Source organism: Schistocerca americana, chromosome 5 (genome assembly GCF_021461395.2).
Source record: "Schistocerca americana isolate TAMUIC-IGC-003095 chromosome 5, iqSchAmer2.1, whole genome shotgun sequence".
NCBI classification, from domain to species: domain Eukaryota; kingdom Metazoa; phylum Arthropoda; class Insecta; order Orthoptera; family Acrididae; genus Schistocerca; species Schistocerca americana.
In genome coordinates, this window is record NC_060123.1 from 467,754,095 (window position 1) to 467,826,183 (window position 72,089).

General features: G+C 39.9%; 2 protein-coding genes across 2 annotated transcripts; both read right to left on the minus strand.

The window, feature by feature from the left end:
- Nucleotides 1-13,130: 13,130 nt before the first annotated feature.
- Nucleotides 13,131-38,904, minus strand: LOC124616448 (ejaculatory bulb-specific protein 3-like). Its single transcript, XM_047144757.1, has 3 exons — nucleotides 38,664-38,904; nucleotides 14,605-14,727; nucleotides 13,131-13,327 (listed from the first exon to the last, which is right to left on the minus strand). Exons 1-3 carry the CDS (start codon nucleotides 38,902-38,904, stop codon nucleotides 13,131-13,133), a joined length of 561 nt encoding a protein of 186 aa, XP_047000713.1.
- A 3,780-nt stretch (nucleotides 38,905-42,684) lies between these two features.
- On the minus strand, nucleotides 42,685-48,893 carry LOC124616160 (ejaculatory bulb-specific protein 3-like). The gene is made up of 2 exons (XM_047144440.1): nucleotides 48,614-48,893; nucleotides 42,685-43,005 (listed from the first exon to the last, which is right to left on the minus strand). Exons 1-2 carry the CDS (start codon nucleotides 48,807-48,809, stop codon nucleotides 42,809-42,811), a joined length of 393 nt encoding a protein of 130 aa, XP_047000396.1. The 5' UTR covers nucleotides 48,810-48,893; the 3' UTR covers nucleotides 42,685-42,808.
- Nucleotides 48,894-72,089: the final 23,196 nt, after the last annotated feature.

The following is a 72,089-nucleotide window of genomic DNA, read 5'->3' on the forward strand; positions in this document are numbered from 1 at the left end:
CGGTTTGCACCAAGATAAAACAGAGTGCGTAACGAACAAATTCTTTCTTTAATTGAATTCTACATGGACGATCCTCACTTTCAAAGTAATGAGTTTTCTTTAATCAAAGTTCATGGTCAGATTTTGTGACTACAAATAGTTTCAGACAGGACATGATTTTATTAAGATTTTTATTAAGATTTTATTATCTATGCATTCGAGCACTTGAATTTCATCACTCGCAGTTAGATTTAAGTTGCCCACAGATTCTGATTCGTTTTCACTTACTAAAACAAATCTAAACAGAAAACTTTCAGCCTACATTACACGCAACTGACAAGGAACCCCTTCAGTACGAGGTCGCAAATGGCCAATGATGTTCTTGATATTCGATGCCCCACATATTACCTACAATGCAATAACAATATTAGCTGCTAATGGCAACAGCGAGCAGGACTGGCGGTATCCAATGGTGAGTACATCATGAGGCTACGAAGCATGAGCCTTAGTCGCTACGGTGCTAGTGGCGTTGATACAAAGCAGAGCAATGTCAACGATAAAAAAAGCGAACATTGCTTTGTATCTACAACAACAGTTGCTGAAGTTAGCATTTTGTTAGAAACGAACCCAAGGAATTTCGCAGAATGAGAAAGAAGAGCTAGACGAAATTTAGCGTTATAGTAAGATGAGTCAGCGGAATGTTTAGTGTCGTATATGCTCGACTAAACCAACAATCTACATGAGGAAAACAATGATGACGTTAGTGTCGTATACGCTCGACTAAACCTACAGTCTACAAGAGGAGTAAACTAATGACGATATGCGCTTAACAAGTGAAAGTGATATTTGCACAGATATCAGTGAAGTAGTTCATCATCTTTATAGGACAGGGAGCCACAAATCTTGTCTCCAGTGAAACGTAGAAAAGGTCAGTCGTTCTCCAAGGAGCGGGTACTACACATAACTGCGTACATAGATCATCCGTAGCACATTAAAGAAACAGTCATGAACCGAATTCGAATAAGTCCACAGCAATAGGAGCATGTAGTACATAAGAAAAACTACTGAAATTGAATGCAAGACAAAGCGAACTTCTTACAAAAACTGATGTTTGCTACTTTCAAGGGTACTGAATAAAATTTACAGAATGCGCTTGATTGTGACTTGCTACGTTACGCACATCGAACTACGAGCGACATACGCTATAGTGATTTCAAGGAAAGCTGGGGTGGCTGCATAATGTCAAACAGTGCTACAGATTTGGAAGACGTAAGGTAACAAAATTTCAAACAAAGCGTCAAAAGGACGAGTCACAGCGAACTACAAAATCGGTTCGAAAATTTTGTAGATATGATAAACAAAATAATCCCATTGCTCTGTAACGAATTTGTTATGATTTCCGACCTATCAGGATTTGGAGAGGAAAGGCATATGAAAGGAACCAAGGAAATTAGAGGCACATATAAATGTCATACTACTTTAGAGCAAATTATAAAACATGTTATCGCACTATCTACAGTTACGCTTTGAGGGATGGGTGGTTTCATGATAAGCTCCAGGACCGACCGTTTGTGATTCGCTTGCATGCCATCATATTCCATCAGTCGTAACCACCCCGTTACACCAGTATGATTCTATATACTTCTCTAAGATTGGGTACCTAACTGAACTCTATGCACGGTTTGTAACTACCAAGGAGTTAGCTTTCGAGCTTGATTGTGCGAACCTTTGTGATCACTGTGGCGCGCCATTTTTCATTCGGTATTCATGGTGCATGATAATGGATTGTTTTGAACGTGTCTTGAATGTCAACAATATCCATTTTGTGAAGTGTAATGTGTATTTCCCATAGAGGTTTGATCTCTGCACTTCTCAGACGCTCATTTTCTGTCGCCGGCCACTGTGGCCGAGCGGCTCTAGGCTCTTCAGTCCGGAACCGCGCTGCTGCTGCGGTTGCAGGTTCGAATCCTGCCTCGGGCATGGGTGTGTTTGATGTCCTTAGGTTAGTTAGGTTTAAGTAGTTCTAAGTTTAGGGGACTGATGACCTCAGATGTTAAGTCCCATAGTGCTTGGAGCCATATTAACATTTTTTTTTTCATTTTCTGTTGCCGTCCTGAAGCAAATGGTGAGTCGTTAGCAGCTAATATTTTATCTCTCGTAACTGTTAATGCAACACTTTCAAATGAGCTTTACTAGAGACCACCACGTACTCGAGGGACTCCTTGTGAACCGGCGTGATCGTTCCATTACATTACCTCACAAGACGTCGCACCCCATTGTTGAGCTGACTCTTTTGAATTGTCTCTCTTGATTCCGTAGTCGAGTGATACAGCCTACTGCGTTATGTGTAGCGACAATATTAGGTTACCAACAGATTGTCAATCTTTTTACCACTTCTAACCCTGAGCAAGATCTGACTGGATATCTGCAACTTTTTTCGGATAGTACCTTATAATCGGTATGTACCACTATCATCCAGATTATTTAAGTACAACTTCCTTGAATTTGATTCCAGATCATGCACTAAGATGTATTGTTATTGAAGTATAGTACTGCAGATCACTTTTGCTAACTTTTTGTACACAGGTTCGGTATGTTCCTTCTTCCAACTACTTAGCACGGTTTTCTGTATAGAATCTGACAGGTTGCGTAAGTCGTTGAATCTGTACATGAGTACCAAGGGTACATGAGTATACACGCCTTGTATGTGAAGAACTGCTCTGCAATTACCTCAGAATTTACTTACAGAATTGTAGTATTTCAGAAATTCGCGTTCTGGTTACTATCACCAATTGAAAATCTGAACTAACATATCACCGCAGCTCCTGCTGTTCTGGAACCACAAATATCGAATGTTGAGAATTTCCCCCAAGTGTAGGTGAAGCCGTGGCGTTAAGTCCGTTCTCTGCCAAAACAATCGCATATTCGCTGGTGTTGGGCAAAGCTGTGGAAGTACGGCGTCATGCTCCTCCCATTCGTAAGAGTTCCGATATTTTCCATGCAACATATCCGACTGCAAGAGATATTTTTCAATTCCGACAGGACAGTTACATTATCGTCTACTTTCAACAGTGCCATAATAAAACCTCTACGAGACAGTGATGCACTTAATTTTCTCTCACGTTATACATCAGCTGACAGGATTTGGTGTGCGAGGAGCTCATAGAGTGTGGTACGCAGCTAATGTCAACACTTGGCCTTCTGTGGCATCTAAATAACGCACCACGGAGGAATGCATCATGCCATACAAGAAGATGAATTCCAGTCGTATTTGACATCGTCTCACGCCCTTCCTGTGTTAGGAATGGTCATGTTGCGATGTACACGGGTTGGACAAATATACGGAAACACCAAAAACACTACGCTTCATCATGCCAATTGCGTTGTAGCAAAACTGGAGGCACTGAGAAAACCTCCTAGTCTTCTGGAATGGGTATATACATTTACTTTTGTATCTACAACTGTATTCTGCAAGCCACCTTAACACTAGATTAATAAACTATCGTAAAATTTACCGTTACATAAGGATATAAAACATGAAACTTCGGACTTAATGCTGTATGTATCATACAATAGGTGATCTAATAATTGTAATTAAATAATATATAACCTGTAAATTGTGAGTTCCTTTGAATAAAGGTGGAGTAGTAAACCTTACAATGATGTAGTAGCAATATAACATTTTCCCCCCTTTAGTGTTGTAGAGTGTTCTAGGGTTAAGCAGAGTGGTGAAATGTACTTTCTGCTCCACTGTCACTTCCATCTTCCGCTGTTTCAGTTGCGAAAACAATACATATCCTGTATGGTTTTCAAGGGAATCGTACACCATTCTTCCTCTGGCGGTTTTAGGTAACGATGATTGACATGGATGATGAACAAGCAGCCTTCATTCGAAAGTAAACCACAAAGGCTCTATAATATTGAGATCTTCTGATTGTAGTGACCACAGGAGATGCGATAACTTACGGTGAGAGCTGAGTTGACATGGGCCCTGTCGTCTTGGAGTGCAGCATCACAACTGAGGAACAGACATAGCACCATGAGATGGGCCTGAGGAGTCAAAATGGTCAAGTGATCCTTGGCAATAATGCGGCATTGCGAATATACCATAGGGCTTACGGAATACCTCGCCAGGGTAGCCCAAATCATCACTGAGTGTCCGCCACGTTTCTCTTGGATCGTGCACTCGGTCAGAAGTTGTAAATTGCGTGCAGCAAGACTCATCCGACAAAGAACGATCGTCCATTGCTCCATAGTCGAATTGTTATAATTTGGGCACCACGTTTTCCTATTATGACCAGTGGTTTTGGAATTCCAGCTCGCTCAGCAATTCGTCGCCTCTGGCGCTCCCTTCGTGTTGTTTCCAAGCTGACAGCGTTTCCGAGGGCAACTCTCAGGAAGAAGGTAGATTAGGTCTAATATCCTGTCGACATCAAAGCCATCTGAAACGGAGCAAAACTTCCGGTAGTGTTAACAATGGGGAACGAAATTTGCCGTATCCCTTCAGGGAACAATCCTGGCAATTTCGAGGGGCAATTTTGGGAAAACACGGAATATCTCAGTCTTGTTGGTCAGACGAGGAGTTGAACAGTCGTCCTCCCGAATGCGGCGACATTCCGTCCTGAAGGGACTTAAGCAGTAGCCGTTCTCTCATTTCTCGTTACAATCCTCATCAGCAACCATTTGTCACGATCGCCAAACACCACTTTCGTCCGTGTTGCTACTTATCCAGTATTGTTTTCCACGAGTCTGATACACGTTGGGGCAGATGAAAGTGGCCGAGAAGAGTGCCAGCATTAATGGAGGAGGAAAAGACTTACAGTTACTTCCAACAGGATGGAGCAACTGCCCATACAGCCGATCGAACCTTGGAACACAGTTACACAGTCTCCACTCCACAGAGTTGTTGGCAGAGGTCAGTCTGGTCGCGTCAAGATGGCTACCCAGATCACCCCATTTGTTAGTGTGCGAGTACTTGGTTTAGGGAGCCCTCATTTCTAAGGTGTATCACAACAACCCTCACAGTCTTAAAGAAGCGCAGCAGAATATTTCACATGAAAGTGCATCACTTCCAGCAGTCCAGCTTCGATCCGCTTTCAGTATCTCGCTCACCAAGGCCCAATATTGCCACGAGATGGATAGTGATCAATCTCAACATCACCTATAGTCAGGTTAGTACATTATTTCCTTTCGTCTGCTGTGTTTCTTTGTAACCTGGAGCTCTGTTCTTCCGAAAAATTTTATTTGCTCCACCTTCTATAAACCTTCGATACGGTGCCATTTGAAACACCAAACTTTTCGGCTACCGTAATTAAGGAAGCACTCACGGCGCGAGCACCAACAAACATTAGAATTCATTTTGCACCGACGTAATACCGTTTTGGTACATGATATGCACCTTAAGTGGACTCTTAGAGAACACTGATATATGTTAATATTTCTCCTCTTGTCAAAATTCCCCGTCCGTGCAATGTTGTGATACAAACGTGCAGTTTCAGAAACTCAAGCTTATTTCCATGCAAATGTAGGATGACAGTAGGTTTCATTGGTTCATGAAAGACTGCTTAGCCTATTGTAATATTGCCAAATATTCCATTCAGACCTCAGCTACTTTTCCTAGCTTTACTTCAGATGTATTGTTTTATTATGAAGGGGTAAACTGTGAGAAGCATTACAGTACGGACCATTAATGACCAGAAGAGAGTAATATGGTCAGATGATCAATCCGTCCCGTCATAGTTTCTGCATGCAGTAGGCGACTGAAGTAACTCTTCATCAAACGCGCTATTTATGTACGTTTAAATGTAGGTGCTGAGACTGTACATAAAGATCAAGTTACGTCCCACGACTGTGGTCTGGAAACTTGGAAGACGATGAGGCTATGGGTTATGAGCTTATGCCTGACAACCAACTCAGATTCCTGTCAAGGTAATATTTTACCTGCGTAGAACACTGAAACTGCCCAAAATGGTTTGCGATGGGAAATTTTGTCAGCAACATCGAGTGGTGTGCGATAAGTAATGCCACACATTTTTTTTTCTGAAAACAGGTTGGCTACCACGGAACCCTATTTTTTAGTGTGATCTCCGTTCCATGTGAATGTATTACCCACCATATTGGGAGGGCTTGTATGCTCTCATGGTACCACTCTAATTGTACGTTGGAGCCAACGTCATGCTGCATCAGTAAGATCCCCCTAAACCAATTGCTGCTTCCCGAGGAGTGCATCCTTCATTAGACGTAACAGATGGAAGTATTCTGCTAGGCGGCGAGAAACCCAGTATGCACACACGTTTCAGTTCTCCTACTGGTGGACGATGTGTTAGCACTACAAACAGACATTTCCAACTGTGGAGCGAGGTGTTTGCCATTCCGTCGATCTCCTTGAATGAGAGTTTCGGCACGTTCAAACACTGCAGAAGTCACAACTATATGTGGCTAGGCGGCATGTCTTATATCGGAGAGGTTTGCGCGAAATTGTTACAATGATAACAGACGCCTCATTCAGCGACTCAACGTCCTCTTGTTTACTGCTAGATCTCTGTAGGAATTCTGCAAGCGCTTACGAATATGTGCGATGCTCTGGCTTTCCCCAAAAAGAAATTCAATAACAGCTCTCTGCATAGAACTCACCTCGACTACAGATGCCACTTTGAAGGATACGTATAGCGCCGACTTCATGAAGCTGTAGGGCCTGAAACAGGAATACTCCACGATGTCCCACAACAAATTCCACATTTTTTCGACAGAAGATGGCCTAGAGAAATGTGTTGCATTACTTTTTGAATACCGTTGATAACACAACGAAAGATTTCTGTTAATAAACCAAATAGGAAATACATTTATATGATTTTCACCTCTTCAGTTTATTAAAAATAATATTACACACTGACACACATAGTGCTCCACAATCTATCCTCCCTCCATACCGCCACACCATCCCCACATTCCACTCTCTCTCACTAGAATTCCTGTGATTCCTCAGTCAGCCACATAGCATGTAAACAAGAACATGTGTTACAGTTTACGTTATTTGGAAACAAGTGTCTAAATGTGATAAATCAGTTGGACGAAAACTGTACTATACGCATTTAAGACATTCAGGGTGTTTCTTTAAGAGAGTGGAAAAATGTAAAATGATATAGAGAATGTTCCACTAAACAATCTGGTGTAGGGAACCTGTGGTCAGCTTAAGGAGATGTGGAACTAAACTTGTCTACCACTCTGTCTAGCATTTCTGTTTTCCAGCTTATTTACAACAACAACAAAAAAATGGCTCTGAGCACTATGGGACTTAACTGCTGAGGTCATCAGTCCCCTAGAACTTAGAACTACTTAAACCTAACTAACCTAAGGACATCACACACATCCATGCCCGACGCAGGATTCGAACCTGCGACCGTAGCGGTCGCGCCACTCTAGACTATAGCACCTAGAACCGCTCGGACACTCCGGTCGGCTATTGACAACAGACATGTGTACAAGTTTACACGCGCTGTCCTGTTTCTTTACATGTAAATTAATTATTTCCTGTAAGCTAGATCGAAGTGGCTGCCAATAATCATTACAAGCCTCTTTTCAAAATAAAGTAGGGCTCCGGTAATTCGAGCCCTACTATTTCTAGGTTCTGTGTAATTAGAGATGGTTGTAAGAAAATTACAATTTTCCTGGTCGCCCCATACTGCTCAGAGCCGTTTGAACCATTTTGAACCATGACGAAGCTGATTACTACGAAGTCATGATGCAGGTTTTGTTTACTCTCCTTGTGCATAAGGTGGCCCTGTCGAATCGTATTTACATTGTCCCATAAGAAAATGTGCTATGAATCAACCACAGACTTATTTATTACTCAGTGCTATTCAGAGACATACAGTACAGTACGATGGGGCAGTATCAATAGAGTTTCGCAGAACTTGCTGACAAGTGCCTTGTGTATGGAGACGTAAGTTGCAATGCTCTCGGTACTGGAAGGCTGCACAGGGAACGATTTCCTAGCAGACATCATGCGTCACGAAGAGTGTTTATTTCTCTAGATCAACAAATGTGGGAGACTGGTTCATCGGAAAGACGAAACAATGGACCTGGCTAGATGAGGACCATTCGCGAACGCAAATTTGAAGAGAAGGTACTGGAATATGTTGTAACGGACCCCAGTACAGGTACTCGTATTGCAAGTGAAATGGACGTTGCACATACTAGCGTGTGTCGAGTACTAGGAGAATAACAATTACACACATATGATCCACAACGAGTCCATGCAAAGCTTGTGACTGACTTTGCACCAAGGGTGGCATAGTGTCAGTGGCTGTTCCAACAGTAGATTGATCTACCAGATTTAATCCAAATCGTGCTGTTTACTGACGAGGTCTCATTTGATCGTGATGGTATGTTGAACAGCAGGAATAGCCATGCGTGGGATGAGGAAAACTCTCACGCTGTAGTAGAGTCACAACATGAAGTACGTTCCGCTGTGAATATCTAGAATGACACTGTAGGCGACAAACTCATTGGGCCGTATCTTCTAACTGACAGTCTCAATGGCCACCTGTAGTTGAGGTTCGTGCACAGAGTTCTACCTGAGTTGTTGGAGAACTTACCATTTCCTTGGCTGTTTCTGAGAGGATGAGGATGCACCAAGACGGTGCACCGCCTCACTTCAGTGCGGATATCCGCAACCATCTCAACGCTATATTTCCTGGTCGCTGGATGGGAAGAGGAGGCCCTACTCCATGACGTGGGAAGTCACCCGACCTAAATCCACTGAGTTACTTCCAATCGGGATATCTGAAATCACTTGTGTTTGAGACCCCAGTGGAAATGGGGATGGAATTAGTTACCAGAATTGTAGCTGCCTATGATGTGATTCGAAACACACCAGGGATATTTGTCAGGGTGCGTCAGAATCTTATTTTCCCATGTCATACTTGCATTGAGGTTGACGGCCGTCAGTTTCATTACATACTGGTACGTTAATTGCGTCAATGACGGTATTTACAGTAAACTGTAACTATCGTAAATAAAAATGTAGACAGTTATTTTATTGCTACAGTCTCCTTAGGCTGGCTTCTCCGGTTGCCGATTCACTACCTCAAATTGTTGACGGGTGTATCCTCAATATTCTGATAACTTTTGCTCACTCTTACAGAAACACCCTGTACAGAAAAAAACTGGATGCGTGTTGTGAAATAGGAATGAATGTAAGTTAAATGTACAGACATGTAGTTATAAACAGAAATAGCTAGATCGAAGTGGCTGCCCATAATCATTACAAGCCTCTTTTCAAAATAAAGTAGGGCTCCGGTAATTCGAGCCCTACTATTTCTAGGTTCTGTGTAATTGGAGATGGTTGTAAGAAAATTACAATTTTATATACAATTAGAGTAAAAGCCCGTCTCCATACGTTGTCTGCACGTAATATTAACGCTTTTTCCGAATGTGCTACATTTTGAGCTTTCTTCCAGTTTTCCATATGCAATACAGTTTGTTCATAATGCACGAAATAATCTTGGTCGCAGACAGATGGACAGGTACAATTAGGTTTTGAAGCGTCCGCTTGCTCGGTCTCTTCTTGGGACCGCCTGATGATCGACTATACAGTGCATACCACTAGATAGCTAATTAGTAGTCTGAAATAAAGGTAGATTCACTAAAAAAGTCTTGGTACCAGATTTCAGAGAATGAAATGTAGACTTACAGTACAGTCCAAGATGACCTAACGTTGGCAGAACTGATGTAAAACCTTGTTGGATGTGGAAATGCGAATGCGATTGATGTTCCAGAATGGATGAACAGTGGAGAACAGTTTGAAGTTGCAATTGTTGAAATGGTTAGTGAAACCACTGAAGTCAGTGACGACGAGCAGTTGTCTGAAGAAATTGTACCAGTGATCACTCACACCTAGGGTATGGCAGTGCTTGATTTCGCAATGCGTCATATCTAGGAGCAAGCGGAAGCTATTCAAACTGATCCCATGCTTGATACTAGATGGCACGACATTGTTCTTAAAAACGAGTCTGTATCGTAAAACAAAGTAGTATGGATAATTTCTTTAAAATGTAACTATAATGTTTGCAACTTCGAAATGTACATACACGAGTATGTACATATAACACAGATGTGTACTATATTGTTTTTAAAGTATTTTTTAATCATTATTCTGCTCATTAAATGATTATTCATGCTTTATCCATTGACGTAGTGATAGTTCCCTACTACCCGAGTTTCCTGTAATTCGAGGTCACCTCAGCTCCAATTAGCTCGAACTACTGGGGCTCTACCACATGTATAATTAAACAGTTTGGTTTGTATTACAGAACACTGAAGACGTCTAGCACGAGGAAGTGAAACACATTTGGTACTCAAGTATATTCAGCTGTAAACAGTAAATTTTTCTTCTCTGTATGATTAACGATAATTTAATACTCTGTTTATTGACACGCCCATTTCAAATTGATTTTGCTAAAGTGCATCAAAGCGAAGACTTAGATCCGTGGCTCATAAATTTATTTGTAATATCATGTCCGATTCCATGGGAATGATTGTCCCCCGCGACCGTGATAGAGCTGGACAGAGAGAAAGTCAGTATCGGTCGTGACGTCATGTGTCCTTTTTGTTGCATTGCAGATCTAACTGACAGTGCAGTACCATCAGTACGTTATAAACATTCATGTAGACTGAACATTTTTATAATGACACACATTCCCATTCTAACTGAGGCAATTACACACATTTGTTGGGCTAATGTTTATACATGCCTTAGTTAGATTGGAATATGGGAGTCATTATGCCACATCGTCAACATTACCACCTAACTGAAATTTAGACTAAAAGGAATTTACTCTTAACACTTATACATATCTTTAAAATGACGAAAGTTAAATAATATTTCATTTTTAGGTGTTTTATTAAATCATTAACTAATGAGTCAGTGAAACAATTGGTACTGCTTATTTCTAACAGTCGTACGTAATGTAAAAATGAGACAGTTCAAATTATCAAGCGAGAAATCTTACCGCCACCAGAAGCGTTGATCATTGATTGGAAAGATACACTACAAAATATCAAGAAACTAGAGAGAAAACTCATCAGCAAAATTCTATGACCCAGTCACACTGGGGAAGGCTACAAATTGCAGAGCAGACAATAGACCGAACAGATATCTAGAATAGTACGGAGGACTTACATTTGACGGGCATATCAAGAGAATCTTGGTCATTCGACGAACTGAACGCATATTAGGAGGCACCTCTTCATAACAAGAGGTAAAGAAGTTCAAAACAGAAGCCAGTTAATCGGAAGAAACGAAGAATACACATAGTTAAAGATGAAAGAAGTGCGACGTCTGAGAAAACCTCGCATCAAGTAGACACTCCATGTGGTACAGGCGTATACCTGTTTTACAACAAGAATAATAATAACAATAACAGTAATTCATATCATCGCACACCCCGCTGCAGAGTTAAAATTTCATTCTAGAGATAGTAATGATAATTACAACAATTGTAAAAGCCATAAGACTCTGTAAGCAGCACAGCAGTGTAGTAGCTACCATACAGAGAGTTTATTACTAACGTCCATAGCTCACCGGACTCGCATTCGGGAGGACGACGGTTCAATCCCGCGTCCGGCCATCCTGATCTAGGTTTTCCGTGATTTCCATGAATCGCTCCAGGCAAATGTCGGGATGGTTCCTTTGAAAGGGCACGACCGACTTCTTTCCTCGTGCGTCCCTAATCCAATGAGACCGATGACCTAGCTGCTTGGTCTCTTCCCCCGAACAACCCAAACCAACTAACGTCCGAACACCTCCAGAGCGACGCAGAAGACACTGACACAAATGATTTGATACAAGACACATGGAGTCACAAATCTCGTGAAATACCTGAAAAGTGGATGACAAATATTGGACATGTGACATCACCACTCGTCAATGTACGTCACCTCCACGCTGTGCAGTGGTTGGGCCAAGTGGTCACGCTGATGTGGATCCGGGCATACATGCGCGTCTCACGCGCGGAGAGCTCTGGGTCTGGCAGGCTGTATTTTTTTTTCATTACACGAGACAGTTACGTGCTTACATTGAGATAGGATTTCTTGTTTTTACTGCAAACTACAGGATAACTAAAACCTAACTTACTGCGTCCCTAGTAGACTAGTACTTGGTTCGCAACGGACTTACTAAATAATTTCTGCAGAACATAAAAGAAGTGCCAAAATAAAAACAGTTTTTACTTGATTACAGAGAGGAAAATTAATCTGAAACTTCTACATTTACAACATATCGCAGTTACAAATGGTGTTTGAATTTCGCGTCGTTCGTTCGGAAACATGATCCGCATCGGTCAATCCACCCTTCTCACCCAAACCCGACAGCTGCGATTGCGATGAGGTTATGAGATATTTAAACGAGTGCGATGTGTACGTCTCAACATTACCGTCAAAGATCATTTTACAAAGTATATGCATGGACTGTGCGGCTGGTCCCGGTTGAGGTTCGAGTCCTCCCTTGGGCATGGGTGTGTGTGTTTCTCCTTAGGATACTTTAGGTTAGGTAGTGTGTAAGCTTAGGGACTGATGACCTTAGCAGGTAAGTCCCACAAGATTTCAAACACATCTGAACATAATCACGAAGTATATGTGTAACTATAATCTCCACCGTATTGTGTCACATGCTGATGCTGGTATCTGAAAGAGAAGTGTCATATATGGCAACTTACGTAATCGGTATTACAATGTTATGAAATAGTGATAGTAGTAATGATATTTAAAAATTAATGCGGTCTCACAGACGAAACACTATATAACCCTTCCGTTTTTGCTACACAGAAAATTTCATTTTAAACTTCCAAACTATGTTTGGAACCACTGTTACACGTGATGGTTTAAACACAGTTATAGAAAAGTGGGACTTGGAGAGATATTCATATTTTGCAGCAGGAAATTAACAAACAACCCATAAAACAACGAAGGACAAATTTAACAACAAACGTTTATTTCATATCGTATATATAATAACATTGTTAACTAGTGTAAGGTCAGAAATTCCTTTGAGTTAACAAATTGGATGAAGTAAGGGACAATTTCTGGAAACTGCTGTTGAATTGTGTACGACTAAGGTGACAGCTCAGAGGTGACTCGGACTGCCATAGCGCTCAGACATTGATGCCGTGCTGTTTCCATGTCTCAGCGTGTTGCTTCATGTATTCTCCCGTCGGGTGGAACTTGGCCTTCAGCTTGGTCCATTCTGCAGGGCACTTTTCTGTGATGTGCTTCAGGACCTTGACAGCCCTCTCGAGGTGGCTAGGCGTGCAGTCCCCGCATCCCGTCGCGAACACTTTCGGCAGCCTGCCTGTAGCAATGTGACAGAAATTCATGTGAAGAAGTTTCATAGCAAACGATGCAAACAGTGTTTAAGGCGGCAAGATTTAGGCATTTTACGTTTAATATTCTTGTAGAAATATATTTACAGTGCACCAACGGATTATTAACCATTTCACTGGCAGATATTCGCTAGCACCAAGTACTGACAATAGATGTAGGATGACTAATAGGACCGTGCACCGAAAGAAAAGGAAAAGAGGAGCACATGTTCCCGTGTAAACTGCTATCACCTAAAGGCGAATAGAAAGAGCCTTGAAATGTTCTGCAGGGTTGGACGTTTATTGCCATGACAGAGGAAAGGGCTTGACGGTGGCGATCTATGACGCTCCTTTGAGCTGTCAGAGTATTTGGGTAAAATCTAGTATATTGCTAGATTTCGGCCTTACCTGCCTGATGAAACTCAAGTGAGAGATTTTGATGACCAGATCATTTCACATCCCACTCATAGAAACGCATTGCTTTGTGATGATTGTGAATACGTGTATGTTATACAATTTTTTCGTTGGAGGCTACATCGTACATGTACTGGGGCACATATCTTACTACAGTTTGTTAGTGATACACAAATGAATTGCACTAACAAGCCATTTGTTGCAATCCATTTGATGCAGAAAGCATCGTGCCCACACTTTTGATCACAAACCAGCATGTCCAAGAGCTAGGCATATTAATATTACGGTTGCTATTATAGTTATGTGCAACCATTCTGGTCTAGAATAAAATATTGGGTAGGAGAATGTGTGGAATTTTTCTCAACAACTTTCAGTTTCTGGTCCTTCTGATAAATCCGTTTTTTACTTCTTCTGAAGAACTGGTGGAGCTGCACTTGACGGCTTTCTGATTTATCGGTTCAAAATCCAAGAGTATTGCAGAGCACGACACGAAATTTCCAATGTGAAAGAACAGTAAGTTACTACAAATGCATGAAATATGGTAAATACGTCTGCAAAGCATCATCTGATTAGGCTGATGTCGATCTGGTGCTGTGATTAGTGGAATCTGCGGAGGAATAAAAAACGGTGCCTCTTGAAGGTATGGTATAACATCTCCTAGGCAACTATACAGAATGTGTTTACTAACGACCGGCACGGTATGGCCAATCTGAATATGAGAACGATGCGCCATATTCCGGGAGACTATCATTCAGGCGAAGATCCTTAGCTACCAGGCAAACGGGAACAGAGCTTTGACGATGATGAACAATGGAAGGCACGAGAGAAAGGGAGGCCTAGCTGCCGCACTTACTTTTGATCTCCTTTCCCTTGGTGGTGCACTTTCCGTCGTCTGCATCGAGCATGCACTGGATGTAGGATTTCAAGAGGCGGTCGTTGTTGAGGATCTCGGCCACGTCCAAATTGTCCAGCTTGTCTTGGGCGAATCAGCAACGGCGGCGATGAGGCCACAGTAGAAGATCAGGTTTCTCGCCATGGTTACAGCTGTGCTCCACCGAGACTGCGGGGTGCGGTGTCGGGTGAGCCCCATTTATACCGCCACTCTTGCGTATGAATACAGGTAGCTAGGTACCGGGGCAACGAGATGGGGCGCCTTTGGGAAGAAGTAGCGTTCACACCCGCGACAGTGAGAAACCTGCGTGGATTTTGTTCAAATCCCACGACCTTGAATAGCCTGTTCTCGCTGGATTATTTCACCAGCATCCTGTAATTGGGAGCTAGCAGAATAATCGACGCTTGTAATGACCAATACAGATATCATCTCTAGTCCGTGGAATGCACTGAGATTTCGACCTTTTCGATTCATACCAAAAAGATAAACAAAATATTCTCTGTTAACAAAAAAATTAAAAATTCTGGAATAACATTCTGATAAAATACACGTATTAATATGATTTACTTCTGTTGATCAATATGGAAAAAATCACCAGACAAGGTAGTGGACGATCTTTCCCGGGCCATTGATCCTGAATCAAATACGTACATACCAATGCCTATATTCGACTCAGTCTGCCAACGTACAGACAGGGACTAATGTCAGTCTGAGGAACTTTCGTAACTGAAATACGTCTTATTAAGAGTAACCAAAAAATCGCTTTATTTCTTAATGCAGCAAAACATATTTCCGTTTTTAGTATTGTTTCATAAGACAAATAAAAATGTGAGTGCAAATTTACATGAAAAACTGAAAAACTAACTTTTTATTTATCGTCTTGCTGGGCTGTGTTATCAACAATGTCGCAGTTCGTCCTGTTTTTCTTAATGTGGTCTATATATAACAAGGAAGAGAAAAGAAGTTAGCGACTATCAGCTTTTCTGCAATGATACTTGTCTGAAATTTGAAACTATTCTAAAAGTTTTCAGGTATATCTTCAGGTTTTTGAATTTCTTTTTTATACGTCATCGTTTCGGCTACGTAATGTTATCACTGATAAAGCACCCCTTTCATTTATTTTCAGTTACTTGTGCTGTGAAAAACGCGTCTTACACCGTTCATTTTATAGTAAATATTTCTGTAAGAAACGCTTGCTACAAAGCGAGATCCAACGAAACTAAAAAACCGTCAAAGTTGCACAGAAATTTGTTTTTATTTAAATGGACCTTCCTGGTCCATTATGCAGCAGTATCCAGGCTAACAGCCACGCATGCAACACTAGAGGTCCTCATACAAGCAGTATACAGCGCTCAGGCATTCACGCAAGCACTGTGGTCAGCGTACACAGACTTTGCTTTTACAGTAAGATTTGCGTGGATGGTTTGATAGCGAGCTACAAAGAGTTCGAACCTGGTCACCTTATAAATAGAAAACAAACGTAGGTGCAACTTTGACAGTTTTGTAACTTCATTGAAGCACAGTAAGTTGATGCCTCCTGCCATCCAGCCTTTTGGAAGTACGTAAAGCGAGATATGTTAGTATTCTCCTTCGAGTTACAAATAGTATTTTACAAGTATTGCCATATCTTATCATAAACGGTTCTAGATGTGTTTCACATCATTTCCATGTTTTTCGCTAGCTCATACGATTCATCATCTTATGAACTATGAAATGAGAACATACTTCAGTCAGACGAATTTTTCTGCAAAAATAACTTATTTTGTGTACTTCTCTTAGAAACTATAAAGTATGTTCTCACCATTTATTTTGATTAAATGAAACTCCCTAAGACTCAGACTCTTGTGACAGACCATTGTGACAGATGCCACTTGCCTCTGTATCAGTGTCTCTCCGTCTGCTGAGCGCTAGAGAACGTTATGCAATAACCTGTAGAGGCTATCTAGAACTACCGTCCAAGAGTCGCACTGTATGAGAAATATTCTCGCAGTATTGGTAGGGTGAACAGTCTCTTTTGGGGACATAGAAAGGAGATTTAAGGGAATCAGTACGATTAATAAAGATTTTTACATTACATTACATTTATCGTTTTCCATGGATCCCTTGGAGAGAAGTCTCTGCGATGTGGAAAGAGTCAAAGGTTTTCGTTTTTTTTTTTACTCAGATACATGTATATTGTGCAATTCTAATGCAGACGGAGCTATGAGCTATAATCCCTGTGGAATGTCCGCCCCGGTAGCTGAGTGGTCAGCGTGACAGACTGTCAATCCTAAGGGCCCGGGTTCGATTCCCGGCTGGGTCGGAAACTTTCTCCGCTCAGGGACTGGGTGTTGTGTTGTCCTAATCATCATCATTTCATCCCCATCGACGCGCAGGTCGCCGAAGTGGCGTCAAATCGAAAGACCTGCACCAGGCGAACGGTCTACCCGACGGGAGGCCCTAGCTACACGACATTTCCATTTATTTCCATCCCTGTGAAGGTTCATCGATGGAGTGGAAGGATTTGGCCAACAGTAAGTTCTTTAATTCACTCTGAAACCGATCTTTATCCCTTACATGACCTTTGATATGCTCTGGTAAGTTACTGAATATATGAGTACCTACGTATTTGTCACGTTTTTGTACTAGTATTAATCTTTTATAGACCCTATAGTTTGTTTTCGCTTTGGGCATTATAATCATGTTTTGCGCCGTTTTGTGCAAAAAGAGACAAGTTGCAAATGACAAAGAACATCTATGAGTATATATACTGAGACGTAGTTAGAATACCAAGGTTGTTAAAGAGGTCTCTGCATAATGATCTAGGACTGACAGCAGATATAATTCTAATGACTCGTTTCTGAATTTTGAAGATGTTCTCTATGTGTGTGGAGTTTCCCCGGAAGATGATTCCATAACTCATTAGTGAATCGAGGTACGCCGAATAAACTAACTTCTTCATTTTTAAATCACCTATTTTGCTATCATGCATACTGCAAATGTAGCTGAACTAATGCGTTTAATTAAGTCTAAAGTGTGAGTTTTCCAATTTAGGTTGTGGTCAATTTCTAGCCCTAAACGTTTGACAGTGTCAACAGCTTCAAATTCACTGTTTGAATACATTATACTTGTAGGGTTAGGTATTCTTTGTAAGGTACTAAACTGTGTGCACTGGGTCTTGTCAAAATTCAGTGACAATCCATTTGCTGTGAACCAACCGATTTTAGTTACAAATATTTCATTAGCTGATTGCTCAGTGTGATCATAGGTACTTTTTTATACCAATGCTTCTATCATCGGCAAATAAGCGAAATTTGCATTTTGTGACACTGCATACAGAAGGTCATTATACGTAATAGGAACAACAAGGGATCTAAAATAGAGCCCTGGGGCACTCCTTGTCAGATTGTTTCATGTTTTGAATGACTATTGTTATGTGGTAAGCCTGATACAGACACACACTGTTTTCTATGTAACAGATAGGATAAGAACCACGAGCCTGCTACTCCTGTTATCCCATAATATTTAAATATTGTATAAGGATATCATGCTTAACACAATCAAAAGCTTTAGCCAGATCACAGAATATTCGAAGTGGTAATAACTTTTGATTTATTGATTCTAGTATATCATCTGTAAAAGTGAATATAGCTTGATCAGTTGATAATTCTTTCCGAAATACGAACACACTGTGAATGAGAATGTTTTTCGGTACTAAGTGTTTATAAAGTCTATTATACATAACCCATTCAAACACTTTTGAAAATTTTGCCAATAATGAAATGGGACAGAAGTTTTGCATTGATGATTTGTCTCCTTTTTGTGTAGTGGTTTGACAATAGCATATTTAAGCCTATCTGACAATGTACCACAGTGGAGGGATTCATTACATAAGTTACTCAGTATATCAGAAAGTTATGAGGAGCAACATTTAATTAAGGTAGTGCTAATTTCGTCATAACCACTTGAACATTTGTTTTTAAGAGAGCTAATAATATTAGAAATCTGTTTCGGTGAGATAGGATATGGTTGAATTTTGTCAAACGTCTGCAGAAATATTTTTTTTTTATATTTTAAGCTGTCTTCTGAGGAACTGTGCAAACCTTAATTGTCTGCTACTGAAAGGCAAAAGTTGTTGAAACTGTCTGCAATTTTGGAGGTATCACTAATCATCTCATTATTTACATTTAACATAATTTCCTCATGTGCCTGAATAGTTTTTCCTGTTCCACTTCTTGCTATGTTCCATATAGTTTTTATCTTGTTATTAGAGGCATTTATTTTTTCTTGAAAATAAATACATTTTCAGGTCTGATCACTTTGTTTAGAATTTTACAATATAATTAGTAATGTGATTTAGCTCTGTAGTCATCGTTTTCCCTTGACATTAAGTACAGCCTTCGTTTTTGTTTTGCAAGTTACTTTTATTCCATTTACAAGGTTTTGATTACTTTCTTGGGCAGCAGTTTTCAGTGTGACGTATGACTGTGTGAGAGAAACAGTTTTATTTTTCATTTGTCCCAAGTGAATTGTATATATCTTTCCAGTCTGTATTCCTCAAACAGTTTTTTTATACCTTCAATTCCTGTTTCATTTGTTATTCTTATAGTTTCCCACTTCCTGTTATTAGTTGAATCAGATCCCACTATATTAAATGTAAGCAACTTTGCATCATGATGTGAAAGGCCATTAAATATTGTATTTATACTATGATTTGCTATTGTCGTAGTATCTATGAAAATGTTATCAACAGTAGTGCTGCTGGTACCAATAACCCTGGTTGGGAACTGTACTAAGGGAATGAGATTATAAGAATTGGTAAGAGACGCTAGTATTGATCATGAGCAACTATCCTCCAGAAAATTTAAATTAGAAGTAAAGAAGTTTAATACTGCATCAAACTGTTTAGTGAATAGCTGTAAATTACCAGTTGGAGCCCCCTATATTGTGACTATATTTATTTTTCTTTTATGTGTTTCTACTTGTGTGGCACATGCTTCAAAATTCTGATAAAAACAGAATTAAAGAATGACAAACTTTTTATAATAGAGACCCTTTCTAATGTAAGTGGCAACTCATCGTTCTCCATCTCTTTTCTACAATACTTTGAAGCTAAAGTATACCCTTCCATATTAAACAATTCAATTTCACTACCTAAATGATGTTCAGAAATACAAATAATATCAACAGGACTTGTAGACTGTAGCTCATCTAAACAGATATGAAAATCATTAATTTTGTTTTTTACACCTCTGATATAGAGTGATGTAGTAAGTTTACTGTTACTTTAATTAGTACTATATGTTGATGTAAACAGCATGTACCAAACTGAGCAAGTGCGTCGCACTACGGAATGTAGAAATCAGGTATGTGCGACGTTGAGAAACTCTGTTGACTTTTTTATCTTTTCACATTTTTATTTATTTATTTATTTTATTGCCTCTTCATGTCTCCTCTCCCTATTTATACAGGGTGGTCCGTTGATAGTGACCAAACCAAATATCGCACGAAATAAGCATCAAACGAAAAAACTACAAAGAACGAAACTCGTCTAGCTTGAAGGGAGAAACCAGATGGCGCTATGGTTGGCCCGCTAGGTGGCGCTGCCATTGGTCAAACGGACATCAACTGCGTTTATTTGAATAGGAACCCCAATTTTTATTAAATATTGGTGTAGTACGTAAAGAAATATGAATGTTTTAGATGGACCACTTTCTTCTCTTTGTGATAGATGGCGCTGTAATAGTGGCAAACGTATAAGTACGTGGTATCACGTAACATTCTGCCAGTGCGGACGGTATTTGTTTCGTGTTGTTTCGTGATACATTACCCGTGTTAAAATGGACCGTTTACCAATTACGGAAATGGTCGATATCGTGTTGATGTATGGCTATTGTGATCAAAATGCCCAACGGGCGTGTGCTATGCGTGCTACTCGATATCTACATTTACATCTACATATATATTCCGCTAGCCACCAAGCGGTGTGTGGCGGAGGGCACAATTCGCGCGAAAGTCATATTCCCCCCACCCGCCCCCCCTCCCCCCCTGTTCCACTCGCGGATCGCGTGAGGGAAAAACGGCTGTCTGAACGCCTCATTAAGAGCTCTTATTTCCCTTACCTTTGAATGATGATCATTACGCGATTTGAAAGTTGGTGGTAACAATATATGCTCTACATCCTCGGCGAAGATTGGATTTCGGGATTTAGTGAACAGCCCCTTCTGTTTAGCGCGTCGTCTATCTGCAGGTGTGTCCTACTTCAAACTTTCAATGAGATTTGTAACGCTCTCGCTATGGCTAAATGTACCAGTCACGAATCTTGCCACTCTTCTTTGGACCTTCTCAAACTCTTGAATCAGACCCAACTGGTAAGGGTCGCATACAGACGAACAATACTCTAAGACTGGACGAACTAATGTTTTGTAAGCTATTTCCTTTGTTGAAGGACTGCATCGCTTCAGGATTCTACCAATAAACCGCAGTCTCGAGTTCGTCTTACCCATTACTTGTGTAATCTGATCAATCCCTTTGATATCATTTCGAATAGTCACACCCAGATACTTGACTGATGTTACCGCTTCTAAAGACTGATCATTTATTTTGTACTCGTACATTAATGGGGATTTTCGCCTTGTTATACGCAGTAGGTTACACTAAGTATTTTTGAGAGATAACTGCCAGTCATTACACCACGCATTTATTTTCTGCAAATCCTCATTGATTTGTCCACAACTTTCCTGGACGACATCATCCAAATGTCCGGACCGTTCGCGGGATAGTTACGTTAATTAAGGAAACAGGAAGTGTTCAGCCAAATGTGAAACTTCAACCACGATCTGCAACAAATGATGATGCCCAAATAGGTGTTTTAGTTGCTGTCGGGGCTAATCCGCACATCAGTAGCAGACAAATTCCGCCAGAATCGGGAATCTCAAAAACGTCGGTGTTGATAATGCTACATCAACATCGATTGCACCCGTATCATATTTCTATGCACCAGGACGTCGTGTACAGTTCTGCTACTGGGCGCAAGAGAAATTACGAGACGATGACAGATTTTTTGCACGAGTTCTATTTAGCGACGAAGCGTCATTCACCAACAGAGGTAACGTAAACCGGCGTAATATGCACTATTGGGCAACGGAAAATCCACGATGGCTGCGACAAGTGGAACATCAGCGACCTTGGCGGGATAATGTATGGTGCGGCATCATGGGAGGAAGGATAATTGGCCCCCAATTTATGGATGGCAATCTAAATGGTGCAATGTATGCTGATTTTTTGCATAATGTTCTACCGATGTTACTACAAGATGTTTCACTGAATAACAGAATGGCAATGTACTTCCAACATGATGGATATCCGGCACATAGCTCGCGTGCGGTTGAAGTGGTGTTGAATAGGATATCTCATGACAGGTGGATTGGTCGTCGAAGCACCATACCATGGCCACCACGTTCACCGGATCTGACGTCCCCGGATTTCTTTCTGTGGGGAAAGTTGAAGGATATTTGCTATCGTGATCCACCGACAACGCCTGGTAACATACGTCATCGTATTGTCAATGCATGTGCGAACATTACGGAAGGCGAACTGCTCGCTGTTGAGAGGAGTGTCATTACACGTATTGCCAAATGCATTGAGGTTGACGGACATCATTTTGAGCATTTATGGCTTTAATCTGGTTTTTAAAGGTAATAACGCTGTAACAGCATGTGTTCTCAGAAATGATAAGTTCACAAAGGTACATGTGTTTACATAGGAACAACCGAAATAAAATTTTCAAACGTACCTACGTTCTGTATTTTAATTTAATAAACCTACCTATTACCAACTGTTCATCTACAATTGTGAGCAGTATGTTTGTGACTATTACAGCGCCATCTATCACAAAGCGAAAAAAGGTGGTTCAACTAAAACATTCATATTTCTTATAAATTACACGAATATGAAATAAAAAATGGGGGTTCTACCTCTGGTAGCGCCATCTAGCGAGGCAATTAGAGCGCCATCTGGTTTCCCCCTTCAATCTAGACAAGTTTCGTTCTTTGTAGTTTTTTCGTTTGACGCTTATTTCGTGATATATTTGGCCCCATCACGATCAATGGACCACCCTGCATAATATGTCATATTTTTCAACTTTTTACTTTAATTTGTACATGTTTTGACTGATTACGCAAATATATCTGAGGTTAGTGATTGAAATTACGTTGTTTTTATTTTATAGCAATAAAATATTATTATGTAATGGCAAAATAGGAATTGTACATGAACTGGCAGAGGTAAAATCGCAACACTAGGAAAGAATTAACGCAGAGTGATGAAATTTTTGAAATACGTTTGTCTAGTTAAGTGATTAACTTTGCATGAAAACAGGTACAAGTCAGCGCGAGATAAATCGACGCAAATGTGATATGCTGGTACCAGGCAGAACCAGCAGTAATCAGAAAATATTACAGCCCTCGAACCTGCCCTCCTATGACCTCTCACTTGACACCACTGACGTTCCAAGTATCACTGATTTGGAGTTAGTGGAATGCACGCTACAGGGCATCTGTCACAGAGCAAAATGTTGCCAAATTCTGCATAGATTGCTGCTGCAGGTGCAGTATGTTGCGCCAGAGCCATACACAGAAAACGATTGCCTTGTCTCTCCACAGAGCCGCGTAGCAATCCATAGCCCGATCTTCTTCCGATCGTACTTTCTTGTGACTACCGCTGCCAGCATTTATGTACTGTGGCTGCATTCGCTGCATTCATGTCAAGTCTTTCTGAAATATCACGGAAGAAACATTCGTATTCTTGTAGCCCTGTAAGACGACTACGGTCAAACCCAGTGACATACCGATTATTGTGTCTTTCTTGCCTTAAAGGTATTCTTTACGAACATCAACTCACCACGCCCAGTCTCTAAGATAAGTAACGTCAACGATCGCTACAGCGTGTGTTGAAAACAAACCTGTTTTGCAGCCCTTTAGTGGCGCCACTACGCCACTATCATGGGACTGGCGTGTAACTTAAATAGGTATCATCTTTCAGATGTGGAAACGCGGCTACCAAGTTTCGTTTCTGTCGCACAACTTCTTCTTTCTGTTGCGATATACAGGATGTAAGTTTTAAGTTGATAAACCAGAATAACTTGAAAAATAAGCTTCATACGATAGAATGTGTATGATCGAAGTTACTATTTTGGAGGGGGACATCTGCTGGTGCTAAAATTAGTCCGCCACCCCAGCCCCCTTGGGGTGGGGTCGGAGGCAACTTTAAAATTTCAAATGGGAACCTCCATATCTGTTGCAGAATCAGATTCGACATAAAAAACTACGTACATTTTGTCTTAAACATTTCTTTTGATTCTTGGTAGTTGGCACTGTAATGCAAGAAAATCCATTTTCTCATTTTTGGGTGGAAAATGTTTACGGATAAATAAAGAATATTTATTTTCTTGGTAAATTTTGATTCTCTTAAACTAAAACTCTCCTTCTCTCCCCATAGGGTGGGGTCTGAGAGAAAGAAATTAGAGTTTTACAAATGTTGACCCAAATATAAATTTTTTCCTCAGATTCAGATAAGTTTTGCTTGTTTCGTTGTCATGAGGCCACACAACTTTTAATTATCAAACAAATCATCTGACTAGCTAATGAACTAACTAAACATCCTACTTACTATCGAGTAAACTCATTAACTAACAGAGTAAACAAAATAAAAGACTGACTGAGGAAAAGACTAACCCACTCGCTAACTAAAGATGCACGTAGTCCCCTTTAAGATTTGGTGGTTCTGAAAAGGACCGATTGGTTTCGTTTTATTGTTAATTATTTGCAAATACTTGCAAGTAAATGAATTTCTGGGTGCTTGTTTCTACTGAGTCCCTCGCCTCTCACTTTCGGCCTGCTTGTTGTCCGTAAATCCCTTGCATCTCACCGTATTATGAAATAAAATTTTCAAAATGATGACCTCCAACTTAGATGCATTTATTGACTCGTGCTGTAAATCCCTGTACACACGTTGATAACATGTGTGGAGTAATTGCAGCGCAATCATCTCTTATTTTTTTGCATCATGTTTTCGCGAGTAGTAGGCGTTTCCTGAAAAACGGTATCTTTTAGATAACCCCATAAGAAAACATATGGCGAGTTAAGGTCAGGCGATCTCATGGGCCAATTCACAGAACCGGCCCTGCCGATCCAGCGACCATGGTAAAGTCGATTTAGTACATGGCGCGCTACTAATGAATAATGCGCTGGACAACCATCTTATTGAAACCACATGTTTTGTCGAAGTTCGATGCTCAGGTCTTCAAGTATATCTGGCAGTTCATTTTCAAATAGGTTTCGATATTTGTTGCCATTCAAATTACCATCGATAAAATATGGACCGATCACTTTATTGCCAATTATACCATACCAAACGCCGGCCGGAGTAGTCGAGCGGTTCTAGGCGCTACAGTCTGGAGCCGCGAGACCGCTACGGTCGCAGTTTCGAAACCTGCCTCGGGCATGGATGTTTGTGATGTACTTAGGTTAGTTAGGTTTAAGTAGTTCTAAGCTTGCGACTATTACAGCGCCATCTATCACAAAGCGAAACAAGTGGTCCAAATAAAACATTCATATTTCTTTACGTACTACAGGAATATGCAATAGAAAAGGAGGTTCCTATTTTTAAAAAAACGCAGTTGATATCCGTTTGACTATGGCAGCGCCATCTAGCGGGCCAACCACAGCGCCGTCTGGTTTCCACCTTGAAGGTAGACGAGTTTCGTTCTTTGTAGTTTTTCCGTTTGATGCTTATTTCGTGAGATATTAGGCCGGGTCACTATCAATGGGCTACCCTGTATATACATGAGAAGTTATTTAAATAGCTCACAAACTCATATTCAAACGGTATCGACAGAAATTGCAATGTACAATTTGTCTTCCAATCAATGAATCTGTGAAGTATCGGTACAGATTCACCACGCAGCTGACAAGGAAAAGAAAGAGGTACATGTCGCTACCAAGGCATAAAGCCTTATTAAATTTCATTGCGTGTACTCAGTAGGACAGTAGACAGTAAATATGAATCGCAGGCAGGTACTTGGATAATATACGCACTTTTCAGCATTTGAAAGCAGATGTGTAGAAATAGGCAAATCGCTACTTTGATTATAAGTGTTGGCCCTATTCATCGATGTTGCAGGTATGGGTGAAACATGGCTGAACAAAGAGTGAAAAAGAAAGCGGTCAGCCTGCAGAGACGACAGATCGTGAAGATTGAACTGTAGTCAAAAGGGCACTTAGAATCCCCGATTCATCATTATCATCAAAAATGGTTCAAATGGCTCTGAGGACTATGCGACTTAACTTCTGACGTCATCAGTCGCCTAGAACTTAGAACTAATTAAACCTAACTAACCTGAGGACATCACACACATCCACGCCCGAGGAAAGATTCGAACCTGCTACCGTAGAGGTCGCTCGGCTCTAGACTGTAGCGCCTAGAACTGCACGGCCAATCCGGCAGGCATCATTATCATCAAACCCACAGGCTACTGGTAATGCAGTTCCGACAAGGACTATTAAGAGACGAGTCATAAAAAGAGGGTTTAGCTCATAGTGCCTATTGCACCGACTATTGTTGACCTCTGTGCACCAACAAGCTGATGTGTTGGGCACATTCGGGCTAAAATGTGGCTGGACAAAAATTGTTTACAGGGACGAATCCCGTTTCAAACTGAATCTCGACAATCATCAAAGGTATGTCTGGTGGCACCCTAGACAGAAGTGGGACACCAGCCTGACTGTCACCCACCATACAACCTGACACACAGAGGTAGTTTTCTGGGGTGCCATTTCGTTTCAAGGCAGGACCCCTATGGCTGTCATGTGCTGCACCCCTACAGCACAGCAGTACATCGAGTACATTGTTAGCCCCATCACGTTGCCCTTCATGGCACACCATCATACGTTTCAGCAAGATAACGTCCACCCGCAAACGATGAGAATTTTTACTGCTTGTCATCGTGCTTGCTAACAAGTTCGTCCATCAAATCTATCAATGAGTGCCAAGTCGAATAGCTGATTGTATAACACCCAGGGATGTACCAGCGCATTACTGACTTATCTACTTTTTCTGAAGTTGTAATCATTACAATATACATCACAACTGTTGATTCCTTCCCAGTGCGTCGATTTTTGTGTTTGTGTACGTATATTCCTGAACATTTTATGTATCAATACCGATAATAGATGTAAAACTATATGCATTTGTATTGGCTAATGGAGTGAAATGAAGGATTAATGAGAAAAATGAACGCTGGTCAGGCGATATTTAATAGCAACAACCATTTTAAATTAGATTCTGAAAAAGAGGGATCCATAGAGGAAGAAAAACAGTGATTACCGTCCTCTACTAAAAATATTATAATATATCTGTACAAACTGGCGTTTATTTCATTCATCCGTTAGTCCATCCCCTCCTGCCCCTGCACATCTCCACCAATTCCTCTCTTTGTCCACCTCTTCCTCATTCCACCACTCCCTGTTCATCTCCTCCTGCCAATCTCTCTCTCCATCTCCTCCTCCCCCTCCGTCTGTCAATCTGCCCTTCACCCCTCTATCCATCTGGTCTATCCCTCTTTGTCCACCTCTTCCATGTCCCTCTTCCTCCATAGCCTATGTCTGCCCATCTCCTGATTCCCCCTCCTTTCCAACCTCCACCATCCTCTCCCTGTTCATCTCCACTCCTTTCCTTTCTGTCTCCTCCTCATCTGTTTCTCTGTACATCTCCTCCCGTTCCCTTTCTCTGTCCACTTCTTCCTCCCCTCTCTCTGTTCATCACTGCCTCCCCAAACTCTCTGCCCATTCCTTCTTTCACTGTCTCTGGCCATAATGTCTTGTTTTCTTTGTCTGTCACCTCCTCCTCTCTCCTCGCACTCTGCATTTCCACTCCCCTGTTTCTGCTTAACTCTTTCTCCTGTTTTCCGTCCCTGTCAATTCCTCGTCCTCGCTTTTTGTCCCTCTCCTCGTCCTACCTTCGCTCTTGAACTTCTCTCTTTCTGTTGGTATTACCCCTACAGTAGTATTTCCCATATTGTAATTAATATTTATACCCAATTTAATTGGTATCGTTCAGTGGGCATTTCCTACATGCACACACATGAAATACAATTCACACACAATTGATTTGTTTCACGTGTATTTATTCACGTATTTCGTATATATGCCTAGCGAATTCCGCCCGTGATATTAATTTTTATGCAGCTGAAAGTTTACGATGCGTTATCTCCTGAACTATTTGTTGTACAAAGATGTAATTTTCCATGTACATCCAGTGCCATACGTATGTAATTTTGCATGTACATCCAGTGCCATACGTATGTAATTTTGCATGTACATCCAGTGTCATACATGGCTACCGTCTGCGATTTCTGTTCTGAATGCTGTCATAGTATAGAAGCAACAAATTTTAAGTCAAGCATGTAAGCGCAGTCTCTCACGCATGTTGATGTTTATGGCGTCATATATCCTGAACGATGTGTCGTACAATGACACATTTCTCTAGGTACACTGAGCGGCATATGCTCATATTGTCCTCGAAATACGTTGCCACTAGTGTTAGCGCCAAGCAGTACTGAATTAAACCTTCTTGCATGCTGCAGCAGTATTATTCCCACATCTAAGTATATGAAAGAGGATATAAAATGTAGACTGGCAATGGCAAGGAAAGCGTTTCTCAAGAAGAGAAATTTGTTAAAATCGAGTATAGATTTAAGTGTCAGGAAGTCGTTTCTGAAAGTATTTGTATGGAGTGTAGCCACGTATGGAAGTGAAACATGGACGATAACTAGTTTGGACAAGAAGAGAATAGAAGCTTTCGAAATGTGGTGCTACAGAAGAATGCTGAAGATAAGGTGGGTAGATCACGTAACTAATGAGGAGGTATTGAACAGGATTGGGGAGAAGAGAAGTTTGTGGCACAACTTGACTAGAAGAAGGGATCGGTTGGTAGGACATGTTTTGAGGCATCAAGGGATCACAAATTTAGCATTGGAGGGCACTGTGGAGGGTAAAAATCGTAGAGGGAGACCAAGAGATGAATACACTAAGCAGATTCAGAAGGATGTAGGTTGCAGTAGGTACTGGGAGATGAAGAAGCTTGCACAGGATAGAGTAGCATGGTGAGCTGCATCAAACCAGTCTCAGGGCTGAAGACCACAACAACAACAACAAGTATATGAAGTCATATCTACTGAACTGTTAGTTACGCAATAATATATTGCGGTAGGTACAGTCAGCGGTGGATGTGGATTGTGCTGTGTTGCGAATGGAGTTAGTAGCAACGAAGTAATAAATTTAAAAGCCTTGTATGATGTATAAGTTTTTCACGTATCTCTGTATTTATGACGTCTTATCTAGTGAATGAAGCGACACACAGTGATATGTTTTTCTGGTACATTCACTAGTGAGTGTGAGTACTATCTGCAAAATATGTCACGAATATAGGTAGTAGCGAAGAAGTAATAAAATAAAAGTGATGGTTGATGTGGATATTTCATTCCGTGAACAGCGAAAATGTAGTCTGCAATGAACTTTTTGTCTTTTATAACTTTGTGTGGCTCGCCAACGAGCCATAGTTTCGTACAGCTTTGATTTTATGTATACATATCGTTGCAAAGCTCTAAGTGCTCTCACTCACAGATACTGGTTGACTGAAGTGAGAGTAGCCCCTCGTCGTGGGCTACACTGCACTTTCACACCCTGGCCCACCACACTGATACGTAGCTGCTTCTTGCACCTAAGTAATTCTTTCCAGATTGCAAATGACACGTGTACCAGGACTGGTTTACGATTACATTTGGAATATACATACTTACATTTGTATACACGTACATTCCTATAATTTCTATGGTTGTGACTATGTTCTGGAATGGTTTCAGAGCATGTTACCACTCTTTTACTTTATTTATTTGCACGTTGTGTGCTTGAAAACAGTCTGAGGAAAACACTGCGACTATTTGTTCAATAACCCACATTAGCATTATATTGAATGGTTCCCTTACATTTGAGAAATATTCCATAATAAATCGCAGCGGCCTTTCGTGAGCCCTTTCGTTTGCAATTTCGTGGTGTCCTACCTGTGAACCTAAGTCTGCCACCTGCTTTACCTGCAACAGAGTCTACGTGGTCATTCTATTAAAATTTCCCCCTAGATTTTACACCCCATTATTGGGATACCTGCATTCCGTTGTGACTCGTGATGCACCGTTCGACGTTGTGTTTAGTAACAGTATGACAGTTCTTATTGAAATTTCAGTCTTTGCACCACTTTTAAGTCTTATCAGTAATTGACTGGACGTTTGTGGGCCTTCCAACTACACGGCATGCTTTTTCGTTCTATGGAATTTACGGTTTGTCATGGTTAACCAACGGGCTACCTTTGTCATAAATTCTGTGAAGAATCTAACATGCATTGTATCCTAGGCTACTCCCACTAGAAGTCATTGAATCTGTACAGCAATTACAGTACGTGAGTACACACCTTGTGGCTAGAGAAACCATAAGTTTCCTTTAGAATATGCTTACGAGATGATAGTACTTCTGATATCCGTGTTCTCCTCACGATCATAAACTTACACAATAATAGAATCATGTACTTCACCCGAAAAACGGAACAATTATTTCTCCTTTACAGCTTTAGTTTTTGACCCACATTTGTGTAATGAAGGCACTACAACGACATAAGTTCCAGATTAACTCAGGAACGTACAAGCGTTAGCTGGACTAATACTTGTACATGCCTTAGTTAGATTCAAATGTGTCGTTATAATTACATTCTATCTACGTGACTACTTATAACGCACCGGCGACAGCAGCACTGCCAGTTGAAATCCAGATATTCAACGAAATAAAAAGGACAGATGATATTACGACGCATACGGTCCATCTTTCTATCCTTAGTTTATGTCAGAAATGTCTGATACAAATCCCGTTTTTCGATATTTCACTATCAACAAACTTTTATTTAGCCCATATTTTAACCAACTACAGTCGTATCACCTTCCATCTATTCTGTTTCGTGATAAACTTTCGCTCCACACATGTATTACACGAAGTAACCTCGATAGTCTCTTTTGCATTTCTTTGTCTTTTCCTTCCAGTTGAGCTCCAGCTCACGACTGCTCTGTATTCCGACAAGTTCACTATTCCTGAGTGTCTCGTTACCCTCCAGCTTCCAGATGTTAATATAGAAGGGAGTTTTTTATGTAGCCTATGTTTCAGGTAAATATTTCAACTTTCACTCTATCTGCCCATCTCATGGGAGGCTACTGGTATTTCATACCGTTGTAACTCGACTTGAAAACCTTTTGTTTGCCTGTGTTAGTCGTTTTCTATTTTCCCCTTCCGTACGTCAGCCGTATCGCGTAATCTTGCTTTTTCATGTTTCAGAATACTTTTGTGTTATCCAGTACCGTGTCTATCCTAATTTTGATATTCACTATGTCGGTAGTCTTTCTAGTACTATACAAAATTGCTTTCGAGATAAGTTTGCTTATTGTTGAACGTAATTTGGTTTTCAGTCAGTCTCATTCAACAGACATATTGTTCCTCCCTTACTGCCGAGTTTACATAATCTTTGAACTTTCTCTTTGCTACCTGCTCTTCATGCACTTTTATTGTGACGAAGGCACGTGAGAAAAGAAATTGAGTAGATGCTGAGACCACAGAGTAATTATGCACCACTCGTTTACCTTACTGTGGTCCCGGACAGGCACCCTTATTGTCAACATAAAAGGGTTGAACAGAAACCGCTACGACAAATATACATTTCACGGAGAAAGGGGGAAATAAAGAAAAATATAGCGTAGAGTTTACTTCTCTCCAGCGTCAGCAGAGTAACAAGCAGTAGTTACCTTCTTAATTGTAACTAATATAAAACTGCTTGTAACGAACTGGCTAGTGTGAAAACGGTGTTCAGTGCTAATGGCTATTACTGCAAAGGGGCGAGATGCAGTTTATCAGTGTCAAAAGAAACATCAAGTGTGCAGGACGACTATTCCACGCTGAGAGTTTCGTATATACGAAAACACTGAACATTATGAACTTATTTTCTTGGTAGCAAGTACGGCTACTGCCCTTATGGTGACTCTCCCACGCAATAGGTGCAGAAAGGTTGAAAACATTATTTCACAGATTTTCCCCAAAGCACATAAGCGGTTCGCCGCCGAGATGTGGTACTTCGTTAAGCATTATTTACTCCCTGACATGTACTACAACAAGAATTTTTTGACTTATATTTAGGGAACACCCTGTACATGGTACAATTATTGTTTTGATGGTGCGCATTTCGGATGGTTTTTTCTTAATTTTACCTCTTCCCCGTTTTTTTAATTGAGAGGTTATTGTGTATGTCGGTAGTTCACAACGTTTCTGACTTCGTTACCTGCGAGTGAGATCAGACATTAGCTAGTAACCGACACGCACTCTCTGAACCGTACCCCAGTCATTTTCAACATTACCACGTAACTAAAGTTTAGAATGAAAAGGAGTTTTCTCTGCACGCTTATACATTTCTTTAAAATGGTGAAAGTTAAATGATATATAGTTTTGTAGGTGTTTTATTAAACCATTCAATAATGAGATAAAGAAACAATTGGTACTGCGTATTTGTAACAGCTTTACGTAATGTTAAAGTGAAACAGTTCAGTTCATCAAGCGAGGAATCTTGTACCCATGGGAGGCGTACATGCAGTGTCGTATGTGGCTACCGTCTGTGAATTCTGTTCTGAGTACTCTCATAGTATAGAAGTATTAAATTTAAACGTCATGCATGATACAGCAGTTTATCAAGCATGTTGGTGTTATGAACTGTATGTCGTACAATGACACATTTCTCTAGCTACACTGAGCGGCATATGTAGTTATTCAACGCAAAATGCGTTGCCACTAATGTTTGTGACAAAGAAGTACCGAATTAAAACTTCATGCATGACGTAGCCGTATTTTTCTCGCATCTAAGTGTATGAAGTCGTATCTCCTGAAATGATACAATGTACAGTAATATATTATCGAAGGTACAGTCAGCGGCAGAGTTGGATACTGTCTGCGAAATGTATTGCGAATACAGTTAGTAACAACGAAGGAATATATTTTAAAGTCTTGCATGATGTAGCAATCTTTCGTTCATCTCAGTGTTTATGACGTCTTACCTAGTCATTAAGTATTGTAAAATGATAAGGTTTTCTGGTACATTCGGTAGTGTATGTAAATGCTGTCTGCAAAATATGTCATGAATATAGTTAGTAGTAAAAAAAAAAATTAAAATGGCATGCTTCATGCGGCTGTTTCTTTAAGTGATTTGCAAAAATGTAATAATATATGTACTTTTTCCCATTTATAATTTTGTAGGGCTCGGCAGGGAGTCAATTGAATTTATGTATACACACTGTTACAAATCATTATGTGCTCTGATTCTGAGGTACTGGCTGACTACAGTAAAAGGAGCTTCTCGGCGTGGGCCACACTGCATTTTCACTCCCTGGCCCAACCCACTGATAGGTGGCTGGTTCTTCCATTATGTAATTCTTTCTAGATCGTAAATGATACTTGCACCAAGACCGACTTAGGATTATTTTTGGAATATACGTACTTACCTATGTACATACATAAAATTTTATAATTTTTATGGGTTTGATTATGTTGTGGAACGGTATCAGAGCAGGTTACTACTCTGTCTCTGCAGTGTTACTCAAAACTGATTTGACTTTATTTATTTACATTTTGTGTGCTTGAAAACAGACTGAGAAAAACACTGGGACTATTTCTTCAATAGCCTACGTTAGTATTATTTTTTATGCATACACTCGAGCAATATTCTAGAATAAATTGCTGGAGTCTTTTGTGAGAACTTTTGTTTGTAGTTTCATAGTGTCCTACCAGTTAACCGAAATCTGCCACTTGCTTTAGGCCGGCCGGTGTGGCGGAGCGATTCTAGGCGCTTAAGTCTGGAACCGCGCAAGCCTTAGATTCGCAGGTTCGAATCCTGCCTCAGGCATGATTGTGTGTGATGTCCTTAGGTTAGTTAGGTTTAAGTAGCTCTAAGTTCTAGGGGACTGACGACCTCAAATTTTAAGTCCCTTAGTGCTCAGAGCCATTTGAACCAACTTGTTTTAGCTACAACCGAGTCTACGTGATCATCCCACTACATTTCGACGCAAGGTGTTGTCAATCTTTGCAACAGTTTTAAGGCTTTTTAGAATCTGACTGCTAATTTGTGCTACTCCCGACTACTTGCATCCAAGTGTCCTCCCACTAGAAGTCGTTTAATCTGTACAGCAAGAAGAATACGTGACTACACACCATGTGGCTGAAAAGCCCACAAGTTTCCGTTAGAATTTACTTACGATATTATAGTACCTCTGAAATCGGCGTTCTTCTCACGATCATCATTAAGCCCATAATAGAAGCATTATTTCACTTGTAAGATTGAACTATTACTTCTTTAATATAAGACACATGGAGCCGCAAATGTCCTGAAATACCTCAAAGGTGGATTTCAAATATAGGACATGTGACATCACCACACGTCAACACATGTCACCTCCCCTCACGTGTAGTGGTTGAACCAAATGGTCACACTGGCGTGGATCTGGTCCCAAGTACGCGACGTAAGTGTGGAGAGCTCTGGGTTTGAGTTTATGTCAGCAGGTTGTATTTTATTCATTGCCTCGGAAAGCTAAGTATTCACGTTGAGGTAAGATTTATTACTTTCTCCAGGTCTCGAACTCTCCACTGGTTTATTGAAAAGTACAAAACAACAAGATCCCTACTCATTGCGTCACAAGTACACGAGTACTTGGTTCGCAATTACGTCGTTAACAGTACGTCTTCTTTACTAAATAATGTCTATAAACAAAGAAAGAAGTGTCAAAAGAAAACAGAAATAAAATAAAATCAAATTTTACCTGATTACAAGGAGGACAATAACATAAACTTGTGAATTTACAAGAGATCATAGTTACAAATGGTGTTTCACTTTTGCCCTGTTTGTTCGAAAACCTGCTCTGCATCGGTCATTCCTCCTTCTGGCCAAAGCCCAACCGCTGCAGATATGGCGAGGCACGACATCTCGTAACGTCATATATTCAACATTTATCGGTCAATTTTGTCATATACTCCGACTTTTGCGACCTTATCTGTTTTATATCAAATGACTTATCTCAGTGGCATCTATGTCGCTTCGGGCGTTTTCAAACATTAATTTATTTATTTATTTTTTTATTTTATTTATTTATTTATTGTTCCGTGGGACCACATTTAGGAGAAGTCTCCATGGTCATGGAACGAGTCAATACATGAAATTATAACACGATTGTAGAAACACATAAAATGAAACAAGTCGTTAGTTTAAATAAAGAAAATCAAGAATGTAACACTGGAATTTGCTTAATTTTTTATCTCTTCCAGGAGCTCCTCGACAGAATAGAAGGAGTGAGCCATGAGGAAACTCTTCAGTTTAGACTTAAAAGTGTTTGGGCTACTGCTAAGATTTTTGAGTTCTTGTGGTAGCTTATTGAAAATGGATGCAGCAGAATACTGCACTCCTTTCTGCACAAGAGTCAAGGAAGTGCATTCCACATGCAGATTTGATTTCTGCCTAGTATTAACTGAGTGAAAGCTGCTAACTCTTGGGAATAAGCTAATATTGCTAACAACAAACGACATTAAAGAAAATACATACTGTGAGGGCAATGTCAAAATTCCCAGACTATTGAATAGGGGTCGACAAGAGGTTTTCGAACTTACACCATACATAGCTCGAACAGCCCGTTTTTGAGCCAAAAATACCCTTTTTGAATCAGAAGAATTACCCCAAAAAATAATACCATATGACATAAGCGTATGAAAATATGCGAAGTATACTACTTTTCGTGTTGAAATGTCACTTATTTCAGATACTGTTCTAATGGTAAATAAAGCGGCATTTAGTTTCTGAACAAGATCCTGAACATGGGCTTTCCACAACAGCTTACTATCTATCCGTATGCCTAGGAACTTGAACTGTTCCGTCTCGCTTATAACATGCCCATTCTGTCTGATTAAAATGTCAGTTCTTGTTGAATTGTGGGTTAGAAACTGTAAAAACTGAGTCTTACTGTGATTTAGCATCAAATTATTTTCCACAAGCCACGAACTTACTTCATGAACTACATTATTTGATAATGTTTCAATATTACACACAAGATCCTTCACTACCAAGGTGGTGTCATCAGCAAACAGAAATATTTTTGAATCACCTGTAATACTAGAAGGCATATCATTTACATAAATAAGGAACAGCAGTGGCCCCAGCACCGACCCTTGGGGAACGCCCCATTTAACAGTGCCCCATTGGGACTGAACATCATTACCACTCTCAATATTGCGGAGGATTACCTTCTGCTTTCTGTTCTTAAAGTAGGAGGCGAACCAATTGTAAGCTACTCCCCTTACTCCATAATGTTCCAACTTCTGCAGTAATATTTTGTGGTCAACACAGTCAAAAGCCTTCGCTAAATCAAAGAAAACACCTAACGTTCTCAACCTTTTATTTAATCCATCCAAAACCTCACAGAGAAAAGAGAATATAGCATTTTCAGTTGTTAAGCCATTTCTAAAACCAAACTGTACATTTGACAGCAAATTATGTGAATTTAAATGCTGCAGTAACCTTGTATATACAAGCCTCTCGATAACTTTAGCAAACACCGATGGCATAGAAATAGGTCTATAATTGTCAACATTATCCCTGTCTCCCTTTTTATAAAGTGGCTTCACTACCGAGTACTTTAATCGGTCAGGAAACCGACCACTGCTAAAGGAAAAGTTACAGATATGGCTAAGTACTGAGCTAATATACGTGGAACAATACTTCAGTATTCTGCTAGATACCCCGTCATATCCATGAGAGTTCTTGGTCTTTAGTGATTTAATTATTAACTCAATCTCCCTCTTGTCAGTATCATGGAGGAGCATTTCAGGTAACAGTCTCGGAACACTTTTTTCTAAGAGCGCTATATGATTCCCTGTTGGGACTAGGTTTCCATTTAGTTCACCTGCTATATTCAGAAAGTGATTATTAAGTACTGTACATATATGCGACTTATCAGCAACACGGACATCCCCACTACGCACTGATTCTATATCCTCGACCTGTCTCTGCAGACCAGCCACTTCCTTTACGACTGACCATATGGTTTTAATTTTATCCTGAGACTTAGCTATTCTATCTGCATACCACATACTTTTTGCCTTCCTAATAACTTTTTTAAGCACCTTACAATACTGTTTGTAATGGGCCGCTGCATTTAGATTTTGACTGTTTCTAACGTTTTGATATAATTGCCACTTTGTTCTACAAGATATTCTTATCCCTTTAGTCAGCCACCCAGGCTGCCTGTTTGTGCTAGTACCCTGTTTTAAACGTTCTAACGGAAAGCAACTTTCAAAGAGCACGAGAAAAGTCTTGAGGAAAGCATTATATTTATCGTCTACTGTATCAGCACTATAAACATCTTGCCAATCTTGTTCCTTGATAAGGTTTACAAAAGTCTGTACAGCAACTGGATCAGCTTTCCTAAAAAGTTGGTAACTATATTTAACATGTGTTGAAGCACAAAAATCTTTTAGACTTAAAATTTGTGCATCATGATCTGAAAGGCCATTCACCTTTTTGCTAACAGAATGCCCTTCTAATAATGACGAATGAACAAAAATATTGTCTATGGTTGTTCTACTGTTCCCTTGCACTCTCGTTGGAAAGAATACGGTTTGCATAAGATTATATGAATTAAGGAGGTCTACCAGCATCCTTTTCCTTGCACAATCACTTATACAATTAATATTGAAGTCACCACATATAACTAACTTTTTGTATTTCCTATAAAGTGAACCAAGAACCTCCTCTAGCTTTAGCAAAAATGTTGTGAAATCGGAGTCTGGGGATCTATAAATAACAACAGTAAGAAGTTTAGCTCCACTAATCAGAATCACAACGCCCTGTCGGAGGCTCGAGTCCTTCCTTGGGCATGGATAATTGCCACTTTGTTCTACAAGATATTCTTATCCCTTTAGTCAGCCACCCAGGCTGCCTGCTGGATGTGCGTGTTGTCCATAGCCTAAGTTAGTTTAAGTTAGATTAAGTAGGGGAGAGTGGGAATGGTTCAGACAAATTTCAGATTTTATTTTTTAGATTTTTTGTTTTAATTTTGTTTCAATTGGGAAAATTATGATATTATACTTCAATTAGTTGTGCACTTTTCTATGGTACTGACGCTTTGATTAACCACATATATCTCCCAAAATTAAAATATTTGTTTAATGCTGCAAAGTGAATCAATGTTCCCCACATAGGGGAAAGTTAATACTAGCGAGAGGAAAGTTGATACAAATGTATAAATAATAAGCTAACTGACATTAAGGTAGCAAATAATCACTCAATAGATAATCGAAAACCTTTATTAAGCAAAATATAGTACAAAGGTAACGTAAGACATATTATTAACTTATTTTAAGCACACAGATGATGAGATTGTGTCCATAACCTACTCAGAATCACTGATTACGAAGTCAGATGTACAGTGAATACAAGTGTACATCTTACAGTCTTTACCACACTCTATATGGGCCCATCCTTTGCAAGAAATGCACTATATCCAGTCCTGACCTGTCTTGGATTCGGAGAATGGCTCCAAACATATGAGACACAGGCATCGTTCTCTTCTTCAGACTCTGATGCAACCTTTATTTTATTCTTTGGGACGCATTTCTTTTTCTTCACCTTGTTCTTCTCCTTAGTCTATCATTTTAAAAAGCCTTTTTTTGGCGTTTTATGACTTGGCTGCCATTTTAGCTTCATTTTCTTTGGCTTCCTCTTCCAGTCTCTCCTTTACTGGTGTGCTAGTAAGGATAGCGGATTTTAAAGGTTTCTTCCTTTTTTGATATTTTTTCGCTCTCCAGCTTTAGGGTAGGGGCGGATGTTTTCAGAGCTTACAGTGAATACACCTAGAGAAACATACTAACTTGTAGATGGAACTGCAGTTGTAGTCCCAATTCGGTTCACTTTGGACTGTAGACCATCAGCGTTGCTTGTCCCAGCCTGAGAAGTCTTGACAGTGCTGTCTTGTGAAGTCATCTCTCTATCCGTGACTGCACTGGACAAGAAGTCCTGATCAGTAACCACTTCTCTGTTGTATGGCGCGATTCCTGTTGCTTGAAATCCAGATATAATATTTGTAGGATTTATTGCTCTAGGTAGTGCCATCTTTACTATGCCAGGAAATTCGTAGATTGTTACAGTTTTCCTGGATTGTTGATCATCCAGTCCTCGACTGAAGCGAAGTAAAATTTCTTGAAAGGCCCATAAACTGACCTGTCAAGCGGTTGCAGGTGGTGGGAAGTGTGCGGGGGAAACGACAACGTGACGATACCATTTTCTTTTCAGAATTTGAGCACTTCAATAGATAAATGTGATACATTGTTATCGAAAACCAACAAGCAGGGATTGCCTTTGGTAGATCTTACGTGGCCGTGAAAATGTTTAATGAACTTCAAGAACGGTTCAGATGTGATCCATCCGGATGGGTAGGAAGTTCCAATACATCCTGGTGGTCAGTTAATGATGGAGTGATCCTTGAAGAATACTCTTGGAAATATCAACATCGGACGAACTGAGTTGCCGATGCCACTGACAACCAATACCATAGTGACAGTCTGCCCCCTTTCCGCTGACGTAGCTTTCCCTACTTGGCGTACTCCTTTCTTAGCAACGATTTTGTTTGCAAACCGGTCTCGTCGACATTCCAAATATCCTTAGGTTCAAATTTGTATTTATCTAAAGTACTCTTCAGGTTGTCAAAAAATTGATCAACATTGGCTTTATTAACACTGGTAGCGCGACTAAGGCTCGTAGCCTCAAGCTCCCTGATTGATAGTCGAGGGTGTCTTTTCATAAGTAAACTAAACCAGTCCTTTGTAGCCATTTTATGGTTAATCCATGAATCAGGCAATGTAATGATATTCCTACTAGCCACAGCAAGTTCGTAAGCTAAAACTTTGATGTCTTGTGGTGTAAGTCCGTAGTAGATTATAGAAGAGTGTATTATATACTCTTCGAGGTGAGATTCTAATTGGTCTGGAAAAATTTGTCTTGGTTTGGCATACCCCATTGTAACCGTTTGACGTTACGATTCATCTTTTTTCTTATAAATCTAAACAATGTCATTTAGTCGATCTCGAAGGCTACAGCTGCTTCCCCTAAAGACAAGGTTTTGGTCTTGACGGCTTCATAGGCTTTTACAAAGCTCTCATTCGGGACTTTCCCTCGATCTGTCTTCCTGGTATTATTTCGCACCATGTTTCTGTAAGAAAAGACAAAACTCTATTTTTTACAATATTGGCGTACGTTGATACACTGTATCAATTTGCCCCAGCTACGCGTATCAACTTGCCCTATTGAATAAGTGTCTGTTAAGTCAAACTTGGTCTCTAAAATATAAAGTCTAGAAAGATGAAAGTATCATGAAATTCTTAACAAGGAACAGGCGTTTAACTGTGCCAACAGTGAACTTCCTGAAGAATATCCTCGTGCTGGTACGCCAACTCAAACACACTAGCCAAGAATTCCTTCCTACTCATGAAAACACTATTTCAACAATAAAAACGCGTGGAGTACTCTGTTGACAGCTGGACGTCGTGTGCAACTGCGTCGCGATAAACAACAGCCTCTACTCATATCCGCCCTGCGCATGCGTTTTAGCTCACAGTCCCATCTGTATCAACTTGCCCACGTATCAACTTGCCCCTCTCTCCTCTGTCCTCTAAGCTTACGGGCTGATGACCTAAGCTGTTTGGTGCCATAAGATCTTCCCACAAATTTACAATTTTACAGAATCACAATGTAACGTTATAGTTGCATTGTACTGTCAATCAGTCCTTTTCTGTGTTGCGAAGTAAATAATGTAACAACTTGTGATCCATTGCGATAACTACCAATCACTCGGAACGCATTTCTTTGAGATATTTAAACGTGTACGTCTCAAATTTACTGTCTAAAATCATTTTACAAAGTACGCTACGTGATCAAAAGTATCCGGAAACCTGGCTGAAAATGATTTACAAATTTGTGGCGCCGTCAATCGTTAATTCTGGAATGAAATAAGGAGTTGGCGCACCCTTAGCCTTGATGACAGCTTCCACTCTCGCAGGTATACGTTGAATCATGTGCTGGAAGGTTTCTTGGGGAATGGCAGCCCATTCTTCACGGAGTGCTACACTGAGGGGAGGTATCGATGTCGATCGCTGAGGCCTGGCACGAAGTCAACGATCCAAAGCATCCCAAAGGTGTTCTATAGGGTTCAGGTGAGGGCTCTGCAGGCCAGTGCGTTACAGGTATGTTATTGTCGTGTAACCACTCCGCCACAGGCCGTGAATTATGAAGAGGTGCTCGATCGTTTTGAAAGATGCAATAGCAATCCCCGAATTAATCTTCCACTGTGGGAAGCAAGAAGGTCCTTAAAACATCAATGTAGGCCTGTGGTCTGATAGTGCCACGTAAAACAACAACGGGTGCAAGCCCCTCCATGGGAAACACCACCACACTACAACACCAACGCCCACGAATTTTACTGGGAGATACAAACGCTGGCAGATAACTTTCATGGCACAATCACCATATTCTCACTCTGCCTACGGATCGCTGCATTGTGTACCGCGATTCGTCATTCCACACAAGTTTTCCCACCTGAGGGCTCTGCAGGCCAGTGCGTTACAGGTATGTTTTTGTCGTGTAACCACTCCGCCACAGGCCGTGAATTATGAAGAGGTGCTCGATCGTTTTGAAAGATGCAATAGCAATCCCCGAATTAATCTTCCACTGTGGGAAGCAAAAAGGTCCTTAAAACATCAATGTAGGCCTGTGGTCTGATAGTGCCACGTAAAACAACAACGGGTGCAAGCCCCTCCATGGGAAACACCACCACACTACAACACCAACGCCCACGAATTTTACTGGGAGATACAAACGCTGGCAGATAACTTTCATGGCACAATCACCATATTCTCACTCTGCCTACGGATCGCTGCATTGTGTACCGCGATTCGTCATTCCACACAAGTTTTCCCACCATTCAATCGTCCAATGTTTACGCTCCTACACCAAGCGAGGTGTCGTTTGGTATTTAACGGCGTGATGTGTGGCCTATGAGCAGCCGCTCGACCATGAAATCCAAATTTTTCTCACTTCCCGCCTAATAGTCATAGAACTTGCAGTTGATCGTGATGCGGTTTGGAATTTGTGCTTGATAGTCAGGATAAATGTCTCCTGTTACACATTACAATGCTCTTCAACTGTCGGCGGTCGCTGTCAATCAAAAGGCGAGGTAGGCCTGTGCGCTTTTGTGCTGTACGTGTCCTTTCACGTTTCCACTTCACTATCATCGGAAACAGTGGACCTAGGGATGTTTAGGAGTGTGGAAATCTCGCGTAGAGATATATGTGACAAGTTACACCCGGTCACGTGGCCACGTTCGAAATCCGTGAGTCACGCTGAGCGCTCCATTCTGCTCTCTCACGATGTCTAATGAATACTGAGATCGCTGATATGATGTACCTCCCAGTAGGTGGCAGAATAATGCACTAAATATGAAAAACGTATGTTTTCGGTGGTGTCCGGACACTTTTGATCACATAGTGTATATGTGCGCCTGTTATCTCTACAGTATTGGGTCACATGTTGATGCTGGTATCTGAAAGAGAGGAGTAATTGTTCGTAACATTGACGATCACTATTAAAGTCTCATGAAATAGTGATAACAGTGATGATACTTAAAAATATCTTAGTTTTACAGGCGAAACACAGTTGAATCAATCCGTTATTACCCCACAGAAAAATTTATCTTAGAATTCAGTGGGGTGATTACTACTAAGTTTGGAACCACTGTTACATATGATGATTTAAACACGTTTACAGAAAATTGGGACGTTGAGGGATTCATATTTTGAAGTAGGAAAATAACAAACAACCTAAAAAACTATAAAACACAAATTTAACCATAAAAGTTTATTTCATATCGCATATTTAATAACAATGTGAACAGGTGTGAGCTAAGAAATTCCGTTGATTGAACAAATAGGATGAAGTTGTCACATGACTCGGACTGGCGTGGCTCTCATATATTGACGCCATGTTGCTTCCAGGTCTCAGCGTGATGCTTCGTGTACTCGCCCGTCGGGTCGAACTTGGCCTTCAGTTTGGCCCATTCTGCAGGGTACTTCTCTGTGATGTGCTTCAGGGCCTTGACAGTCCTCTCCAGGTGGCTAGGCGTGCAGTCCCCGCATCCCGTCGCAAACACTTTCGGCAGCCTGCCTGTAGCAATGTGACAGAAAATCATGTGAAAAAGTTTTATTGCCAACGACACAAGGAGCGCGACAGGGCTGCAAGATTTTGCCACGTCACGTTTAATATTCTTATAGACTTGTACTTACAGTCACCGTCGGATTGTTCATCTTTTCATTGGCTGATACTCGCTAACACCAAGTACTAACAATAGATGTTGTACTGCCTGGCTAGGAGTTACTTAGGACTGAGCAGTGAAAGAAAAAGGCTACGAGGAGCACGAGTTCTCCAGAAGCCGCTGTCAGCTAAAGGCGCATGTAAAGGGTCTTGACATTATTTGCAGGGGTGGGCTTTTATTGCCATGAGAGAGAAAAGGGCATAATGGTGGTGATTTATCATGCACTGTAGTGAAGTCAGCGCGTGTGGGAATTTATTCCTTGTGGGGCGAATAGTACTTCAGAATACCATACCTGGAGACAGAGCGTCGTAGGGAGAAGAAAGCGAGAGGACATGCTTGTATTGCGAAGAAATGCGGGGAATCACAAATGATGGTCATGAGTTCACCTCTGAGGAATCCTCTCATAGTAAGTGCTGGAGCATACTTAACGCTGAAAGGCGAAAAGATGTTTTTGTTTGGCAGAGTTTTAAGGTTTTATGAGTGGAAATGGAACCTTATACAAAATCCGGAGGGGTCGTGATCTTCAGGTGATTGCCTCCAAAATCGTGCCCATGTAGGGGAAGGTAATGTTTTTGTAACGGTCACTGCGATTCGCCACCAGACTGGAAACACAGGCACCTCGGGCCCAGTAGGGACAGAGTGTGGTGTGAACAAGGCCTTCCCTCCAGGGATTGGCAATGGGCACATCCCTGTCGATACTGATCAAAGACGTTTCCCTCTGACACATAAGCAAGAGAGTTTCCTGGATAGAGCCACAGAAGAGAATCTGGCAGTTAGATTTTGAGAACTATTCAGTTCGTGACAAGGAGCAAATGAAGTCGATTGCCAGGTCAGTAAGAATGTTCTTATTGTGTTTATTCGAGTGATGATTGTTTAGCTCTCTGTGGAATCTTACTTCCCTAAACTGCATTTATACTTGAGAACACGTGACGCGAGCTTCTGTTTCTGTCTAGTGAGTAAACAGATATATTGACTTGTGTTCTGAGTTGTACTGAGGTAATTTCAACTCTTGTTGTGGTGGTCTTCAGCTCTCCATGCTACTCTATCCTGCGTAAGCTTCTTCATCTCCCATTACCTACTGCAACCTACATCCTTCTGAATCTGTTTAGTATAGCTACTGTATGGGCGTCGAATTGCAACCAAACCGTGTGCGTCACAGTCGCTGATGCTCCACTGAGCAGATCAGCGGTGCAGTACAACTGCTATCCTTACATCAGTATATGATACGTGCGCTTCAGTCCGACAGACACAGAAACCCTCTCTGTAAGTGTGACGAGTTCCATTTGCTTCCTCATCTAATGTCCGCCTAATAGTTCTCATTTCATAAGATGCGAATTTTCAATCCATCTTTTTCAGAAAAGCACTTATTAAGTGGAAGTATCATTGTCTTTGATTTCTCATCGGTTTCCTTGGTAGCTTACTTGGTTTTCCAAGGTTGTTATTCCTAACCGCTAAACACTGACACTCATTGATATACACTAACTTTATATGACTGCAGTGCAACTAACACACTCCGTTTCCATGGCGTTATTATTTAAATATTACTTCTGCACTGGTAAGCGTTCCTAACAAGCGTGATATAGAACCACAAGTAAGTAAAGGAAAGCGTTCGCATCAAACGTAAAGGTGACATTATAAAGAAAGCAAGACCGAAAAACAGAAAATTTACATACTAAAAGGATAACGACGTTTTCCCCAAAGCTCATGGTATAGGTCAGAATGTTAACACCTATACGGACAATGTAATGCTTATCTATACAAAGTTTTTACTCTGTGTTGTTTATTTGGTTTTCCACTTAATAAACTTAGATATTAATCCAAAATGTATTAAGGTTATACAGTATTCTACCTTCGACTTGCTAGAAATCTAGAGCTATTTTCGCGACTGTTTTGTGCTTTTAGACATAGCGCAAGAGCTGTAATGAACATGATCTTCAGATGAAGATCAATATCTAATTTATAATGAATTCGTATCTATTTCATCTAAGATGAACAGGCCTAGAATAACACAGAAACGTAAAAATGAAAAGAAAACGAGGAAATCATAGTAACGTATCTTCCTTAAAGGGTTCAAGTGCAAGAAGAGGGTATGTAAAAATGTTTTCGCTTCTACGTACAGTATGAGTGGTGGTAGAATGAAAAGAATAAGAAAACTTCTATCCCTTAGAGCATCAACATTAGACAAAAGATGCAAATCGATATCAGGATATGCTACACCAGTCAGAGATGCCTACCTGGTTCAGGTCCCGAGAAGAATGAATCATACGAGTCAGTAACGTTTTGATTTCACATGAAGATCGTCCATAAATACTTTTATTTGAAATTTGAACAACCCCCAGATTGATATCTGTTGGGTTTGTGAATGGTTGAACGTCAAAATTATAGGGCCTCATCTCAACACCGATAGAGATGATGCAGGGGAACTAAGTACCAGGTTAAGGAGGTTTATTTCAAACAGGGAGAAGCTGAAGAATTAACAAAAACTAATAAGGCTGTATCTGGGTTACCGTTGGATTTCGTGCTGAAAGTAATACTCTCTGTAACTCAAATGCAAGAGAACACCTACCTACGCGAATTATCAGTGTATGTTTTTAGCGTCCATTGTCTTAAAACCAACACGGCCAGAACCGACCTTTACCGCAAAGGTACTTTGAGGAAAGGACCTATTGAGGTTTCTCGTTTCTTCTTCATTATGTTGAAGATTAAGTCAGCCACAAAGTAAAACATCTGAATGTCCTTGCAGACGGATCTGGCACAAAAATAACAGACTTATTGGTGTCTTACTTATGTTGGTGGATGTCGGGTGGCTGAAACACTAACAAATTGTTTCCCAATTAGGAGTCACTTATACCTACGAGGTGATAAGAATTTGAGCATGATCAAAAGGAAGATTAAACTCATTCACCATAACTACATTGTTAAAGAATATGGACCGCTTATTCTACAGTATAGATTTCAATGTAAGTTTCCAGTAACAGTGGTTGAGACCAGTGACGTGAAGAACATGTATGAGTGGTGTCCTCAGCACTATCAAAAGTATCGAAAGCTTGTTCTTGCTGAAGATACCAAAGGAACCATTGCGTTACCATGCAAGAAAGACAAATTTTTTGGTCTCACAAGAAAACTAATTTCTATTAATGACAAACGTGACAGGTATAGTGACAGCAATTCCCCTCATTGATGGGTTGGCAGTATCAACGTTCAACATCTCAAAACGAGTTTCAGCTGCCTGTTGTTGTTGTGATCTTCAGTCCTGAGACTGGTTTGATGCAGCTCTCCATGCTACTCTATCCTGTGCAAGCTTCTTCATCTCCCAGTATCTACTGCAACCTACATCCTTCTGAATCTGCTTAGTGTATTCATCTCTTCGTCTCCCTCTACGATTTTTACTCTCCACGCTACCCTCCAATACTAAATTTGTCAAGTTGTGCCACAAACTCCTCCCCAATTCTATTCAATACCTTCTCATTAGTTATGTGATCTACCCATCTAATCTTCAGCGTTCTTCTGTAGCACTGCATTTCGAAAGCTTCTATGCTCTTCCTGTCCAAACTATTTATCGCCACTTCCATACATGGCTACACTCCATACAAATACTTTCAGAAACGACTTCCAGACACTTAAATCTATACTCGATGTTAACCAATTTCTCTTTTTCAGAAACGCTTTCCTTGCCATTGCCAGTATACATTTTATATCTTCTCTACTTCGACCATCATCAGTTATTTTGCTCCCCAAACAGCAAAACTCCTTTACTACTGTGTCTCATTTCCTAATCTAATTCCCTCAGCATCGCCCGACTAATTCGACTACATTCCATTATCCTCGTTTTGCTTTTGTTGATGTTTATCTTATATCCTCGTTTCAAGACACTGTCCATTCCGTTCAACTGCTCTTCCAAGTCTTTTGCTGTCTCTGACAGAATTACAATGTCATCGGCGAACCTCAAAGTTTTTATTTCTTCTCCATGGATTTTAATACCTACTCCAAATTATTCTTTTGTTTCCTTTACTGCTTGCTCAATATACAGATTGAATAATATTGGGGAGGGGCTGCAACCCTGTCTCACTCCCTTACCAACCACTGCATCCCTTTCATGCCCCTCGACTATTATAACTGCCATCTGGTTTCTGTACAAATTGTAAATAGCCTTTCGCTCCCTGTATTTTACCTCTGCCACCTTCAGAATTTGAAAGAGAGTGTTCCAGTCAACATTGTCAAAAGCTTTCTCTAAGTCTACAAATGCTAGAAACGTAGGTTTTCCTTTCCTTAATCTTTCTTCTAAGATAAGTCGTAGTGTCAGTATTGCCTCACGTGTTCCAATATTTCTACGGAATCCAAACTCATCTTCCCCGAGGTCCGCTTCTACCAGTTTTTCCATTCGTCTGTAAAGAATTCGTGTTAGTATTTTGCAGCTGTGACTTATTAAACTGATAGTTCGGTAATTTTCACATCTGTCAACACCTGCTTTCTTTGGGATCGGAAGCTGCCTACCTTGAATTAAGATTCTACAACGAATATGTCTCTTTCAGGCGAGAGTAAAAGGAACGTATTAGGAGATTTCGACCTTACCAGCCTCAAAAAACTAAAGCGAAAAATAGTTGGACTAGAAAAGCATAACTTCGTGTAGATCGTGAATACTTGCATGTTGTACAATTTTTGTCTGTGTATGTATCATACATCTATTGGAACACATATTGTACTCCATTTTTTATTAATATATTAATAAATTGCAGAAACACGCTAGTCATTGAAATTCAATTAATGCAGAAAGCCTCGTGTGCTCACTTTTGTGCAATCACCTTATATCCAATAATTATACATATTAATAATTCCGCCTCTTTAATATGCATGTGTAATAATTTCGGCCAAGAGTAACTTAAAGCGTAGTAGAAAATGTGGAATTTTTCTCAAGAACTTTCATTTCTTAGTCCTTCTGATAAATACGTTTTGCTTCTAATAAAAAATTTATGGAGCTGCATGCAAGGGCTTTCCTACTTTATTAGTTCAATTTCCAAGAATATTTCTGGATAGGACACGAAATGTTCAATATGATGTAGCACCAAAATCTTCAAATGGGTGTAATATTACTTGAGTAGGGTAAGAAAATATGTCTTCGTTGAACCATCTGATTAGGCTGTTGTCGATCTGTTGTTGCTCTTAGGGGAAACCCATCTTCTCCATATTACAATTAGGCACATGACAAGGAATAGAAACGATGTCTCTTGAAGGGATTGTATAAAATCTCCTAGGCAAACAAACAGAGTTGTATTTACTAACATCCTGCACGATCTGATGAGTCTGAAAATGGGAGCGCTGCGCCATATTCCGTGAGAGTATTAATCAATCGAAGAACTGTAGCTACCAGGCTAACAGGAACAGAGCTTTGACGAAGGTGAACAATGGAAGGAAGACACGACAGAGGCACCAGAAAGAGGGAATCTTAGCTGCCGCACTTACTTTTGATCTCCTTTCCCCCTGCGGTGCACTTTCCGTCGCCTGCATCGAGCATGCACTGGGTGTAGGATTCCAGGAGGCGGTCGTTGTTGAGGATCTCGTCCACGTCCAAGTTGTCCAGCTTGTCTTGCGGCACGGCTTGCGCCGAAACAGCAACAGCAGCGACCAGGCAACAGTAGAAGATCAGGTTTCTCGCCATGGCTACCGCTGTGCCCCACCCAGACTGTGGGGTGCGGTGTCTGGTGAGCCCCTCTTACACTGCTGCTCTGGCGTACGAATACAGGTGACGAGATAACAGGGTAATGAGGTGGTGCGCCTTGGGCAAGAACAAGCACTCGCACCTGTGATAGTGCGAAAACTGCGTGAGTTTTTCTCATATCAGACGACCTTGCATAACCCGTTCTCGCCGTATTAACCAACCAGCATACTGCAATTTCGGAGCTAGCAAACTAACCGACGTATGTAATGAGCAATACTTGTAGAATGGTGCGGGTTTTTTAAATAAGGTGCACTCTTTGCAGTTACACTTCATCACACAGAAATGACACCAATAACAGTACTGTTGTCTTCCACAATTACACTAATATTATTTGAAGCTTACCAGGGTTAACGGAAAGCCATAGTTTAATCATGCTTAGTAGATTACATCTCTACTCTGTGGAAGGCAGTGAGATTTCGAGCTTTTCGTTCCACTCGAAAAAGATAAATAAATTTTTCTTTGTTATTAACAGAAAATACACGGAAATAAATTTCTTGGAAATATACATATTAATATTATTAACTGTGTTTAACCGATATGGGAAAACCAAAGACAAGGCCGTATATGAAGATTCTCACGCCATTCATTCTGCTGCAAGTAAATAAATACCAATTTCTATATTTTGCTCAGCATCCCATCATACAAACACAGACTGATGCCAGTGTGAGGATCTTTCTGAACTGCAATAATTCTTGTAATCAAAAGAATTCGTTTTACTGTTTTGCATTATGCGACGACAAATATTTTGCAATTTTGATGTCGATTAATAAAGCAAATAAGTGTGAGCGTAAGTTTACATGAAAAACAAAGTATTTATTTTACGTCTTGCTATTCTGTATTATGAACAACCAACTAAAGAATGTGTGCCGCGACGTTGAGGAACTCCGCTGAGTTTTTTATCTTTCAACATTTTTGTTTATTTCTTATTTTAGTGCCTCTTCTCTCCTCCTCTCCCTATTTATATAATAAGTTACGTTTTCCTATTTTCAATTGAATTTATACGTGTTTTGATTGATTACAAAGACATATCTGAGCTTATTAATGGAATTATCGCTATTTTACTATTATGGCAACAATAATAATTAAGTAATGGCAAAAAAGAATTGTGTATACACAGACTGGAGGAAAATCGTACAGTAGAATACACGCTACATGGTATCTGGCATAGATCTGTCCTTGAATTAACCGAATTGTAGCAGTTCGTTGTGTCACGATGTTGCCAACTGCACATATTAGAGCTGCAGGTGCAGTATGTTGCGACAGAGCAGTACATCGAACACGACTGTCTTACCTCCCCATAGAGCCACGTAGCAATCCATAACCCGATAGGTGTATACAGTAGGCTTCACTATTAAGAAAATCTTTATTCTTGTACAAATTCACTATGCTATCCGAAATGACTAAAGTCATGACTATTTTTAACTAAAGCTTTTAAAAATTTTTGTAATTTTCAAATTGACCACCTGTTAAATAATATCAATGAATGGCTCTTTAATCGTAAAGAAGAAATCAAGGCTAGACATGAAAGAAAGCTTTTGAAGTTTAGTAATAGGACCACAAGAAAAAGTGTTAATACAGCAGACAATAGTGGCAAGCACCTATTTTATGAAAGAGTACTAAATAAAACTAATATCACTTTTACGCAGGCTGAGAATGACTTATTGTGTAAAGGCCTTAAATATAACTTGCCTTCAAAACTCGATAAATATCCAGTTATTTGTAATCTCATTGTAGATCTGAAAACCGGTTTAGAATCTCTGAAATTAGATAAAATGGAGCAAGTTAAATGTGCCTACGAATGTAATAACATAATAGAAAAAGAAATTAAATTATCTCCTAATAGTCAGTCGGGCGAATATAGTATAGTAAAAAGCATTGATCATAAACTTAGGGAACACGACGCCTTAGTCACTAAGAGTGACAAAGGTAACACCGTTGTCGTGGCTTATAAAAATGAATATATAGAGAAAACTGTAAAGTTTTTTGAGGAAAACGACATCACTGAGGTTACCGTAGATCCTACTGCTGAACTGCAAAAAGAAATCCGACGTACTCTAACTAATTCCGTCAGCCTGTTTAATAAGTTTCAAAAGAAAGGGCTTATAAATATGAACCCGAAACCACCCGTGCTCAGAAGCCAGTTTAAACTGCATAAACAAAATCATCCGATCCGCCCTGTAGTGAATGGTATAGGGAGTCCACATCACACTCTTGCTAGGCGCCTCCATTTTAAAATTAAAGATGCTTTCATATTTGAAAATAACTTTTCTATAAAAAATAGTAAGGAATTAATTAACAATATTCAATCTGTAAAATGTACACCTGACACTAGACTGGTGTCCTTCGACATCGTCAGCCTCTATACAAATGTCCCGGTTGATGAAACCATAGACCTTGTAAAAGAAAATCTTTTTAAGCATAAAAAACTAAGTGAAACTCAGATTGCTGAACTTATTGGTTTGCTTAAGGTCATATTAAAATACAATTATTTCACATTTAATGGGAAAATGTATATACAGCCAGATGGTCTAGCAATGGGCAACCCCCTCGCCGGTATTCTAGCAGAGGTTTTCATTAACGCCCTGGAAACAGCATTTTTCAATTCTAGTTCAGAATTACACCAAAAAATCCGCTATTATGCACGTTATGTGGACGACATTTTCATTGCTTTTGATGGCGCTGACCATGAGTTAGAGCAGCTTTTCAACACTTTCAATGGTTTACATGAAAAAATTTCCTTCACAAAAGAACTTCAAAATGATAAACGTGAGCTTAATTTTCTAGATTTAACAATTTCTATACAAGATAATACCTTTCATTTCAATATCTTCCGCAAGGAATCATATTCAGATAATGTCATTCCAGCTGACTCAACTCATCCTAAAGCGCGCAAACTGGCGTTTTTTCATTCCGCCATTCACCGAGTGGTAACCACGCCTTTATCACCTGCGGATCAGCAAAAGGAATTGAATGTCATCAAAACGATTGCTGTTAATAATGGATATAACCAGAATATGATCGATCAATTGCTTAATAAGAAAATTTCCCAAAATTGTTCGACTTTGAGTAATAACCTCCCCACAGATACCATAGAAACTAAAAAATTTATTTCCATCCCTTTCTTGGGTAACATTTCGTATAGGATTAAACGTCTTATAAATAAAAAATATAACTGTAACGTCTCCTTTTCTACAGACAACAGCTTGAAAAGAAATCTTATACATTCAGTAGATATTGCTAACGATTGGTTTTCAAATTCAGGTGTATACAAACTAACCTGTAATAACTGCCCCTCATATTATATTGGTCAAACAGGCAGGGCTGTTAAAACACGATATAAAGAACATCTATTAGGTAAAAAAGGAGCTAATGTTCACAACTCTACTTTTGCTGAACACCTCTTGATACCCGGCCATACGCCTAAACAGTTAGAAGACACGGTTATCCTACACAGACAAGTTAAAGGACGGAGACTAGATCTGTGGGAAGAGTTATTTATTTTTAAACATCTAGCGCTCAAAGACGGTAATATACTCAATGATCAGTTGAACCTTGCCTGTAGACAATTTTTTGAAGGCTTTAAACCCATACTATTTACTTCATAACATTAATGTTGATAACCTCAGTTGTCTATTTCCTCAGGAAACTATAATGCATTTTTGTATCTCTAAGCTCACTACCCTCTATACAATGTGATTTACTTATGATGTATGGCTGCCACTACACTGGCCCTCATGTAATTCTCGCTTATCCTAAAACCTCGGATCCCAGTGAATATATATTAACTAGATTGTGGACCAGATTTCATAATTTATGTCTTAAGACGCCATTACTGTTTATTTAAAGTTTTGACTTATATACGTTTCATGCGCTTCACTAATATGGTAATATAATTTTATTTTGGCTCTATATGCCACTGCATGTAACTCATGGCGTATGCGCCACTTACTTTTTTGAAATATGTTCCTACGTTATTGTTTCTAAGGCTCCCACATTGTCATAATGGTAATGTTAATTGCTTTCCTCTTATTTACTGTCACTCTATCTAAGGACGCAATTAACATTTATATTTTACATGTAGCTTCAGTACCCCAATCGGCACTTAGTACGCGACCTGAGCGCCACCTGCCCTGGTCGCAGTGCTACCACGCAGACCGATTTTACTCAGTTGCTTATGCGCTCTCCAGCTTCCATGTACTGAATTTTATTTATCTGACAAACCCTACTCTTAGGGCAATATCTGATTTTGACTAATGGAGCTATGGAGACGTTTGTAAAAATGGCAACGACGTATTACTCCATGTTAATATAATAGTGTAAGTACAAGAAATTCTTCTCATATTCTGTAACACAAGTTTCTCTTAATATATGTTAAACTCTAATCTTGACTTATGTGTATACCTTTCATATAAACCACGATGTTCATTTCCTCAGGCCGACTTCTGAAGAAGATAGGTTTAAACTTATCGAAACCTAGGTAAAGATTACTTTATCCTTTGCAACGGGTAGGTCTTTATAACGTTATTATTACTATTCACTGCAGAATAGTTAATTGGACATAGGTTCAGTATTATTGTTCAAATATTTCCCTAGCATACATAAAATTATAAATGCAGTTCACTACATTTTTATGAACTGGTCACAGGTTAAATATCTCTCAACTAAATACTATTCTATTTAGAATGAAAGTTAAATGGAATTCACTAACAGGTTACTTCTTACTGTCTTTTGAATAAAGAAATTATGGTTTTCATAAATAGTGGTCTTCCCGTTACTTGTTACCTAGCATTACCACAATAGACAAACTGTGGATCCTGTTATACTATTAATATGTACTTCCAATACACAAAAGAGACCAACACTTAGCAATCATGAACATATAATTTTCTAATGTTGCAGTTTTCCACTTTTACTACAGTGAAACACAATGTTGAAAAAATTGCAAGAAAGTGACTCACCTTTTAGAATTTACTACAGGCAGCAATGTGATCATTTACTAAGCAATACTTCATAAGCTTTAATTTTAAGAACTTTAATTTATAAAATAAACAGCAAATTGTCTTTATTACTATAGTCTTCTACTTCCAAGTAAATGATTAAATAGGTGACTTTGGAACTTCACAAACTACATTTACCGCCTTCCACAACTTCACTAAATCCACAGTAAATCTGAATATTCTCTTCTCATCAAAGATCAAACAACATTGTGCACACTAAATCACCCAATAAGCTGATCTTTCACTGTACATTATTATGGTACTCCTTTACAGTGATTGCCCAATGTGGTGGCAACTGCATGTTGGTAGGTGGATTTGCAGACAGAATTGCTGGACTCTGTCCCTTCTTGGTGGCGATGATGGATACCAATTCCAGAATCGTTCTAGCTATTTATCCGTCCTTCCGAGTGGAAGGAAAGTGGCAGAAAAAGCCTCTCTCAGAATCAGCAGAATATACAACTCTTATATGGCATTGCACAGTTTGGTAGCTCGTCCCCAACTGACTCTTGTTCCACCTTTTCTACCTGGGCCAACCACAATTTGCGAGCGCTACACAGTTCCATTCCGAGGGGAACCACTACACCTTTTGTATACTAAAGAACTAAGAACCGTAAGTGAGGATCAGCAGTTTAGATAACAGCAATCAAACACATTAAATAAAACAGAACATTTGCACATATTGACATTTCTACAAAAAATTATTCACACAGAAATTACAATTTTATATATAGTAAATTTTGTTCCCTCCAAATGGGACAAAGAATTTAAATGACAGATATACTACATTGCATAGAATCAAACCACGACATCAAAGTTTTAACAAAGAAAGGAGTATACAATATTGTGTTATCGATTCAAACACATTTACAGGTACTCAATGATGTAACATTAAATGAAACAAAAGGCAAAATAAATAGTAGGGTATTAGAGCTGTGTTGTTACACCTCCAGCAAAAGATATTAGTAAATTAGCATATAATACAGTTGAGTGCCTGGAGTTGCCCAGGTATGCATTTATTTCAGTCATCTATTAGCCAGTCCCCTCTTCCCTCTGTCTGTCTCCAGCGATCCCTCTATTTGTCCACCTCCTGCACATCCCTCCACTCTCTGTTCATCTCCTCCTGCTGCTCGCTCTCTCCATCTCCTCCTCCCCCTCTCTCTGTCAAACTGCCCTTCTTCCCTCAATATGCCTGGTCTATCTTTCTTTATCGATCTCCTCCTTCTTCCTCCTCTATCTCCTCCAATGTCTGTCCATCTCCTCCTTCCCCCCCCCCCTCTGCCTACCTCCTCCATCCTCTTCTTGTTGATCTCCTCCTCTCTTCTTTCTGTCTCCTCCTTTTCCTTCGCTCAACCCATCTCCTCCTTTTCCTTATCTCTGTCCATTTCTTCCTTCCCTCCCTTTGTTCATCTCTGCCTCCCAAATCTCTCTGCCCATTTCTTTCTTCCCTGTGTCTACCCTCTCCTCCTCTTTTCTCTTTATGTCTGTCTGTTCTGTTCCTCTCGCACTGTCCATTTCTACCCCATACTCCGACCATCCCTTCCTCCTCTTTTCTGTGGCTAACTATTCCTTCCCCTCTCTTTCTGTCCCTCACCCTTCGCTCGCCGCCTTATCACACTCTTCTCAATAAGATTTGGATGGCTCTTAAACCTACAATATTTCTTTCCATATTGTAATTATTATGTGTACGCAGTGTGACTGATATTATTCAATCTGTTTAAGATGTGCTTCTTACTCGTGCCATTTGCCTCCTACCCATATATGAAATACGCTTCACACATATTTAATACGTTTCATGCATATTTACACACATATTACAAATGTTTGTCTAGCGAATTCCTCCCTTGATATTGATTTTCATGCAGATGAACGCAATGACGTATTATATCCAGAACGATATGTTCTACAAAGGAGAATTAGAAGCCAAAATTAAGACCTATTTCTATGCCATTAGTTTTGGCTAAAGTTATTGAAAAGGCTATGTATGTAAGGATAATTGATCGTTTTCTATCAAATTTTCATTTGGCTTTAGAAGTCGTTTAACAATTGAAAACTGTATATTCTCTCTTCTCTGTGAGGTGCTGGGTGGATTAAACGAATTATTTCGAGCGCTAGGCATGTATTTTGTTTTAAATAAGGCGTTTGCTTCTGTTGATCACAAAATATTTCTTCAGAAGCTGGACCATTATGGAATACGGAGGGTAGCTCAGAACTGGTTCACATCTTCTGTAACAACAGACAGCAAAAGGTCTTTATTCACAGTGTTGGGAATGGCTGCGATGTGGGGTCTCAGTCGGGTACATCGAGTACAGTCGAATGAGCGGTGCCCCAGGGATCAGTGTTGGGGCCACAGCTGTTCCTTAGTTATATAAAAGATATGCCTTCTACTATTATGGGTAACTCTACAATATTTCTGTTTGCTTATAACACTAGCTTGGTAATAAAGGATGTTGTGTGCAACATTGGCCCTGTTTCAATTAGTGCAGTTCACGTTCATGGTTAGTAGAAAATAATCTAACGCCATATCACAGTGACACTCAGTGTTTACAGTTTCTAACATACAATTCAACAAAACCTGACGTTTTAATTTTACAGTATGGGCAAATGATTAGTGAAACTGGACAGCTCAAATTCCTAGGTGTTCAGATAGATTGTTAACTGTCGTGGAAATCCCTCATTTAGGATCTTGTTAAAAGACTTAATGGTGCCATTTTTACTATTCGAACGGTATCTGAAGTGAGTGATCGTTTGACACGAAAATTAGTCTACTTTGCTTACTTTCACTCGCTTATGTTGCATGTTATTATATTTTGGGGTAATTCTTTCAATTATAAATTTATATTTTTGGTTCAAAAACGGCCAGTTTTGGGCAACATGTGGTGTAATTTCGCCAACCTAATGTCGATCCCTGTCCAATAGTCGGCGTGTTTTGATACACTCCTCTCAATATATGTATTCTTTACTGTCGTTTCTTGTTAACAATACTAGCTTATTTCCAAGAATAAGCAGCTTTCATTTAGTTAATACATGGCAGAAACGCAATCTGTATTTGTGTCGCACTTCCTTAACTCTTGCACAGAAAAGTGTGCAGTATGCTACCGCATTAATTTTCAATAAGCTACCACAAGAAGTCAAAAATATTAGCAGTAATCCAAGCGCTTTCAAACTGAAACCGACGAGTTTCCTTACAGGTAACGCTTTCTATTCTCTTGAGGAGCTCCATGAATAATTAAACTGATTCTTATGTTATATTGTTGACTGCGTTTACGTAAAATTTTTGCTTGACTTTTTTTCGGTTCACAAACATTTTATTTTACCTGTTATTACTTTTATGTTACAATTTCACGTACTGACACGTTTCACTATTTTGGGGATTTGCTCGTCAAATTAGTCCTACGGAAGTAGACGTGTACATACAGTAAATAAATCAATAAGTAAATAATTTTTCATGTACATCGAGGGACATACATGGCTACTGTCTGCGATTTCTCTTCTAAATAGTGTCATAGTATACAAATAATATATTTAAACGTTATGCGTGATACAGCAGGTTCTCGCGGCTGTTGGTGTTTATGAATTATGTGTCGTACAATGACATATTTCTGTAGGTGCACTGAGCGACATATGTAGATATTGTCTGGGAAATGCGTTGCCACTATTGTTAGTGACAAAGAAGTACTGAATTAAAACGTTATGTATGATGTAGTCGTATTTTTCTCGCATCTAAGTATCTGACATCCTATCTCCTGAACTGTTAGTTTTATAATAATATATTGTCGCAGGTGCAGTCAGCGGTGGTTTGGATACTGTCTGCGAAATGTATTGCGAATACGGTTAGTAGCAACAAAGTAATAAATTTAAAAGTCTTGCATGCTGTAGTAGTTTTTCATGCATCAGAGTTGTTATGACGTCTTATCTAGTCAATTAAGCATGGTACAATGATAATGTTTTCTGGTACATTCAGTAGGTGTATGTTAATACTGTCTGCAAAATATGTCACGAATGTAGTTAGTAGCAAAAAAGTAATAAATGAAATTGACCAGCTTCGCGTGGCAGCTTCATTCCATGAACTGGGAAAATGTGGTAAGCATTCAATTTTCCCCCTTTTATAATTTTGTGGAGCTCGCCAGTGAGCAACAGTTTTGCAAACCTTTGAATTTATGTATAGACATTCTTGCAAAGCTCTCAGTGCTGTCACTGTCAGATACTGAATGACTGAAGTAAAAGGAGCCTCTCGGAGTGGGCTACACTGCATTTTCACCCCCAGGCCCACCACACTGATAGGGGGCTGCTTCTTGCACCTAAGTAATTCTTTCCAGATTGCAAATGATAAGTGTACCAGGACTGGTTTAGGATTATATTTGGAATATCTATACACGCATATGCATTCACGTACAGTTCTATAATTTGATGGGTTTGATTATGTTCCGGAATGGTATCAAAGCAAGTTACCGCTCTGTCTTTGCTGTGGTACTCATATTTCATTTTATTTTATTTATTTCCAATTTGTGTGCCTGAAAACAGTCTGAGGAAAACAGTGGGACTACTTGTTGAATAATCCACGTTATCATTATTTTGTATGGTTCCCATACCTTTGAGCAATATTCTAGTGTAATGTGGTAAGTAGGAGCCTTTTGTAAGCACTTACTTTTGCAATTTCGTAGTTTCCTACCAGTGAATGCAAGTCTGTCACGTGATTCACCTGCAACTGAGTGTACGTGATCATTCTATTACATTTTCACCTCAGACGTTGCACCGCATTGTTGGGATAACTGTATTCACTTGTGACTCGTGATACACCCTTCCACGTTGTGTTTAGTAACTGTACGGTAGTTCTTATCGATCTGTCAATCTCCGTACCACTCTTATGTCTTATTAATAATTGACTGGATGTTTCTGCGACTTCCTACTACTGGGCATGCTTTTTCGTTCTATGGAATTTACGGTTTGTCATGGTTAACCAACGGGCTACCTCAGTCACAAATTCTGTGCAAAATCTAACACGCATTGCGTCGAAGGCTACTCCCACTGGAAGTCGTTGAATCTGTGCAGCAAGGATAGTACGTAAGTACTCACCTTGTGGTTAAAAAACCCACAAGTTTCCCTTAGAATTTATGTACGAGATTACGGTAGTTCGAAAATCCGTTTTCTCCTCACGACCATTACTTGGACAGTAAAAGAATCATGTACTTCAACTGAAAAACTGAACCATTATTTCTCAACTCAAGCTTTAGTTTTTGACCCACATTTGTATAATGATGACACTATAACGACACACGTTCCAGTCTAACTCAGGCGCGTACAAGCGTTAGCTGGGCTGATACTTGTACATGCCTTAGTTAGATTCGAATGTGTCGTTATAACTACGTTCAGTCTACGTGACTACTTATACTGCACTGGCGAATGCTGCACTATCAGTTGGAATCCATATCTACAATGAAATAAAAAGGACAGATAGTATTTCGACGGATGCAGTCCTTCTTTCAGTACCCAATTCGTAGAAACCCACCCAATTATAACAGAAATGGCTGGCACAAACGTCGTGTTTCGGTATTTCACTGAAAACAAACTTTTACTTAGCCCATATTTCAACCAACTACAGTGTTACCATCTTTCATTTATTCTGTCTCGTGATAATCTTTCGCTCCTCACATGTATTACACGAAGTATCCTTGATAGTCTCTTTTGAATTTCTTTGCCTTTCTCTTCCAGTTGAGCTCCAACTCACGACTGCTCTGTATACCAACAAGTTCGCTATTTCTGTGTGTCTCATTACCCTCCACCTTCCAGATGTTAATATAGTAGGGAATTTTTACGTCACCTATGTTTCAAGTAAATAGTTCCATTTTCACTCTGTCTGCCCATCTCATGAGAGGCTATTGGTATTTCACGCCAGTGTAAGTCGACACGTTGAAAATATTTTATTTGCCTGTGTTAGTCGTATGCTATTTTCCCCTTCTTTACTTCATCCCTATCGCATAATCTTGCTTTTTTATGTTTCAGAATACTTTTGTATTATCCACTAACGTGTCTATCTTGATATTCTTTCTTGTGCTATGTTAAACTACGTGCGACCTAAGTTTTTTTATTGTTGAACATAATTTAGTTTTCAGTCAATCTCATTCAACAGACATATTGTTTCTCCCTTACTGCCAAATTTACATAAACTTTAAACTCTGTCTTTGCTACCAGTTCTCCTTCCACTTTTATTGAGAGGACGGCATGTGAGAAAAGAAACTGAGAATACGTTGAGACCCCAGAGTAATTATGCCATACTCGTTTGCCTTAGTGAGGTTCCAGAGAGGCGGCCTTACTTTCATCATAAAATAGTTGAACAGAAACGCGCTGAAAAATGAAAAAATATAGCGTACAATTTACTTCTCTCCAGAGTTAGCTGAGTAGCGGGTAGTGGCTACCTCCTTATTTGTAATAGTGTAATAACGGTGCTCAGTGCTAATGGCCATTCCAGGAAGGTTACGAGATGCAGTTTATCAGTGTCAGAAGAAACATCAAGTGTGCAGGACGACAATTCCACGGTAAGAGTTTCGTATATACCAGAACACTGAACATTATCATCAACTTATTTTCTTGGCAGCAAGTACGGCAACAGCCGTTATGGTGACTCTCGCATGCAATAGGCGCACAAAGGTTGAAAAATTATTTCACTTGTTTTCTCCAAGTCACGCAAACGGTTCGCCGCCGAAATGTGGTAGTTCGTTAGGCATTATTTACTCTCTGACATGTAATTCTCCAAGGTATTTTGCAATGGATATTTAAAAATTCCGTGTACTTGGTACAATTATTGTTTCGATGATGTGCACCGCGGATGTCATTTTCTTCATTTTTCCTCCTCCTTTTTTTTAATGAGAGATTATTGTGTATGTCGGTGGTTCACAACGTTTCTCACTTCATTACCCCAAGCGATATCAGATATTAACTGGTATATGGCACACACCCTCTGCAGCAAGCCCCCGTCAACTTCAACATTACCACCTACCTATACTTTTCAATGATAAGAAATTTTCTCTGAACACTTACACCGATCATTAAAATGATGAAGGTTAAATGATACTTAGTTTTTTAAGATGTTTTGTTAAATCATTCACTAATGAGTCAAAGAAACAATTGGTACTGTTTATTTCTAACAGCCTCACCTAATGTAAAAGTGAGACAGTTCAAATCGTCAAGCGAGAAATCTTTTACTGATCTGAAGTGTTGGTCATTGATCGGAAAGGTACACTACAGAATATCAAGAAAGTACAGAGAAAACTCAACAGCAAAGTTCTATGGCTCAATCAGGCTGAAGAAGGCTACAGATTGCAGAGTAGATTAGGGCGGACAGGTAGCTAGTATAATACAGAGGTCTAAAAGTATCATGGGAATGTCAGTCACTCGACGAACTGAACGCATATTGGAAGTACATAAAGTCAATATCACAAATTTTCAGCCAACCGGTTGCAAATAGAATTTAAAATTCTTTAACTAGTTTTCCACGCCATCTAGGGGCGCCTTCTTCAGAAGAAACTGTTCAAAAATGGTTCAAATAGCTCTGAGCACTATGGGACTTAACTGCTGAGGTCATCAGTCCCCTAGAACTTAGAACTACTTCAACCTAACTAACCTAAGGACATCACACACAAACATGTCCGAGGCAGGATTCGAACCTGCGACCGTAGCGGTCGCGCAGTTTCACACTGTAGCGCCTAGAACCGCTCGGCCACCTCGGCCGGCTAAGAAACTGTTACGTTACCTAACAATATCACATCGTCAGTTAAACTACTTGGATTTAACATTAACGATAACTGACGATAGGATATCCTTCAACGTTTTCCGCAAAGAAACAAACACGGACCAGACTGTACCTTCCTCTTCAACGCATCCTGAATCCCATAAAAAAGCCTTTTTTCACTCAGTCATCCATAGAGCTGTTCCCACACCACTGTCCGCCGAAAATCTTGGAAGTGAGATAAATCTGTTAAAAACCATTGCAGTTAATAACGAATATAAGCCGGCTATAGTAGATAAAATCTTCAGAAATAAGACCAAAGCCAGAATTACTACTCTCAGCACTTATTTTAATAATGAAACTGACGAAAAGGAAAAATATTTTGGCATTCCGTATAAATGGCCAGTATCACACAGGAATCAGCGATTACTCAGGAACAAATATAACTGCTACGTAGCCCTGCTACGTAGCCTTTTCTACTAACAGCAGGTTGCATAGCAACCTTATACATAATTTAAAATCAGAACTGTCTCCCCTCCAGAACTCAGTAATCCATAAAATCAGTTGTGACACGTGTAAAGCCTATTACACAGGCCAAACAGGTCGTGCTTTCTCTGCTAGATACATGGAGCATCTTTTAGGGAAAAATGGTTCCAAATTCATAACTCAACCTTTGCTGACCTATTGTTGGTCACGGGACACAAACCTACCGAAATTCATGACAGCTTAATTTTGCACTGTGAAAGAAAAGATTTTAGACTAAACATTTTGGAAGAGTTACAGATCTTCAAACATCTTTCTCTGAATGATGGCCTCATATTAAATGAACAACTGCAGTCGCGTAATTAAATTTTTTTCAATGGCTTAAAGCCTTTACTTAAAGGTGTCTGATAAGTACTGTTGGTTATCTGGTTGCCTGTTAGGCCCTTATATACGGTTTTCCTCTCCCTCGCTTTTACGATTGACATCCTGTTAATTTGTCAGTCACTATTACGTTAATTAATGACGCGAGCTGTATCACGTTCACGTCGTCATTTGCCACGGCCCACTCGCGCAGTCGCTGTTACTCATTCGTGTCCTATACCACTGTAGTGGCCTTAGTGGCATATTTATATATTGCTTTAATATTTTTACTATACCTGTTATGCATGCAGGTGGAAAATGTTTTAATTGTTGTTTTAATGTTTTGACTAGAGAGATGTCTCACAAAGTTCCTTTTAACCACATGTGAGTATTTTTATGCAATTTAATTTGTAAAAATTTAAGTGTTTATTCTAATGCCTACCTGTTATTAATGTACCTTCCTGCGATATTGTTAGGTAAGGTAACAGTTTCTTCTGAAGAAGGCGCCCCTAGTTGGCGTTGAAAACTAGTTAAAGAATTTTAAATTCTGTTTGCAACCAGTTGGCTGGAAATTTGTGACATTGTAATTAATTACGGCTGCTTATCACTGTCATGTTCAAAACAGTACATAAAGTGTTAAGAACATAGCGTTGATCACAAGAGGTAGAGAAATGCAAAGCAGGTGCAAGTTAGTCGGAAGAGAGGAAGAAAACACGTAGTGAGAAGGTGAAAGAAGTGTGGCATCTGAGAAAACCTCACATCCAGTAGACGCTCCACGTGGTTCTCGGGAGGCATGTACCTATTTTACAAGTACAATAACAATAAAAACAATACTAATGATAATTATAATAATCGTAATAACAATAAAAGTGTGTAGGCAATAGAGCAGTGCAAAGGACATCAGAGAGAGAGAGAGATTATTAGTAACGTCTAAACACCTCCACAGGGACGGAGGTGACGTTGATACAAATCATTTAATATAAGATGCCTGGAGTCGGAAATGTTGTGAAATATCTCAGAAACGGATGACAAATATTGGCCATGTGACATCACCACACGTCACGTCAGTGGATGAGCCACGTTGTCAAGCTGGTATGGATCCGGGCCCAAGTGCCCGACGTAAGTGCAGAGAGCTCATGTTACGAGATTTAGGTCGGCAGGCTGTATTTTTTTCGTTTCGCGAGAACATTACGTGTTTACATTGAGATAAGATTTCTTTTTTTTTCGGTCTGAGGTTGTCCGCTGGTTTATTGCAAAGTACAGAACAACAAAAACCTGACTTACTGCGGCACAAGTAGACGAGTACTTGGTTCGCAATTGCATCGTTAACTTACGTTCTCTTCACTTAGCAATGCCCGTAAAGAAAAAAAGAAGAGCTAAAAGTAGAAATAAAGAAAATAAAAATAGTTTTTACTTGATTACAGAGAGGACAATAGATCTGAAACTTCTGCATTTACAACAGATCATAGTTACAAATGGTATTTGAATTTTGCGTCCTTTGTTCGAAAACATGCTCTGCATAGGTCATTCTTCATTTCTCGACCAAGCCAAACACCTGCAAGAGCGGCAAGGTACGTCATATGTTCAACATTTCTCGTATATTTATTGGATATATTCCAACTTTGGCGACCCTATGTGTCTTATATTAAATGATTTACCTCAGCGTCATCTGTATCACTTTGGGGGTTTTGAAAATTTAGTAAGAATGACAACGTAACGTTACAGTTGTGTTGTACTGTCAATCAGTCGCTTTATTTGTTGCGAAGTAAATAATGAAGCAATCTGTGATCCATTGTGATAACTGCCAACCACTCGAAGATGCATTTGTTTGAGATGTTTAAACGTGTGCCAAGTTTACGTTTAAATTTTACTGCAAAGTTCATTTTACAAAGTTCATTCTATATGTGTACATGTAATCTCTACCGTATTGTGCCACATATTTATGTTGGTATCTGAAATACAACTATAATTGTTGGTAACTTATGCAGTCATTATTACAATGTTATGTTGTAGTGATATAGTAATGATACTTAAAAACCAGTTTAGTATCAAAGACGAAACATAATTGAACTTATCCGCTTTTAATCCTATTTTAGATTTCAGGGGGTTGATTACTACCTAGTTTGGAACCACTTTTACACATGATGATTCAAACACAGTTGTAGAAAAATTCAACTTGGGGAATGATTCAAATTTTGAAGCAGGAAATTAAGATACAACCCTCTCCCCCCCCCCCCCCCTATACTATGAAACACAAATTTAGCCATAAACGTTGATTTCTTATCGTACATATAACAACATTGTGAACAGGTGTGAGCTAAGAAATTCCGTTGATTGAACAAATTGGATGAAGTTGACGCATGTCTCGGACAGGTGTGGCACTCATATATTGACGCCACGCTGCTTCCAGGTCTCAGCGTGCTGCTTCGTGTACTCGCCCGTTGGGTCGAACTTGGCCTTCAGTTTGGCCCACTCTGCAGGGTACTTGTCTGTGATGTGCTTCAGGCTCTTGGTAGCCCTCTCCAGCTGGGTAGGCGTGCAGTCCACGCATCCTGTTGCGAACAGTTTTGGCAGCCTGCCTGTAGCAGTGTGACAGAAAGTCATGAGAAAAAGTTTCATTGGAAACAATGCAAAGAGTGTTAAGGGGGCAAGATTTAGCCACCTTACGTTTAATATTATTGTAGATTTATATTTACAGTGCACTATCGGATTATTAATCATTTCGTTGGCTGAAACTCACTAGCACAGAGTACTAACCATAAATAGAGTACTCCATGACTTGGAATTACTTAGGACTCAGCACTGAAAGAAAAGGCTAAGTGGATCACGCGTTCTCTAGAACTGTTATCAGCCCTTTAGCTAAAGTTCTTTAGCTAAAGAGTATTGGCATTTTGAGCATGGGTTGACGTTTATTGCCATGAGAGAGAAAAGGGCATGACAGTCGTATTCTATGATACTACGTAGAGTCGCCAGCATATGTGGTAATTTATTCTCTGCGGGACGAATAATATTTCAGAATTGCGTACCTAGCGGAAGATCGTCGTAGGTGGAAAAAGGCGAAAGGACACACATTTATTGCGGAGAAATGCGGGGAATCATAAATGATTGTCACGAGTTGGCCTCTGAGGAATCGTCTCATAGGAAATTTTGGGGCACACTTAACGCTGAAAGGTCTAGAGATGTTTCTGTTTGGCAAAGATTTAAGATTTTAGGAGGGGAAATGGAAGCTTAAAATCCGGAGGGAGCATGACCTTCAGGTGACTGGCTCCAAATTCATGACACATGTAGTGGAAAATAATGCTTTTGTGACGGTCCCCCCGATTCGCCACCAGAGTGGAAGCACAGGCGCCTCGTGTCCAGCAGGGACAGAGTGTGGTGTGAACAAGGCCTTCTTCCAGGCATTGACCAAGAGCACATCCCTATCAATATGGATGAAAGAGATTTCCCTGTGAGATATAAGCAAGAGAGTTTCCTGGTGAGAGCCACAGAAGTGAATCTGATGGTTAGATTTTGAGAACTCTTCAGTTCGTGACGAGGAGCACATGAAGTCGATTGTCAGTAAGTGAGTTCTTATTGTGTTTATTCGAGTGATGACTCCTTAGCTCTCTGTGGAGTCTTACTTCTCTAAATTGCATTTTTACTTGAGAACACGTGACTCGAGTCACTGTTTATTTCTAGGGAGTAAACAGAAATATTCACTTGCGTTTTGACTTGTACTGAGGTAATTTCAGCCTTAGAAGTTGCAGATGGCATATTGCATCCACTGTACAGCCATGGAATTGCATCCAAACTATGTACGTCACAGGCACAGTGGCTATTGCTCCATTGAGCAGATAAGCGGTGCAGTACTTCTGCTGTCCGTACATCAGTGTATGATACGTGCACTGCAGTCCTACAGACATAGAAACACTCACTGTAAGTGTGATGAGTTCCATTTGCTTCCTCACTGAACGTTTTCTGAAAGCCGCAGTGAGGGTGAAGGTATTCTGTTCCTCAGTGCTAAGCAGTATCCACCGGTTTTGAGTCCCAGTTGCCCAATCTGTATACATGGAGTGCATGGGGTCCTGAAGATAGCAGTAATGATACACCTAACCTGGTTGACTAAATCAAATAACATCTGAAAATATACGGCTGTTTGGCGACGTTTATTTGGTAAAAGTTGTTTAATACGTAATCCTTGTTTCTATCTAATAACGGGTTTAGCAGTCTAAAAAAATTCAATGCTATGTATTGCTAATCTCGATATTACATGTGGGGCAGAATCCGATGTTGTGTATTTCGTGTTTATACAGCTATTTTTCTCTATTCGTGTGTTTTGATAAAGAGTTTAGGGTATCCAAGTTAAGGTTCATTATAAGTAGCATTCAGAGGGGAATGTTTGGTCTGATGTGCTAAGCTGAAGAAAATCTACAATTCGATTCGTAATTTTATGGAAATTCCTAGGAGTGGACTTTCAATGTCAGGGGGGTTTTAATCATTTGTCGGCGTGACAAGTCCATTGTAGAAGTAGCATTAAGCTGCCACGCATACACCCGACACATCTCACAAACACCATGTGGGTTTACAAATGACATTCCGAAACATAGTGTTCCCCTTCGTCATGAATACACTGCTGACCGTTGAAACTGGAACACCATGAAGTCAACCGTCAAATTGGCATCACGCGCTTGGATATGCAAGAGATTGTCATTTCAGCGTAACTGCACAGAGTGGGTAAGACAAAGGTCACCGGCATTCTGAATGTAACGATAGATTATTCAAAACGTTTGTCATACAGAAATCCCTAATGGGTATATTTTTCTTTCTGAGAAGAGCATGTTATGCCGACAGTAAGAAGAAGAAAATTCTACGTATCAAAATTGGACACCGGCGGTATCGTGGGCTACTGACACTGCAGTTTCGTTCCATGACATTTCATCTCGCGATTTTTCGGTGTCTCACTATTCCCATGCGTATAACGAATGGATAAGGTCATGTCGGCCGTAACGTCGAACAGGATCTCAACATTTGCAAGCATCTAGCATCAGGAGTAATGATGTCTTGTTTTCTTGGTCATGCAGGATTGCAGAAGGGCGTCTCCTTCTTTTGGTCTAGAATGATTTTCTTTGTAACAAGACTTATAAAGACAGTGCAGTGACGTCAGTGGCACACTGTGCTCTCAGCATGGGGACCATCACTGCTGTTTCATTTGACGCAGCAGCAGGCAGAGACAAGTCTGCAACGGTGTCGTCATTCCAGTTGGGTGCCACTTCTTTATGCAGCGTCTCCATTCATTTCAAAACACCGAGGAAAACGAACGTTAACATAATGCATTCTGCAGATGGTTTTATGGCGCAGGATCCATTTGATACGCAAGATGGTTAATTCTGTTGAACGTAGCCAGTAATCAGAGCCGAGTCATTACATTTCTTGCTGTGTCCTTTTTTCTACGTCTCCATGTATTTATCTTTCAACACAATAACTGAAGAATGCTTGTTACCCGGCTGTCCTGACCAGTATAGTATCTTGCAGTGATCGGCACGTTATTCAAACACGCGACTCATTGACCACATCTGGCCAGTAGCTGCAGAAACAGTTCGCCAGCTGCTAAGATGATACATAGTTGAACCAGTATCAGATGACGTTGCGACAACTGCTATAAGCTCAGTTCGACTCGATGCTCTTGCAGCCAAACGTGAGAGATCTCGTAATAGATTTCCTACGGTCTACGCAAAAGATCTTTCTCAAATTTAATAATGTTTTCATCAGACTATATACACAATTAATAACATTTCATTTACAATCCTCTCTTGTATTCAAATTTTCATGACGAACAGTGTTCTTTTTAATGACAAGTAGCAGTGACACCAAATGTTAAATCCACACATATATTTAATATACGCCTAATTTAGCAGGCTGGACGTTTTTATCTGTGTTGTATAGTGAATATTGCGTATGATACCGCCCTTAAAATTTCGAGTGATTGACTTCAGTGACTGTAACGGAAATGACGCTTCAGATACTCCATCGACGGTGGCAACACGTCTCTTTCTCTGTCTTTGGAGAATGTATGAGAAGAAAGAAGGAACTTAACTGTTGTACAGAATTCGAATAGTCTTCCTCAGGTTTATTTTAATCAAACATCCTTTGGAGCAACAAGGAGCTGTTTTATCAGTGTTTTGATTCAATTACAACAGACACAGAGGATTGAAGTGCTCATGTGTTTGAAGTGCATCTACATAAAATGAACACTACGGTAATTAGTGAATTATAAAGAGTTCGTATTCTAGCCGCCAATTATGATAATTTTAATTACTCCGAGTAGCTTCTTAAAAATTGTTGAAACGTTTGTCACCAGTTGTGTCATTTTACTTCATATTATGAAAAACCATCTACGTTATGTGCTTAGATCTGTTGAATATATAGTGCCCATAAGTATTTGTAGTTCGGTCTCGTAAAATTTTGTTGTTTGATCGGAGGACATAACATTTGAACTTCGGTCTGCATGTCGTCCATGTTGTTGGTAACAGATCGCTAAAGATGCTTTGAGATCCGTGCTAATGACTGCCAGCGATTGTACTTTGAAATGATACATCTCTTATATGAAATGAAGAGTTCCGTTTGGCAAATGACCTGGAGATGGCGAAAGGAAGGTGGCCGGTCGGTGTGGCCGAGTGGTTCTAGGCGCTTCAGTCTGGAACCACGCGACCCCTACGGTCGCAGGTTCGAAACCTGCCTCGGGCATGGATGTGTGTGATACCCTTAGGTTACTTAGGTTTAAGCAGTTCTAAGTTCAAGGGGACTGATGACCTCAGATGTTAAGTCCCATAGTGCTCAGAGCCATTTGAACCAAAGGAAGGTCATGACATGAATGGCGAAGAAAACTGGATTCCCAGAAAGAGAAACCAGAGATGATTCCCTTGAAACTTGTTTGTAGGCATTCAGAGTGCGAAAAACTTAAAGAAAAGCCCAAAAGTATCTCATTTTAAGCAGGAAGCTATTCATTACATCTTTCGGCATTAGATGGGATGTGAACAGAAGATATAAACCACATCATACTTTGCGTATACCCCAAATAAAAGTGTAAGATATCATCCAGATATCATCCGTTACTCCAGTATTTGAAGTAAAACCTTCCGTCCGCCACAAGCCCTGCAATGAGAATCTTCTGATTTGAGCAATGATTTGCTGATTTAAAAATTTTAAATATCGTTAATTTTCCAGTCTCACTCTGTTTCATATTTTTGCATTAAGTCTAGTTTCGTTCTTGCTGATTACCGAGATCTGTGTAGCTCGTCAGGAGCCTGCGGATGTATATTATCGATAGAGGCATGATCGATTGCTGAAGCAACTACATAAGACTGAATTCGACCCAGAAAGACAGAAAATATAGTGATTATGCTAACTGTCAATTGTTCTTTATATTAAACCAAAAGAAGAAACGTAAGCTCTGTAAAACGTTACCTTAATGGAATCGATAACAACGGGAATTCCAAATTTTCACATTTCTTCAAATGGTTCAAATGCCTCTGAGCACTATGGCACTTAATATCTGAGGTCATCAGTCCCCTAGAACTTAGAAGTACTTAAACCTAACTAACCTAAGGACATCACGCACATCCATACCCAAGGCGGGATTCGAACCTGCGACCGTAGCGGTCGCGCGGTTCCAGACTGAAGCGCCTACAACCGCTCGGCCACAACGGGCGGCCTTCACATTTCTTCCAAAATGAGATAATGGCGGAATATGTATCCTTGAATGTAACGACATAGATTGAGACAGAGATACCTAATGTCCGTATAATAGTTCCCAAGCAATAAAATGTGACATTCAGTTTTTTTGTTAGAAGAGTACTCAGTGAGTGGATATATCAGTCTTGCAGCAGGTACTGGGAGGTGAAGATGCTTGAACAGGATGGAGTAACAAGGAGAGCTGCATCTAACCAGTGTGTGGACTGAAGACCACAATAACAACAACATATCATTCTTTTCGATTTCTCGTTAGTTTCCTTGGTAGTTTACTTTGTTTTCTAAAGGTAGTTGTTCGTAACAGCTGAACAGCTGTCAGTCAATAATATACATTAACGTTATATGACCGTAGTACAACTAACATTATACTCTGTTTCCAGTGCATTATTACATTGTTTAAGTATTACCCCTGCACTGTTAAAGAATTTCTCATATGGGTGATCTAGAACCACCAAAAGAGCGAAGGAAAGGCGTTCGCATCAGACAGAATGGTGATTTTATAAAGAAAGTAAGACTGAAAAACAAAAAATACCCAAACTATTAGGATAACTATGTTTTCCCCAAAGCTCATGGTTTACAATGCAGTTAAGAATGTTAACACCTATACAGTCAATTTAATGCCCATGTATTTAATGTTGTTACTGTGTACTGTTTATTTTGTTTTCATTTAATAACATTTAAATGACAATACAAAGAGTTTTAAGGTTGTATTGTACCTTTGACTTGCTAGGAATCTAGAATTATTGTCATCGCTGTTTTATACTTTTAGAGATATCGCATGAGGTGACTTGAACATTTTTCAGATGAAGAGCAATAGGAAATTTATAATGTATGTTAGTCAAACGATTCAAGTGGAAGAAAAAAGATACGGAAAAATGCGTTTCCTTATACTTCCGGTGTGAGTGGTGATAGAATGAAAAGAATTAGAATACTTATGGCTCTTAGTGCATCACCACTAGACAGAAGAGCCAGATCAACATCAGGAAATGCTACATCAGTCAGACATGTTTAGCTGGATCAATAATACGTGAAGAAGTATCCAGTTTATAAGACATATTCTAACAGCGAATACAATTATCTTAGCCCAAGCCTAAACGTCGAAACAATTGGGCAACTATTTCTGCAAATGCATCCAGAGTTAAGTCCCCAGAACAATGAATCATACGAGTCTGTAACATTCTGGTTTTACATGAAGGTCTTCCATGAAAGCTTTGATTTGAAATTTGGGAAACACCAGATTGACATCTTTTGTGTTTTTGAAGGTTTGAACTTCAAAACTATAGGGCCTCATCTCAGCATCAACACCGAAAGAGCTGCTGCAAGGGAACTGAGCGTACATAAATGCCAGACTAAGGAGTTTAATTCCAAACGATAAGAAGTTGAAGAACTAGCAAACACTAATGACGCTGTAGCTAGGTTAAAGTTTGTTTCATGCAGAAATTAACACTTCCTGTAAGTACAGTGCAACAAACCATGTATCTACGCAAACTATCAGTGAATGGTTTTAGCGTCCATTGTCTTAAAACCAACACTTTCAGAATCGACCTTTACCACGAAGGTTCTTTGAGGAAAGGACCTATTGAGCAATTCTCGTTTCTTCTTCATTGTGTTGAAGAGGAAGTCAGCAGCAAAGTGAATTATCTGCATGTCTTCGCAGACGGATATAGCACAAAAATAATAGACTTATTGGTGTCTTACTTATGTTGGTGGACGTAGGGTGACTGAAACAGTAACGGGACTACTCATACCTAGGAGGTGATAGGAAATTCAGCATGGTCAAGTGAAAGATTAATGTCATTGACCATATCTACCCCTTCTTAAAGAATATACCGAACTTACTCTACAGTGCATAGTTTAAAGTAAGTTTCAAGTGAAAGTGGTTGAAACCTGTGACATTAAGAACATACATGAGTGGTGGCCTCAGTACCA

Coding starts and splice junctions, on each gene's coding strand:
- LOC124616448 (XM_047144757.1), bottom strand. CDS start 38,904: ATGGCACTACCTAGAGCAATAAATCCTACAAATATTATATCTGGATTT. Junction 14,728..38,663: donor AACTGCAGTTCCATCTACAA/GTTAGTATGTTT, acceptor GATTCGCCCAAG/ACAAGCTGGACAATTTGGAC. Junction 13,328..14,604: donor CAAGGGAAAGGAGATCAAAA/GTAAGTGCGGCA, acceptor ACATTGCTACAG/GCAGGCTGCCGAAAGTGTTC.
- LOC124616160 (XM_047144440.1), bottom strand. CDS start 48,809: ATGGCGAGAAACCTGATCTTCTACTGTTGCCTGGTCGCTGCTGTTGCT. Junction 43,006..48,613: donor AGGGGGAAAGGAGATCAAAA/GTAAGTGCGGCA, acceptor ACATTGCTACAG/GCAGGCTGCCGAAAGTGTTT.